The 72089-nt window shown below is 35.4% G+C and overlaps 2 protein-coding genes and 1 long non-coding RNA gene across 3 annotated transcripts; 1 reads left to right on the forward strand and 2 right to left on the reverse strand.

Annotated features, from left to right (window-relative positions):
- The first annotated feature begins 15567 nt into the window (after positions 1 to 15567).
- LOC18424555 (mediator of RNA polymerase II transcription subunit 15a) lies at positions 15568 to 32640 on the forward strand. Its single transcript, XM_088848558.1, has 13 exons — positions 15568 to 15672; positions 15762 to 15886; positions 16198 to 16380; positions 17253 to 17364; positions 18765 to 18879; positions 20643 to 21962; positions 24832 to 24902; positions 25948 to 26022; positions 26174 to 27541; positions 29430 to 29774; positions 31050 to 31244; positions 31361 to 31449; positions 31964 to 32640. Exons 3-13 carry the CDS (start codon positions 16265 to 16267, stop codon positions 32166 to 32168), a joined length of 4011 nt encoding a protein of 1336 aa, XP_088704684.1. The 5' UTR covers positions 15568 to 15672; positions 15762 to 15886; positions 16198 to 16264; the 3' UTR covers positions 32169 to 32640.
- Positions 32641 to 43929: 11289 nt separating this feature from the next.
- LOC18424557 (brassinosteroid-responsive RING protein 1) lies at positions 43930 to 44853 on the reverse strand. The gene has a single exon (XM_006829143.4). It carries the CDS (start codon positions 44574 to 44576, stop codon positions 44064 to 44066), a length of 513 nt encoding a protein of 170 aa, XP_006829206.2. The 5' UTR covers positions 44577 to 44853; the 3' UTR covers positions 43930 to 44063.
- A 20703-nt stretch (positions 44854 to 65556) lies between these two features.
- LOC148780426 (uncharacterized) lies at positions 65557 to 66344 on the reverse strand. Its single transcript, XR_016041798.1, has 2 exons — positions 66222 to 66344; positions 65557 to 66113 (listed from the first exon to the last, which is right to left on the reverse strand). It is a non-coding gene; the product is annotated as an uncharacterized LOC148780426 (long non-coding RNA).
- Between the last annotated feature and the right edge of the window lie 5745 nt (positions 66345 to 72089).

A 72089-nucleotide genomic window follows, 5' to 3' on the forward strand; every position in this document is an offset into this window, starting at 1 on the left:
TTTGGTCGATGTGAGAAATGGATGGATGGGTTTGATCACGTAAGTGTGTTATTACTATGTAGAGTTGGGGAGTTTTGGTTTTTCTTTGAATGACTGGGGGCCAGGATACATAAACAAAACTTTGGTTCAAAACTTAGTGCATTAGATAAAAAAACTTCCAAAATCCTAAAGATTTCATTGAAAAGAGAAAGCTTGAACGGCAGGTGGGTAGGTGGGCAGGTGGGGGGGAGGGGGGGTGGGAGACAGGTTTATAGGCAGAAGACGCAGAGGTTCTCTGGTTAAATAGGAATGAGTGGGTTTTATCAATGTAATTTGGACTGATAAATAAGAAAGGACGAGATTTGTTGTCCTATTTTACAAACTCTGCGGTGGTCCATAGGCATTCCGTGGACTTGATGGTTTTATTGTTTAAATACAATACAATGAGGGGTGGTAAATATTCTTCCCCCACCCCTTTTTTTTTTTAGATTGATAAGCATGTCTTGGGATTCAATTGTAAGAGCTTAAGGGTATGGTGTTCACCACTTCATGTTTTTAGAAAGATTACCACATTTACTGTTGAAAAGGAATTGTTGTTTCTTAGATTGTAGATTTGACTTATAGAAGTTGCATCTTTATTTTGTTTGTGTTAGTGAGAATTGGTGGCTACAAGGTATGTTGTGTTTGGACCCTAGTATATGAAGCGATAGTTATTCTCCTTTAATATTAGTCAATTATTCTATACCTTTGGGATTCTCATTGAGTATTTTGTTTTCTGATTGAGGCATGTATATGGCTTTCAAATTGTCCTCATTGTCTCTATTTGTTGGTTGAGTTTGAGTGTGTGCATGTGAATGTGTGAAAAAAACATTAGTGTATGCATGCTTATATGTATTGATGTACATGTGCAAGTACCTCTATGAATGTGCACTCTATATATACCCTCCCAAATGCATGCATACATGATACATGTGTACTTCCTGCATATGAGCTCATGCCTATATGTGAAAGTGATGTTTGTGTGTACAGTTCCATGTTATGAAAGCATCTATGTGTTGAGCATGATGAACTTTTGTTTGATGCAAAATAAAGGGAATGTTCTTTGCTGATGCAAGATCAATTGTGTTTATATGATCTTGTTAGTGTTCAAATTTAATGCTTTGTTTAATTTGATACCTGAATTATCTTTACTTATTGAAATGTTATGTCATGTACTTCTTTACTCTTTTCTATGAGTCCCATGCATTAGTTAGCTTTTGTCTAAGACTTTACCATCTTCTTCAGCATCCATGGATTCCACAACACAGACTGGTCAATCAACTGCAATTGATGGGCAAGAGGAGGTCTATCAGTAGGTAAAATGTTACAACTTATACAAGAATTATTTGTCCTGATCTTATCCTTTATTTTTTCCTTAAGTTTTAAGGACATATCACATCTGTGTTTGTGTAAGTCTAACACATCATTTTTTTGAAGAGTTATTAGGTTTGAAGGGTTTATAGAAATTTTTCTTCTCAGCTAAAATAATTAAAAATTTGTTCAACCATGCAATTACTTTGCATGGGATGGATGGTATTGGTTTAGTCTAAATTCATTCTATGAGACTTGTTTTGCAATATTTATTTGCATGTTATACATATGGCCTTTAGGGAAGTTCTGCTGATTCATCAAAAATCACTCTTACACTATAAAGAGGACCTCTGTAGACTTCTCATATGTTATAGCCCACACCAAAAACTAATTGCCATTTGTGGGACCAAAATATTACTTTGTCACCTAAAACTTTGTATGTCGATGAAAATGGCTATGATATGCTGCTCCATTGTCTTTTTTACATCATCTGAAAAGATGAGAGAACACCTACGTTGATTTCCTTGCTCCATTCAATATTTGTTTAGTTGTCTTTGGTTTTCTTATTTTATTTTCTTTGGAATGTGCAGAGGTGCCTGACTGTTTTGCGAGTCACCAATGATTTCCTGTTTCTCTGTTTGAGCTTTTCATCTTAGGCATGTTTAATAGTTGTTGGTCCATTTCATATTAAAAGCTTAGAGGAGATGTACTATGCAGAACTTAATGAACTGTATCAAAAGCTAGTCACAAAATGCCAGCAGGTGCCTTTTCTTCCTCCTTAATTATTGTCATCCAATATAAACGGTTGCTTGATATTTGTAGGAGCTTTCATGACATTCATAATATCTAACATTTTTCTTAATGGTTGTGCACCTACTGAGGCTCCTCTTTCTGTGCCCTTGTATTTGGCAACAAGATAATCTTGTGCAGCCTCCATTGCATTCGGATCACATGGAGAAGCTCTGCCATTACAAAAACCTCCTTGAATGCCTAATAGGATATTTTGAAGTCTCTAAAAGCTGTCTCTCACCAGGTTACAGGGAGAAGCTCCCAGCTTTTGAGAAGCAAATCATCAATGTACTTGGTTTATTTAAGCAGAAGAACCCACCCCTCAACAAATGCAGGTTCAGCAGCAACAGTTTCAACATAAAAGTAGCTGCCAGACACAACTCATGCAACTGCAACAACCACAACCTTAGTTTCCTCAAATTCAACAACTACAACAGCACGAAAACCATGTGAACCAATTGCAATGTGTAGCTCCATTGCGTCAATGCAACAGTGAGCATGAGCATGCAACAACATGGGTCTCTCCCCATGATGTCCACACAAACCAATATGAGAAATGCAATTTAGCCTGGTGTTACGAGTTTGGACTCGACACAAGGGAACAGTTTTAACCATGCGAACTAATTGCAACAGGTGAACATGTATAGCTCAATTGCCTCAATGCAACAGTCTAGTATGAGCATGAGCATGCAACAACATGGGTCTCTCCCCATGATGTCCATACAAACCAACATGAGAAATACAATTCAGCCTGGTGTTTCGACTTTGGATTCGACACAAGGGAGTAGTTTTAACCATGTGAACCAATTGCAACAGGTGAACATGTATAGCTCCATTACTTCAATGCAACAGTCTAGTATGAGTATGAGCATGCAACAACATGGGTCTCCCCCATGATGTCCACACCAACCAACATGAGAAATGCAATTCAACCTGGTGCTTTGACTTTGGACTTGAAAGCAGGGAGCAGTTTAAATCAATTGCAGCAAGGTGCAATGAGTTCTCTTTAGCCAAGTGGAGTTGGGGTTTGTCATCTCTCTCAAAATTCTTCAGTAAATCCCCCTCAACAACCAAACTTGATCAAACTGAAGCAGCAGTTGCAACAAAGACACATTCATTAGCAACTTATGCAGCATAAACGAACAGTTAATGCAACAACTGCAGCAGCAGCGGCTTCAACTGCATCATCAACAAGAACAACAGTTTCAGCATCAGCAGATGCAGTAGCAGCAACAAGCAGCTTCTCATTTGCAGGGTCATCAAATCCCTCAAATTCACCCCGATGCCAACAATAAGATGAAAGTGAAGTACCCTACATTGGGCATCAAGCCAATGTTTCAGCAACACCACCAATTGGTCGGGCAACGTTAAGCTTACCATCATCAACAACTGAAGCTTGGTTCGCCTTTTCTGCCTTCTTTCCCTCAACTCCCTCAAGCCTTGTCAGCACTCAACACCCCAAATAGACCAGTAAAATTTGTTGGCTCCCTCTCTTCCAAAGGTGGGGACTGCTCTTCAAACTGCTAGCTCACATTTTGTTGTTCCTTCACCTTCAACTCCCCTGCCCCCCTCCCCTTTCCCGGCTGACTCTGAGAAGCAACAATCTTCTGGTGTCACAATTGTTTCAAACTCTAAGAATATGGGGAATCGACTACAGACGGTGATTCCATTGAATCAAGTGGCAATTGTTACGCTAGGGATCTCGGTGTCTCTCTTATTGGCTGAGTTTGCTAGTCAGGATGGGAATCTGGGTAATGTGCCTACTTTGCTTCAAGGTGACAAGTCTACTGCGTGACCCCTGGAATGCTGGATGAAAGTGGTTATTTCTTTATTGATATTGTTATTATTCTTTTTGTTGTTTACACCATGCATGTGTTAGCATATTCTGCTCCATTATATAAAAACACCCAATTAGAAGGATCTTTTGTGTTGTATATTTTCTCTCTCCAACTTAAGAGGATTTTCTTCCCAATTTAAGATCACTTGTTGAATAATTAGAAAAAAAAAAAAAAAAAATTTGTTTTTCTTATACATCTTGATCTATCTAATATTTGGATGGTTTGTATTCAACCCAAATGTGTGATTATTTAAAGGCATTTTCTTGGTGCATATGCAATTCTTTATTCTTTTCTTTCTTTTTAGTTGGTTACCATGTTAAGTTGGTCAATTTCCAAACAAATTGGGTCCTGAAAATACTCCATAGTATTTTTATATTTCACCTCAGCATGATTTGGGAGCTTAAAATCTTTTAGTACTCTATATAGTCTCACCTCTATTAGTTTTTTCTTCTTTATTATTATTGTTACTAGGAAGAGATTATTATGTCTACATGTGTTCCCCTAATTTGTCATGAACTTAGCATTTGACACATTATCCTAAGTCATTCCAAATTCATTTCCACTTTCTATCTATGATTCTGTAGCTAAAAAGTAAAGTAAATTTGATGATCCACAAAAACTAAAATGAAGAATCCAAAGAAAAGTTTAAAATAGACTAATTTAAATTTTAAAATTTATTTTTTCACAATCATGATATTAGTGGTCGAGACCATGGGCATGTGAAATTTTGGATCCAAAAGTTTTCTCTATGATATATTTTGGAAGGGATACTACATTTGTTGATGTATTAAACGTTGCCCTTATTTTTTATCTTTTTTGTTTTTTGAGCATTAACATACGACTTTTATTAACTATAAACCAGTGAAGTTACAAGGGGAATGAAATACATAATGTTACATTAGATGAAATTAGTAATCACCAATGAGGATTGAAAGGCACCTTCCTTGGCTAAAGAATCTACTTCAACATTTGCTTCATGGCAACAATAGAGTATTTCAGACTCAAGTAACTGAAGAATGTCACCAATTTCATGAAAAATGGAAGAGAGTCCCCAAGGAGCTCGCGCTTCTCTTTTACACCATGCTATAATATTCGTTGAATCCCCTTCAATAACCTTTCCTCCATCAAATTTTAAAAGCAATTTAATTCCGTCTAATAGACCTCTAGCTTCTGCTTCATTGACTGTTGTGTTACCACAAGGACCAGAGTAAGACAATAGGATCTTCCCAAGATGATCTCTGATAAGCCCCCTAAAACCCGTCGTTCCTGAATTTCCAAAGGAACTGCCATCAAAGTTGAGTTTATAGGTGTTTGAAGGAGGCGGGATCCATACTGCACGTGGGATTACTTTATAGCTATGAAGATTAGCTACTTCAAAAGGTGCATTATTATAAAACTTTTGGGAATACCTGCACAATCCTTATTAGTAGAAAACAAATCTGCAGCCAATGCTAAGTTAATTTGATTTAAGGATAGATTATTCAAAACACAACTCCCTGGAAGACTCTTCTATTTCGCTCTTTCCAAATTCCCCAAAGCATGCTCACCCAAACTGACCTATATAGAGTAGTACCTAACTTAGAGATCTCTGGTGTTATCCACTATTCAAGAAGAGATCTAGTATTTCTTGGTATGCACTTGAAGGTTGAACAACTGACGAGCCCAGCTCCACAAGTTCAAAGCAAAAGGGCACTCCAAGAAAAGATGAGGAACACTTTCGTTGTCAACTTTGCATAAAATATAGGCATTGACGATATCGAAACCCCTTCTCCTTAGACTGTCAATTGTTGCTAGACGTTTCTGACAAAGGATCCATAAGAATATCTAAACTTTTGTGGGGACATTGATCTTTCTAGTCATTCGCAGCTAGGGATCCTATGCATGATTTTGAAACAACAAATAGATGAGGGCACTCCAAGAAAAGATGAGGAACACTTTCGTTGTTAGCTTTGCATAAGATATATGCCTTGAAGATATTGAAGCCCCTTCTCCTTAGACTATCAACTGTTGCTAGACGTTTCTGACAAAGGATCCATAAGAACATCTGCTTTTGTGGGGACATTGATCTTTCTAGTCATTCGCATCCAAGGATCCGATGCATGATTTTGAAACAACAAACAATAGGTTGATTTCACTGTGAAATCTCCAGACTTCGTGCATTCTCAAACAGTAAAGTCTACTTCATTGGGTGAAATGTATACATCCTTCAGCCTTTTCAGCAAGTTTTGATAGGTCTCAATAAAAGAATCAGAGACCCTCCTGTACCTGCGAGGTAAAGACTAAACAATGTTAGTAAAAACACCCCTACTTGCCACTTTTATAGCAGCCAAGGGGTTCAAAACTTTGGTAAAGACCTCTAGATATTGGAGTCTCAAAGGCTCATCCCCAAACCATTTATCAAATCAAAAGAGGGTTTGATCTCCATCACCAACCACTTTCTTGATGTGGTTCAAATAAGTTTCTCTACAGTGATCAATGCATCTTTATAAGAAGGAAAAATTAGATTTATTTCTTAAACTCTTAATAAGTCCTGTGAGGGTATCTTCTCCATATTTATCTCTTAAAACCTCCACCTAAAAGGTGTTTTGCTGAGAATGTATCCTCCACCTCGACGTTGTCAATAAACTGGAGTTCATGAAATTCAATCTTCTAATACCGAAACCTCCTTTCCTAATCGGATTGCAAATTGTTTCGCATTTCACTAGATGAAGTTTCTAATCTTTGTCTACATCCCCCCGTAAAAAGTTTCTCATTAATCTCTCAAAACATTTGACAATTTGCATAGGCATACGGAATATGGATATAAAGTATACTTGAAGATTGGATAAGATAGACTTGATTAAAGTGTATCTTCCTCTTCTTGGCCTTCCATAGGTCCAAATTTTTCTGACATCTTTCAATAATTGGGTCCCAAATGCCTGCAAGGAAACTGTACCACAACTCAAAAACTTCGCCAGCCTACCCATCAGACTGTCTTGACATCCTATCCCAATAAGCTTAGTCTTGCTTAGATTTACTTTCAAGCCTATTGCCATTTCTGCACATTTAAGAAAAATCCAAAGATTAGTAACTTCTCTATCACACGGATCACAAAATATAATCGTATCATCTGCATATTGCAAATGGGATACCATAAGGCATTTATTTTTAATTTTCACATCAGATATATATCCCTTGGAAGTAACTCCCTTGAACATGATACTGAAACATTCAACCATCAAAGCATATATGAATGGTGATAGAGGGTCCCTTTGTCTGAGGCCTCAAGAAGCTTTAAAGAAACCAGTAGCCATTCCATTTATCAACAACGAAAAATGAGTGGAACTCAAGAAACCTTATATCCACAACCTCCAACGAGACCTAAAGCCCATAAAACTCATTATGCTCTGTAACACCTCCCAATCCACTTTATCATATGCTCTTTCAAACTCCAACTTACAAATTAACCCCGGCTTTCTATCCTTGATCCTTGAGTGAATACATTTTTGAGCCATCAAAATACTATCTATAAGATGTCTCTCTTTCAGAAGCGTTGATTGTGGCCCTTGAATAACCAAGTGTAAGACCTGACGAAAACTATTAGTCAAAACCTTGATAATAATTTTATACAAACTGCCCAGCAAGCTAATTGGCCGTATATCTTTTACCTCTTGAATAACTAACTTTTTAGGAATTAATGCAATGAAAATAGAGTTCATGACTATATTAATCCTTTCTCTCCAACATAACTCCTCCATCAAACTAAACAAAATCTCTTTTAAGAGGTCCCTGAAGGTTTGGAAAAGGGCTAAAGGTAACTCATATGGACCAGAGGATTTTTCTCTACCTAACACAAAAGGGCTAAACAACCAAATTTATCTCCTCCAATTCAAATTTTCTTTCCAACCAAACAACATTTTCTAAAAGCAGTCTAACAAAAGGTAAGGTACATTAACAAAAAACAAACTCAAAGCCTTTTCAAAGGTAAAAGACTACTTCAAGTGATGAGTGAGCGCTGCTTCCACTTCTAAAGAGTTTTCACAATCAACCTATTGGATTTTAAGACTTTGAATAGATTTATCTTTGATTGCTCTTATCTTTTGTTGCAAAGTCATGCAATATTTCTTTTCTATTATGATATATTTTCCCATCCTTTTGTTACTTATTTGGCTCTTCCAAAATTTCAGTTTTATATTTGATTCATATCCTTGATATGAATCTTCCAGGACATACAAATCCTTAATACTAAGTAAATGTTAGCTGGACAGTATTTGGACAAACTTTAGGTTTTGCAAATTGACTCTTTGACTCACATATTTTTAAATCCTAGATTTGTAAATTTCATTATATTTTCAAACTATAAAAGGTGTATTATTTTTATTTTCCATTGAACTGTACTCTTTCTCTAACTTCTCTCTCCATTTATGTCATTTCTCTCATTAACTCCTCTTTACAACAATGCCCTTTGTCTTTTTTATCTAATTGTGCCCTTTTCCTAACTCCTCTATCAAATTATGCTCTTTTTTCATTCTCTCTTTCCTTTATCTAAATATGCATTTTCTTTATCTAATTGTGCCAACTATCACTCTAACGTATCATTTATCTCTTTATCTATGTCATTCTATCTCTAACTCTGCCCATTTTTCTCTCTCTTATTTCTCTCATTTATCTCTTTATCTATGTCATTCTATCTCTAACTCTGCCCATTTTTCTCTCTCTTATTTCTCTCTCTAATTATGTCATTTCTCTCTCTAACCCCTCTCTCTAACTCCTCTATAATTATTGTTCCTTTTTTCTTTCTAATTTTTTTTTTTTTTCTAATTGTGTTATTCCTCTCTCTTACTTTACACTCTCTAACCCCTCTTTCTCTAATTGTACCATTTCTATCTCTAACTCATTTCTCTGTAACAACGCACTTTCTCTCTCTAACTTTCCCTTGCTAATTCTTTATGCCATGTCTCTCTCTAAATCATTTATATCTCTGATCATGCCCTCTTTATATGGAGGAGAAAGAGATTATAAATCCCTTTTCACTCTTCCGAAATGAACACACACTATCACCAATCTACTATTTTTTTCATTTCTTTTTTTCTCAAATAGAATTGATATACAATGAGGGATGTACAATTAGAGGAAAACAAAATCTTGCAAAAAAAGAGGGTTGGTCTCAAAAGTGATCAAGGGGGATACTCATTGAAACCAAGCATATAGATAAAGGAAAACCAGCAAAAGGCTCTCTATGCAAGGGAACCATCCTTAGCTAACACATTAGCGGCGTCATTTCTCTTGTCGTTGATGTGCTAGCAAATGTAATATTTGTGAGACAAAAGGCATAGGATCTTATACTCTGTATGTCCCCGATGGGGCATGGACTCCCATCTCCATGGGGATGTTGAAGTGTCAGTGCACCACAAAAATAACATTGGATGAGTCACCTTCAATCTCCACTTTGGTGTAGGCCTGTTGCAGCTTGGAAACCCCGATCCTAAGTGCCCAAACTTCAGCCTCGTTAGCAAAGCATATAACCAAAATCAGGATGGCCACCATATTGCTAGCACCTACTCAATCCACGTTTCTTTTCAAGTGGGGATACTTCCATTCTTATATTGAACACAACTACATTTTCATTAATCACAAGTTCTACATGTAATATTGTTATTTGTTGAAAGAGCTCAACAAGGATAATTTGTCCATTTTTAGGCCGAGTGGTAAGTATGATTTTTGAGTTATATCCTGTATATGCAAATCTGGGATATAGATGTCCAAATATGCAAACAAGACTCCTTCACGTTATAAAAAAAAATACAATTGTCTAGGAAAAGATGTGGATATGTATATATTTTCTGGGTGAAAATTGCCGATATGTTGTTTTAGGTGTCGGTGTACAGCTTTAACCCAAGGATACTCTCGTCGAGGTGTTCCTCTTGTAATTTTGTACTATCTACTCTCCCAAATCTATTTGACCGAAAAGGAAAAATCCATTTTCACTCTTCCAAAATGAACACACACTATCACTAATCTACCTTTTTTTTTTGTCAAAAAGAAATGATGCACAATGAGGGACGTACAATTAGAGGAAAACAAAAATCTTGCAAAAAAAAGAAAAAAGAGAGAGGTTTGGTTTCAAGGGATGTCGATTGAAATCAATCCCAGATGTAGGGGTCGTTGGGAACCCCTAGCTTGCAAAATCGGAAATCTCAAATGCCGGGATCTCACCCAAGATCGTGTATACAATTGGCTAAATGCGAAGTAAATGTATACAACTATAAATCAAGTACGAAAAATAAAGAAAACATAAAAATGCACACCATCACAACTCATGATTTATGTGGTTCACCCCGTAGGGCTACATCCATAGCCTTGGCAAGTATAAATCCACTAACACAATAAAGATTACAATTTTGAATCACAAGAGATGGTACCTATCTTTAAATATCGATAAAAAACCATCATCAATTTTTCCATCTAAACCCGCTCTCCCGACTGAGCAATACCGTCGATCAACATATTTCCCACTGCTATACTACTATTAGACAGAACACATTGAGAGCAATCAAGAGACTTTCTCTATCTAGAAATGAAAACCTTATCAATCCAAAATCCCATGGGAATACCACCTCCCTTGTAGTTCATGTCTCTCTCTCTTGGAGACCCATCTCCATCTTGGAGATCCCTTCCCATAACTCTCAAGGGGATGACCCTCAAAAAGATAGGTATTATGTCTTCATGGACTCTCTTTTATATTCGCTTTCTTATTTCTCAAGAAAATCTATTTTCTTTTTATAATAATACCCTTAATCTTTTAAAAGAAAATATGGGTATGGTGATTTAGCTAGCACCAAACTAAACAGTTTCCACCTTAATAAAAAAAATCAATATAATTACCTTGTCAACTTTCATTGAATAGATCTCTTCTCACTTGCATCTATTGTGAAATTTTCACAAACATTTTACCTTCATATTTCTTGACTTCAAACCATGTATCTATCTAACTTCACCATTCATCTTATTTTTAATACAAGTCTTAACCCCGTACACACCTTGTGTTCTGATACCAATTGTACGGTGCTCGTGTACCCCTCGTTTGCGGAATCAGGAATCTTAAATATCGAGATCCCACCGAAGATCATATACATGATTGGCTAAATGCGAAGTAGATGTATACAACTATTACTTGAGTGCAAGAAATAAAGCAAACATAAAAAATGTACACCACCACAACAACACACGATTTACGCGATTTACCCCCATAGGGCTACATCAACCGCTTCGACAAGTAGAAATCCATTATCACATTAAATAGTACAATTTAGGGCTACATCAACAGTATCAGCAAATAGAAATTCACTATCACAATGAATAGTATAATTTTGGGTTACAAGAGATAATACATCTTTCTAAACAGCGATAAAAATCATCATCAATCTTCCCCTCTAAACCTGTTCTCCCGATTGAGTAACACCGTCGATCAATAACCTCAAGAGCAACCGATAGATTTTTTCTCTCTAGAAGTAGAAGCCTTACCAACCCAAAATTAATGGGAATATTGCCCTCTCTTGAATGCCATGTCTCTCTCTCTTGGAAACCAATCTCCATTTTGGAGATCCCTTCCCATAACCCCCAAAAAGGCGACACATAAAAGGATAAGTATTATGCCTTTCTTGATTCACTTATATAGATATCAATTTCTTGCTTCTTAAGAAATTTCATTTTTTTTTCCCACAATACCCTCAATTTTTAATATGAAATATAGGTGTGGTGATTTTGACTATCACTAAACCCAATAACCTCCACCTTAATAGTAAAATCAAGGTGTACCACCATGACAACACACGATTTATGTGATTCACCCCATAGGGCTACATCCACAGCATCAACAAGTAGAAATCCATTATCACAATGAAGAATACAATTTTAAGTTATAAGAGATAATATTTCTTTTTAAACATCGATAAAAACTGTCATCAATCTTCTCCTCTAAACTCGCTTTTTCTACTGAGAAACACCGACGATCAATAACCTCAAGAGCGATCAAGAGATTTTTTCTCACTGGAAATGAAAGACTTACCAACCTAAAATAAATGGGAATATCGTCTCTCTCTTGAATGCTATGTCTCTCTCTCTCTCTTGGAGACCAATCTCCATCTTGGAGATCCCTTTCCATAACCCCCAAATGGGTGACCCTCTAAAGGATGGGTATTATGTCTTACTTGATTCACATATATATACATCACTTTCTTGCTTCATTTTTTTTTTCCACAATACCCTCAATTTTTACTATAAAATATAGTTGTGGTGAACCAAACCTAACAATCTTCACCTTGATAGCAAAATCACCAAATTCGTCTTACCGACCTTCATTGAATAGATTTATTGATTTCGACTTACTTGCCTCCGTTGTGGAATTTTCACAAAAGCTTTGCAGCCATATTTCTCCACCTCAAACCATGTATCCATCAAACATCGTCATTCATCTTTTTTTTTATGCAAGCCAAGCCCTGGACACACCTTGTGCTTTGATATCAATTGTAGGGTTTTCAAAACCCCTAGCTTGTGGAACTGCGAATATCAAACATGGGGATCCCACCAAGATTGTGTACACATGACTAAATGCGAAGTGGATGAATACAACTATAAATTGAGTGGAAGAAATAAAATAAACATAAAAAACATACCACCACAGCACACAATTTAAGTAGTTTACCCCGTAGGCCTACATCTACGGCCTCAGTAACTAGAAATCTACTATCACAATGAAGATTACAATTTTGGGTTACAAGAGATATACATTACCGATCTTCCCTTCTAAACCCGCTCTCCCGATCGGGCAACCTCATCAATCAATATCTTCTTTTCCACCGCAATATCGCTACCGGAAAAATAACTTCGAAAGCAATTGAAAAACTTTCTCTTTCTAAAAGTGGAAACTAAATCAACCCAAAACTTCATGAGAATACCACCTCTATTTAAGAGGCCAAGTCTTTTTCTCTTGGAGACTCATCTTCTATTTGGAGATCTATTTTCATAACCTCCAAATGAGTGATCATCAAAATGATGAGTATTATACTATCATTGATCCCCTCCTATAGAGATTATTTGAGCTTCTTTCCTGCTCCCCAAAAAATCCCTTCTCTTTCAACCATAATAACTTAAATCTTTTTAATGAGAACATATGTATGGTGATATTGACTATCATCAAACCTAACATCAGAGAAAGGAAAACCAACAAAAGGCCCTCTATACAAGGGAAAGCAACACCATTTATCTTGATGTTGATGTGCTAGAAAATGCAATATTTGTGAAACAAACGGCATAACATCTTATACACTGTATGTCCCCATCTCCATGGGGACATTGAGGGGTCAGTGAACCATAAAAATAACATTGGATGAGTCTCCTTCAATCGCCAATTTGGTGTGGACCGGTTGTCGCTTGGAACCCTGATCCTAAATGCCCAAACTTCAGCCTCGTTAGCAACGCATATCACCACAATCTACTCTTGCCACCCTCCACAGGATGGCCACCATATTGTTAGAAACTTGGAAGTGTCCCCACTTAGAAAGTAACTTGGATTGATTAGGTACTCAACCCTAGTTTCTTTCTAAGTGGGTACAATTCCATTCTTATATTGAACACAACTACATTTTCATTAATCACAAGTTCTACATGTAATATTGTTATTTGTTGAAAGAGCTCAATGTCCATGTTTAGGCCAAGAGGAAAGTATGGTTTTGCTTTCTTTTGTTTTGTTTTGTTTTTTTTTTTTTTCGAAAATATGGTTTTTGTTCTTTTTTTTTTTTTTTTTGTCTCGATTGTCTAGCTTAAGGATGGCAACGGGCCTGGCCCGGGCCAACCCTGCCCCTAACCCTATCCTTGTATTCATAGGGCCGGGCCTAGGCCTTTTAGGGTTGGCTTGGGCCAAGAACAAATGAAAAAATAATTAAAAACATAAAAAAGAGGGCTAAGCCGCGCTGAATTGGGCTGACGCTAGCCCTAGTCTATCCCCCAGGACAAAGTTTGTGGCCTAAGCCCTACTTTTGAGGGCCGGGCCAACTCACCATTTACAGCCCCAAAACTAGCTAGCACCCTCTATACCCAATCTCATGATAAAAAAAGAGGGATCTTTTATTAGATGCCCAAACAAAATTTAGAAATATTTTAATAATTTTTAAATATTCTAAAAAATTATAATAATAAATAGGGTGGGGTCTACTTAACACGATGCCTATTTGTCATTTTGCGGCGTTGGCCAGCTCTCGCTCAAAAGCGGGTCGCATCTGTTCTGCCACTAACCAATCACAACCCAAGGTATCTTCTTTTTATTCCTTAGTTTTCTTACTTGAATGTATGCTCCCGCGGGATCGTATCCGCAATTCACTCCCGCTTAATAAAACGAGGTTTTCGTCGAGTCTTCTTAGGACCCCGGAAATTTTAGGATGTAACCTTACCTCTTCAAACTCGCTCTTTTTTGTCTGGAATAAATTATAAGGTCTTAGGATTGAATGAGAACGTCCAGGTCATGTGAGAATTTAACAACTTGTATAAACTTTTTTTGAAAGGAAATTTGAGGAAAAACTTATTCTAAAATTTTTTAAAGGAATTTGGAGAAAAAAAACTTTTTTCTCTATTTAAAAATATTTATATAATATTATATTGAAATATATATATATATATATATATATATATATATATATGTATATATATATATATATAATATTATTTTATTCTTGAGCCTTGCTTTTTTTTTATTCCTAAATTACCACCAATTTTGATATCTAATATTTGAATTAGGGGTTGTTTTTCTTAGGAGTTAAAGACTGAGTCTGATGTTAGATGTTAGGAAACCCTTTTTTTTTATATATAACTAGAGACTTGTTTAAATATCTAATTTTTAAACACAACCCACATTAATAGAAATAACGTCGGGAGTTTAAACATTCAAAATCCTCGCTTGCTTGTATAAGGAGGTCACAATTAATTTTGACCATTAGATGTGAAATTGGGTGGTTGCATTTATTTCATTGACAAAACTCAAAGTTTAAAAGAAATTTTTTTGAATTTATTGATACATCCACATATTGTATGGTTATAAGTAATTGTTTCTTTCTTGTATCAAAGATAAATTGTCACATTGTATGCAACCCCATTAGATAATTGGATGTCGAAAACTAATTTTACACTAAAAAAAGTTGGCAAATGGGTTATTTTACGTGCCAAAAATTACCAATTGATCTTCTTTTCGGTCCTAGGTTCTTTGAGCTGGCCAATTACAACCATCATGTGAAAAACCCCAATATAAGGCATTGGTCATCTAAACTAGGGATGAATTGGATAAAAAATGTAAAAATTATTTACTTTTAATTCAAAAAGGTCATAATTACTCGTGTCTTTTAAATTTCAAATTGGATTGATGTAAGTAAATAATTGACTACCCCTGAAGTTCAAAAAAAAAGAAAACAAAATCTCTGACTTTGGGTCACATTCCAAGCGATACCATTTGGCATCTAACGGCTACCAACAATTGTCCTGTAATAATGACAAATGTTTCACGAGTGGATCCTGAAAGAAAAAGTATACAATATGGTCCGACGGGAGCATTGATAGGGATACTTCTTTCTTACTCTTCTTTTACGTTCGCCTCTCTCGATCTAACACCTGAGTCAAACACGCTCTCTCTTAAATATGGCTTGTCAAAGAGCGGAGGACACAATTTCCCCCTGCTTCTCTCTCTTTTTTGGTATGCCAAAGTGGAAAACCTGGTTTTCCTTGCTTTTAAGACTGGAAGCTTCTCTGAAACCTGACGGGTCTTATTATTGTGTATTGCAGTTGATCAATGGAGGAATTTGATTGAAACTCATCTGCGTGCTCTTTGGGTTTTTGTACGGGATCGACTCTGATCAATAGATTTGGTCAGAATCATCGTTGCTTGGTGTTTGAGGAAAAACGGAACGGTCTCTTGGTCTTCTAAACACCCTCTGATTGCAAAATTAGGGTTTTCATTTTTGGGGCATTGAGTAGAAAGGATCATGGGCTGTCGAATTTTCTAGTTTTTAGATTCCTTGGATATGAAATTGGGCTTTTTTAGGCAATAGAGAAGGCAACTTTTGTATGTTGTTAAGGCTTTCCAGTATTTAGAGCCCTTGGGGTTCAGGGATTGGGTTTTCCTTTTTGGGCAAGAAAACATTATTGGGTTCTTGAAATTTTTTAGCTCTGAGAGTTCTGGGCTGGAATACTGATTCTCTTTCTTTTGTTTGGGTCACAGGGGAATAAAAGATTAGTTATCGAGAAGTTATACAAGATTTTCGTTTATTTTTGGGTTTGTGAATAACATGGATAGCGGTGGTTGGATGCCTGGTCAAGGCCAGGGTGATCCAGTTCTAACAGATGCTAACGATTGGAGAACAGAACTTACAGCCGAAAATAGGCAGAAGATTGTGAATAAGATGTGAGCTCTCTCTCTCTCTCTCTCTGTCTATATATATATATATATATATATATATATATATATATATATATATATATATATATATATATATATATATATATATATATATATATATATATACTTTCATTGCCATCGGAGCCTCCTTTTTGATTCATTAGATATGGTTCCTTCTTTCATATGTTTTGTTGCATGCGATTGTACAATTTGACAGTATGAGTTGGACAAAATTAGTGAGATTTATTTCTTGGGGCAGTTGTTGATTCATTAGATATGGTTCCTTCTTTCATATGTTTTGTTGGATGCAACTGTACAATTTGACTTTTTATTTCTTGGGGTGATTGTTTTCATTATTTATTTCTGCAGTCTTCTGCATTCCTAATTTGATATTACCTGTCTTTGTGTGCTGTTTTAATTTAAATATATATCTTCATTTGGTATAGGTTCAGTAAAACCGTGAATCCTTTGAATTCCAAGGATATTAGAGAAACATAAGGATATTAAAGAAAAAATACAACTTATCCTTGTTGAGATGGAAGTTGTTATTATCTTAATTTTTCAGTAAAAACGAGTATTTATAAATGATCATGGGCATCTCTTTATTTTTTTTGTCTTCCCCTAAAATTTTGCCTACATGTTAATTGGCTATATTCAATTATCTACATTTGAAATTTCTTTCTGCATTGGTTACGTACACTTGGCCTTGGAATTGAGAGTAGGATTGAGCAATAGCAGAGGGAGTTTTGGCTAGTTAGTACTAATGTGAGGTCTTCATCAGATATTGGAGGATTTTCCTTAAATATTAAATGGTTTGATCCATAAAACCACAAGCGCTACTGCTCTGGTTGACGGCCTTTACTGTTTTTCATTTGCAGAATGGAGACTCTTAAGAGGCACTTGCCTGCAGGTGGCCCCGATGGACTGTCTGAACTCAGGAAAATTGCTGCAAGATTTGAAGAGAAGATCTTTACTAGTGCTGAGCACCAGGTTCTCCTTTCTCTCCTTGTCAATCTATTATTATGTTTTCAGTTGTGGATTCTAGGTACAAGAAATTATTTTTTATCAGCACTTTTAAGCATTTGAAATTAAATACCTTCTTTTTTATTTTCCAATTTTGAGTTCTTAATAATATTAATAGTTATAAATAATTATAAGTATGATGGTAGCATAATAATTTGTTATTTACATGCCATATTATGATTTAATTATACTTTTTTTAGGTTTTTTTGTATGGATTTTAGAAATTTTAAATTGTTTGTGATCCATTCTCATAACTCTAATACTTTGACATAATCTTATGGGATGCAAAATAATTTTATTTTTAAATCAGCTACCATTGTAAAAGTATACTAATGATTTCTTTTATCTTATGAATATGGTTGTTATTTTTCTCTCTCCTTATATTTATACGTGCAATGCACCTGAATCTACTAGTATGTTTTAATGTTAGAGCTGTTTCAGTGTGTTGATGTTTTGCAATTCAAATAAATACTAGTTTTTGTTCATTTGGTAGTTCAGAAAACTGGAATGGGCTTTCTGTGGTTCCTCCTGATTTTGCAAGTTGTTAACTGGGGAGAAATTCTATACGTCATAGACTTGCCAGCCTTAAAACCTTTCCCCAGCAACTTGACATGGAAAACTGTGTAACTAAGCAAAGAAAAGAAAAGAAAAATTACTCTTGTATAGGTTTGGGTGGCATATGCTGTGAGTGAATCAAAGAATTGGAGTGTAGTTCTACTAATATGATGTTGGAGATGAACTTGGTGAGCAGGTTGAGAAAACAAATATCACTGAATGAGCTTGGTGAGCTGGTTGAGAGAACAAATATCGTCAGTGAATGGACTAAGTTACTTGAACTACTTGTGAACTTTGACAGACCCATCATTTTCTTTTATACAATTGATATCCAACTTTATTGTTTGGCATGAACTAATGAATAATTTTACTAACCCATCCAACCTTTTTAGTTGTTTAGGAAGAATCTGGCTTACACGCTCTGCTTAACTATTGATTGGGTTCAAAACCCTTTCCATCCATATAAACTTTTAGCTCTTATTAGGGAGAATTAGTAGACTGAAAGATCATTGAAACAAGTGATTATCTTAAGCGGGCCGTGGAAATAGATTGAGTAGAGATAAGAGTAGAAGGTATTATGGTTATTGGTTGTTAAGTCGATGTTTGGTTGAGACTCGAGTGTTAATTTTGAAACTAGAAATCTGTGTATTATGGTAAAGCTATTCCTGACATAATTATTAAATATTTATGCTTGTGATACTCTACCTAATCATGTATATTGTGATTAATTGGATGCTTTATACTCATAAATGTTAGTCCCTTATGAGAATCTCAATATTCACATTTCTCACCTCTGAATTATTACTTTCCAGGCGGATTATTTGAGGAAAATTTCTCTAAAGATGCTCACTATGGAGACAAAATCTACCATGGGGAATTCTGTGGCATCAAACTCTACTGGTGGAAACCAAAATATGCAAGATCAAGGTGAATTTTTGTCAAATATAGAAAATTGCGTACTTATGTGCAAAAAATACTGTTGCTATATATATATATATACACACATACATACATGTGTATATGTATATGTATGTATGCACGTATATAGATATGTATGTGTATTTGTGTATGTATATATGTATACGTATGTATGTATATACACATGTATATGTGTATATATGTATGCATATGTAAATATATGGGAAAAGATCCTGTCAGCCCATGGACTGATTGAATAGTGTAAGCCTAACATCCAGATTGAATATGGGCCGTTCTAACGGTTGCAAATGTATCTTGTATTTGAATTTTAATATTTTTTTATACAAAATCAAATCTTATGAAATTTGGGGTGTCCACTCTTTTCTTCAAGGCGCACCTAATAAAAATATTTAAAAAATAATTTGAAAAATTAAATTGACCAAAATACCCCTGAAATTTATAAGGGTATTTTGCTCAATTCAAGTTTTGTGAATTAATGCTTTGATATTTTTATTAGATTCACCTATATTTTAAGAGTAGATGCTACAAATTTCAAGTGATTTGGATTTATAATAAAAATATCAAAATAATGCAATTGTGACTATTAGATATGCCCAGATTCAATTTGAGCCATTGGGCATTTACTATAACTCTCAGCTAGCGGGCTGACCTTAGACTCACCCTATATATATATATATATATATATATATATATATGCTTGTGTGTGTGTGTGCACACGTGCATGTGGGCCTGTCTATCTATCTATATATATGTGTGTGTGTGTGCGTGTGCGTGTGCGTGTGTATGTGTATTTCTATGTATGTATGTATATATATATATATGTACATATGCATGTATGTATTTATGTCTGTGTGTGTGTGCGTGCATATATATATATATATATATATATATATATATATAGAGAGAGAGAGAGAGAGAGAGAGAGAGTAAAGCTTACAATAGCGAAGCAGTTATAATGAATAGTAATATAGGTAGAATTCTAGCCGTCAGATATTCATCATGTGGTTTAGAATGCATATCATCATATGAATTTTAGTTTTTTTTTCTATAAATCTGATTAAGATGAAATTTTGGGTGTATATACCTAACACTATTGCGCACCATATAAAAAAGTTATATTCAACAATTTAAAATGACCAAATTACCCTCATCATTTTTCAGGGGTATTTCGGTCATTTAATATTTTGGAAAATAGTTTTTATATATTTTTTAATTGTGCACCCTATTTTTTAGCACACACGTCTAAGATTTCATTATGATCCTATTTCTGGAAAAAATATTAAAATTCATATAGTGATATGCATTATGAACCACATGATGAAGATCGATGGTTGGGATTCCACCTATATTACTATTCATTAGAGCTGCCCAGCTATTGTTAGCTTTTTTCATACATATATATATATATATATATATATATATATGGGAATGGATTCTGTCAGCCTACGATCTGACTGCTACAGTGATAGTCAACGGCCCAGATTGAATCTGGACCAATCTGACAGTGACGACTTCATTTCGTATTTGAATTGTCATTCTTTTCTACAAATCGAAATCACTTGAAATTTTAGGCTTTCATGTACCAAAAGTGAATGGTCTCATTGTATGCAATCCCTATATATATATATATATATATATATATGATATTGTATATGTTTAGAAACATTTCAGTCTGCAGGAAAAAGATATAATAATCTTTCCATGTTTTCTTTTCCCTTGACATTCTCAATATTATCATTTCTTCCTCGCAGCTTCGATTGCCCTACAATCGCAAGTGCGCAACCAAGGCCAACCCATGTCAATGCCCTTGGCTAATCAAGTGCAATCACGACAACAACTTCTACAACAAAATCTTTCAACTACCATCCCATCGGGTGCTATGCAAGGCTCGACTAATTTACCGCCTGCCCTCTCTACGATGTCGACCCTAGCTCAGCCTGCCATCTCAAATGTCATCAGCCAGAGCTCTTCGCTCCAGAACTCAATGACCGGACTTTCTCAAAACTCGATGACCGGCACAGTTGGGCATGGAGTAGTACCAAACCAGAACATGTTCTCAAACTCTCAAAGGCCTCTCCAAGTTAGACAGCACCAGCTTCCACAGGTTTCTCAGCAACAACCGCAAAACCAGCAGTCCCATGTAGTTTATCAGCAACAGATTCATCAACAACTAATGAAGCAAAAGCTTCAGCAACAGCAGGCGCACCTTCAACCTTCTCTCCTGCAACAAACCCATATGCAACAGCAGCAGCAACAACAACAACAACAACAACAACAACAACAACAACAAAGTCTCATGCAATCGAGCCAACAATCCAGTGGCCTCCAGTCTAGTCAGCCGTCTCTCCAGCAAGCCCAGTCCTCTCAACCATCCTTAGTTCAGCAATCGATCTTAAGGCAATCACAAACCCAGCAATCTGTTCCATCAAGCATGCTACACCAGCAGCAAAACTCCATAGTTCAGCAACCAAATCTTCCATCTCAACAGCAAATGGGGCAACAACAACCACAACAACAACAGCAGCAGCAGCAGCAGCAACAAGCACCTCCATCAAATATGAATCAGATGTTGGGTCCGCAGGCGAGTAATCCCCCTGACCTGCAACAACAGCAACAGAGGATGTTGGGTCAGCAAAATATGTTGTCGAACATGCAACAAATGGCTCAACAAAACAATGTCCCCAATATGCATCAACAACAACAATTGGGCCAACAAAACAGTATTCCTGGTCTACAACAACAGCAACCATCCAGTGTGTCTCAGCATCAGCATAATATTCATCAGCTTCTCCATCAGCCAAGAGTTGCTCAATCTCAACAAGCTTCATCAACCCTTTTGAATCAGCAAGGTGCACAGTCTCAGTCCCAAACATCACAGCAACAGCTCATGTCTCAGCTTCAAGCTCACCAGCAGCAGCAGCAGCAACAAGTGATGCAACAACAACCAGGCTCGATGCAACAGGATATGCATCAAAGACTACAGGCATCAGGGGGTTTAATGCAACATCAGAGTGGTGTTGATCAGAAACCACTGTTTCAGCAGCAAAGAGGGGTGGCTGAGGCCCCTTCATGTGAGTGTTTGTTCTTCCTGTCTTACCTGTATGTGGTGACCCCATGCTAAGGATCATGTTCATGACATCTCTTCAATTTAGTCTTGGTGCATGTCGTAGAGGTTTGAAGTAGGACTTCATTTCAAAATTGTGTATACTACTTTTGTCCTCTTTCTACATATTCATTCAGCATGTGTTGAACTATTAAGGTCATTGTCCTATGTCATTGTGTATACTACTTTTGTCCTCTTTCTACATATTCATTCAGCATGTGTTGAACTATTAAGGTCATTGTCCTATGTCATCGACTGAATTTTAGAAGTTCTATACTGGTGATTAAATTTTGGAACTTACCCTGCATTCCAAAGGAGTCCATGGAGGGAAGAAAGCATTAAGTCCTTAGGTTATCTTACTGGTTAAAAAGAATCACCGTCCTTTCCCGGACATGATTATTCTATTTTTATCCTACCTTAGGCCCCTATGCGCTTGATGGCATCTGGTGTCTGTGATGTCAGATTGTTGAAATTGTGTTAGTGTGTACTCCATCTTCATATACATCTGCATTTGTTTGGGGAGCAAGACATGTTCACCGCACCCTCCCCCCCCTTACGTTAAAAAGATGAGAACGGAAACCCTCTCCCCTCTTTTTAATCGTAATTTACGTTTCTACCCCTATTTATTTTAAATAATGCTCTGTTTCCATCCGTAGCCCAAAAAAACCCCTTCCCTCCCTCTCTCTCTCTCTCTCTCTTTTTCCCTCTCTTTTTCTCTCTCTCTTTTTCCCTCTCTTTTTCTCTCTCTCTTTTTCCCTCTCTTTTTCTCTCTCTTTTTCTCTCTCTCTCTTTTCCCCTCTTTTTCGCTCTCTCCCCTTTCTTTTTAATCATAATTTGCATTTCTACCCCTGTTTATTTTAAATAACCCCCAATTTCCATCCATAGCCCAAAAAGACCCCCTCCCTCCCTCTATCTCTTTCTCCAAGCATGAAGTTCTTGTGAAAAACCTTGCTTTCCCTCGCTTCCACCCCATGAACCTCTCTCTCTCTCTCTCTCTCTCTCTCTCTCTCGCTCTCTCCCTCCCTCGCTCCCTTCTTCGACAACCTCCAGTGAGCCCTGCTTCTCTCTCATTCTCTTCCTTCACACCACTCTGTCTCCTAACCTGTCTGTCATGCCTCAATATTTTTCCTGGATTCTTCTTCTTTTCTCGAGTTCTTCTCTTCTACAATTAAAGCATCTCTTCTATCTCTACGAGATTGTCTTTGTGATTCCTGGGCAAGAACGCCAATCTATGCCTTTGACATATGGAGCGCATGAAAGGGAGGAGCAAGAGGAGAGCTGCAATACCGGGGACAATTTTGAACGGGATTAGGAGCTTCACCTCAATCTTTGCGACTTAATCTTTTTGAGGCTTAATGGATGGATTTGTGGTTCAAACTGTGACTTTGTTCTTGTTTATGGATCTATGAATTACTAAATTCCATGTCCAAGAATGGTTGGCAATCACAGTTGAGTGGTCAGAGGATTTAAATGTATTGAAATAGACTTTAGGACCAAGATTTAGGGATTTCTAATACATGGAAATGGATTTGTCTCAGTTGCAGGGTTTGGTCGTAGTGATAAATGGATGGATGGGTTTGATCACGTAAGTGTGTTGTCATTATGTAGAGTTGGGAAGTTATGAGTTTTCTTTGAATCACTAAGGGCCAAGATAAATCTTTAGGATTTCGTTGGAGAAAGAAGGCTTGAATGGTGGGGAGAGAGAGAGAGAGAGAGAGAGAGAGAGAGAGAGAGAGAGAGGTTTCATCGCCGAAACTTGGGGAGACAGAGGTTTATAGGCAGAAGAGAGAGTTTCTCTGGTTAAATAGGAAAGGGGGCATTTTCTAAAATAGTAGGGTTGGCAATGTAATTTGGACAGGTAAAAAAAGAAAGGAGGTTTGCTGTCCTAGTTTGCAAACTCTGTGGGGGTCCACAGGCAATCATGGACTTGAGGGTTTTATTGGTTAGAAAAATACAATGAGGGGGTGGTAAGTATTTTTCCCCCTTCTTTTCGGATTGATATGCATGGCTTGGGATTCAATTGTAAGAGCTTTAAGGGTATGGTGTTCAGCGCTTCATTTTTTTAGAAGGATTATCACACTTACTGTTGAAAAGGCGTTGCTGTCTCTTATATTGTAGATTGACTTATAGAAATTGCATCTTTGTTTTGTTGGTGTCAGTGAGAATGGGTGGCTACATGTTATGTTGTGTTTCGACCCTAGTCTATGAAGTGAGGATTATTCTCCCTTAAATATTAGTTGAATATTCTATGCCTTTTTGGATTCTCATTGATTCATATTCAAGGTTCTATGATGTAATCAATGAGAATGTTATACATCCTTGGGTATTTTCTTTTCTGGTTGAGAGATGTATATGGCTTTCAAATTGTCCTCATTGTCCTTGTTTGTTGGTTGAGTTTGAGTGTGTTCTTGTGAATGTGTGAAACAGACATTAATGCATGCATGCATACATTTATGGATGTACATGTGTATGTATCTCTATTAATTTGCACTCTATATATACTCTCCAAAAATGCATGCATACATGATACATGTGTACTTCCAGCATATGAGCTCATGCCTATATGTGAAAGTGATGTTTGTGTGTACAGTTCCATGTTTTGAAATCATCTATTTGTTGACCATGCTGAAGCTTTGTTTGATGTAAAATAAAGAGAATGTTCTTTGCTGATGCAAGTTCTGTTATGTTTATATGATCTTGTTAATTCTCAAATTTAATGCTTTGTTTAATTTGATACCTGAATTATCTTACTTATTGAAATGCTATGTCATGTACCCATTCTCTATGAGCCCCCTGCATTGGTTAGCTTTTGTCTGAGACTTTACCATCTTCTTCAGCATCCATGGATTCCACAGCGCAGACTGGTCAATCAACTGCAATAGATTGGCAAGAGGAGGTCTATCAGAAGGTAACATGTTACGACCTATAGAGTAATTTGTCTTGATCTTGTCCTTTATTTTTTTCTTTAAACTATAAGGACATATCACATCTGTGTTTGTGTACGTATAACACATCATGTACCTTAAATCAAAGCTCTCTGAATTGCGGTCGCAACGGACCTGCATTTGAGGTGATCTGATGTTGGGGCCTGAAGATATGACCATTTGAATGAATGGATGTTCCTCTTTAAAAATTTTGTAATACATGAGTTTTCAAGTTCAACTTCTCTCTAAAAATTCTCTCGTTTCGGGCATTGGCAAGGGCCGTGTCATGTACCAAAACGTGCGGCTTGATGAGCTCTACAACATACTGAAATTTGAGTTTGATTGGCCCCAAGATGAGAGAGTTATGACTTCACAAGGAAATCCCAAGAAAATAATTTCTAAAAAATATTTTTACATGAAAAATTCGCTCATGTGGTTAAGTGTGATAATATTTTCATAGCGATTAGTCTTAGTGCATCTTCTCACACCAATTGGCAACTAATTGATGTAACAATATTCCCACACTTAATCACATGAGAGAAATGTTTTATGTGTTGACTGGGAGATCATGTATCTCCTAAACATCTGAGGGGCTCCACTCCCTCTGAGGGTGGGCGTACATAAATGCATTGAGGTTATTAGGTTTGAAGGGTTTATAGAAATTTTTCTTTTCAACTAAAGTAATTAAAAGTTTTGTTCAAGCATGCAATTACTTTGCATGGGATGGATTGTATTGGTTTAGTCAAAATTCATTCTGTGAGACGTGTTTTGCAATTTGTATTTTCAATGTTATACATATGGCCTTTGGGGAAGTTCTACTGCTGATTCATCAGAAATCACTCTTACACTATAAAGAGTGCCTCTATACTAGTCATATGCTATAACCCAAACAGAAACCTTGTTTTCTTAGAATATTTTCTTTGGAATGTGCACAAGTGCCCGACTGTTTTGCAAGTCACCAATGATTTCCTGTTTATCTGTTCGAGCTTTTCATTGCAGGCATGTTTAATAGTTGTTGGTACTTTTCAGATTAAAAGCTTGAAGGAGATGTACTATGCAGAACTTAATGAACTTTTTCAAAAGCTGGTCACAAAATGCCAGCAGGTGCCTTTTCTTCCTCTTTAATTATTATCATCCAACTTAAAAGGTTGATTGATATTTGTAGGTGCTTTTATAACTTTCATAATATCTAACATTTTTCGTAATGGTTATACACCTAATGAGGCTCCTCTTTCTGTGCCATTGTATTTGGCAGCAAGATACTCTTGTGCAGCCTCCATTGCATTCTGATCAAATGGAGAAGCTCCGCCATTACAAAAACCTCCTTGAACGCATAATAGCTTATTTTCAGGCCCCTAAAAGCAGTCTCTCATCGAGTTTCAGGGAGAAGCTCCCAGCCTTTGAGAAACAAATCCTCAATATACTTGCTTTATTCAAGCAGAAGAAACCCACCGCTCAACAAATGCAGGTTCAGCAGCAACAGCTTCAACAGCAAAGTGGCGGCCAGACACAACCCATGCAACAGCTACAACCACAACCTCAGATTCCTCAAATTCATCAACAACAACAACACGAAAACCATGTGAACCCAATACAACAGGTAAACATGCAGGGTTCCATGCCCTCAATGCAACAGTCTAGTATGAGCACCCAACAACATGGGTCTCTCCCCATGATGTCCACACAACCCAACATGAGGAATGCAATTCAGCCTGGTGTTTCGACTTTGGACTCGGCACAAGGGAACAGTTTAAATCAATTGCAGCAAGGTGCAATGAGTTCTCTTCAGCCAAGTGGAGTTGGGGTTGGCCCTCTTTCTCAAAATTCTTCAGGAAATCCCCCTCAAAACTTGAGCACACTGAAGCTGCAGTTGCAGCAAAGACACATTCATCAGCAACTTATCCAGCATAAACAACAGTTAATGCAACAACAGCAGCAGCAGCAGCCTCAACTGCATCATCAACAACAACAACAACAGTTTCAGCATCAGCAGATGCAGAAGCAACAACAAGCAACTTCTCATTTGCAGGGTCATCAAATCCCTCAAATTCACCAAATGAACGATGCCAACAATGAGATGAAGGTGAACCCTACTTTGGGCGTCAAGCCAATGTTTCAGCAACACCACCAATTGGGGGGGCAACGTCAAACTTACCATCATCAACAGCTGAAGCCTGGTTCGCCCTTTCCGGCCTCTTCCCCTCAACTTCTCCAAGCCTTGTCACCGCAAATATCTCAGCACTCATCGCCCCAAATAGACCAGCAAAATTTGTTGGCTCCCTCTCTTCCAAAGGCGGGGACTCCTCTTCAAACTGCTAGCTCACCTTTTGTTGTTCCTTCACCGTCAACTCCTCTGGCCCCCTCGCCTTTACCGGCTGACTCTGAGAAGCAGCAGTCTTCTGGTGTCACGACTGTTTCAAACTCTACAAATATAGGGAATCAACTACAGACAGTTATTCCATTGAATCAGGTGGCCCAATCAATGGCAATTGGTACACCAGGGATCTCAGCATCTCCCTTATTGGCTGAGTTTGCTAGTCTGGATGGGAATCAGGGTAATGTGCCTGCTTTACTCCAAGGTGACAAGTGTACTGAGCGACCCTTGGAGCGCTTGATGAAAGTGGTGAGTAGTTTTTTTGTGTCCTTAGACTGTTCCTTTCACCTTTTTCAAATAATTTACTTGATGGTTTACTCTCTGATTGTTATATGTTATAGCCTACATGTGGATTTTGTTTCTCTTGAGTGTATCTGTTATGTCATTTTTCTTTTTCTTTTTCTTTCTTTCCTCACAAATAACCAGAAAAAGAAACATTTAGTCCCTACCTTATAAACTTCTTCATTTGAAACCACTTAGCCAAATGTCAAGCCAATGTTCCTGGGTAGAGAGAGATTGGGTATTTTGAATGGACTTGGATAATGGCTCTTATGCAATGCTGTTTATTGATGGAAGAATTTTGATCTCATTTCCAGTTTCAAGCTCATCACTCTTTCTTCCTTAAATAGTTTGCGGTTTACTGAGTACGAGAAATTAGACATCTTCTTGTGCTAAGGTGCAGACAAACAAGAGATATTTAAGAAAAGTCAAGGGAGCAGACTAACTATTAGAAGAGAGGCAATGGATATATGATCACTCGCGCTGTTCTTAATTAATGTAGAAAAAAGGTTTAGCTGGATTGCATGGAGAGTTTTAACGAGGCACAAATTTTTTTAATGGTTTCTTTAGTCTGCTTTCTTCTGTTAATTTCTGATGGATAAATAATTCCATCTATGTATTTATTTAAACTGTATCTGCATGAGGTTGTGACAGTGGTTTGATGGTTTTTATTTTGATGTTAAGCATATTTTTGAATGCATTGATCCTGTCCTCATTGAATTGAAGTAGGTCCCTTGAAAATTGGATATGGTGGAAGTGAAAGCCTTACTAAAAGTGCTGAAAATGCAAATATGGTGTAAGCGTAGCATACTTCCTCTGGATGTGTCTCCTTACCAGTGTTGAGGAATCAGGCTTGAGTTGGGATAACTTACTGGAGTTCCAATCCCAAGCCAACTCCGACTTGGAACAGGACTTGGCCGAGTCTGTTAAAAAGATTAAAAAAGCAACTAGAAAAAGGTGACACTCAGGGAGCCTATGTTGCCTCCAGAATCACCAGGGTCCCAATCTGAGCTGACCTGAGGAAGCCCACATCAGCTTGGTCCGGCAATTTTTCATCACTGCTGATCATATTGGGAAAAACTATAGTTGCAAGCTTGTAGCTTTTTTTGGTCACTATAGCGGTTGGTCTTCTTATGCATCTATGCATCTTTATAGAAGGGGAAAATACGTAGCTATGGCTAAATCTCATGAAAGAAAATAAATATAAATCACATGATTAGTGTTGGCGCTAAGGCTATCAATCAGAAATGGAAGAAAAAGTTCTAGTTGCTAAAACTGATACTTTGGTTTCTAGTCGCTATAATTTCTGTGGTGTGGTGGTTAAGGTATCTGGGTTATTTGAGGGAAATGTCAAGGGTTTGCAACCTTGAATTTTATCCCAAAAACGGACCATGTTAACCTTCCCTTCTATTTTTTCATAAAAATGACACTGCTGCTCTAAAAATCCTGCTCCTTTTTTTCAATCAATGTCTGCTTATGAGAACCATCCACTGCAGAAGGAACACTAAGATACCAAATGCTTGCATTGTATTCTGCTGTTCATTTTCTTTTGCTCGATCTCTATTCCTTATTTTTGTGTCTTAGTCTCTTAGACATTGGTTGGGTGCCTAGGCTTGTGGCTTGAGTAAGCTGCGTTGACTTATTGATGGTTTCTTATTTCATCATTTGTATAATGGTTTCTATGTATATCTCAGAGAACAAGGGTGATCGCATTTGTTGGTTAAGAAAATATACACTAATGGTTAACTTTCATCACAAATATGTTGCCCCGCCTTCTTTAAAGTTCATGGGATTGTGCAATTTTAATAGGTATAAGTGATCAATAGTCGATCCTCACAAAATTGCACCACCTTTTCAGGTATCATCAATGTCAGCAAAAGCTTTTAGCTCATCTATAAGTGATATTGGCTCGGTTGTGGGATTGATTGATCGAATGGCGGGATCGGCCCCAGGCAATGGCTCTAGGGCAGCTATTGGTGAGGACTTGGTGGCTGTGACAAAATGCCGTCTTCAAGCAAGGAGCTTGATGTCTCAAGATGGAAGTGCAGCAGCTAAGCGAATGAGGAGGAGCATGAGTTCTATGCCCTTGAACACAGTATCATCAGCTGGAAGTGTGAACAATAGTTTTCGAGAACTGAATTGTGTGGAATCCTCTGAAATAGAGTCGACTGCAACTTCTAGAATTAAGAAGCCCAAAGTAGAGGTATGGAACTAATTTTAGTTTTCATTTGTGGGAGTTAATGATCCAGGTGTGCATTGCATAACATAAATATCACCTACGGAAACAAGCAAGGAGATTATACTATAACCCAGTGGAGTGTGGAAACCTGAAGTACATTGGATCACCATTGTCTGATCCAGTGGTGCATGGTAATGGAAAGGGGGATCCTGGGTATGGTAATGTCCTGTTGGGTTGGGTGCTACTCCCTTTCATCACTGTCCATTATTACTTCAGATATTAATGACCCCAACAGACTGTGATTTTTGGTATTAGGTTGAATTATAATATGCATTCCCAATGAATATTGAATATTAAGAGTTTTCTTGGAATCCAAACGTAATCATATGGATATTAAATTGCGATGCAAACCCCTCTAGCTCTAATGAGTTTCATATAGTCAGCTCTAATGTTAAGTTATGACATATGTATGCAAGACTAGTTTGGGAGATAATCATTTGATATCTTGATTAAAGGGCCTAGCCATCTTTAAGCACTTGGGCTGCTCTTTTATGCATAGTCAAGTAAAACAACCTAGGAAAGGACTCGAAATGTCCCTAATCCAGTACTTAAATGCCAAAGAATGTAAAAGTGGACAATACTGTCCCACAGTACAGCTATTGTCAGCAGTATCTGGAATTGGAGAAATGCCCTATTTTATCATTACAAATATATAAATCATGAGGGACAGTAGCCAACCCTGTTTATTAATTGTCAACAAACTTAAAAAGTAATACAAATAACCCAATCTAAAAGTAACTGACAGTTTAATTGTGAGACAGTTTTCTACACAATACATTCCCTCAAGGAAGAATGGCTTATTTCTTTTTCTTTTCTGCTAGTAATCATTGGCATTGTTCAAAGCTTTTTATTAGTTCCCGAGGTCCCTTTGTTTCATTTTTTGAAACTCAGCCTATTTGAACTTGGGCTCGCTTAGTCTGAACTACTGACTCATACTCAGGCCTTGCCAAGTTCCAAGATCAAGTGGTGAGTTTACTAACACTGTTTGTTATTATGCACTTAGCTATGTGTATTTAATGATTAAATTTTAAATGACTTGCTCCTATGTTTCAGTGAATTATGTGCACTAGTAAATAGTAGCAAGCCTAGCAATTAATCCTGCATCAGAGAGGTTAAGATTTTGATTTTGCAATTTCTTCCAGTTATTGTGACCCTAAAATAGAAAGAAAAAGATTTTATTCTTAAAGAAAATGAGAAAGTTTAAGGTTTTAATACATATAATCCTGTGTTCTTTTGCAGGTAAACCAGTCTCTGTTGGAAGAGATCAAAGAGATAAATCAGAGGTTGATTGACACTGTTTTAGATATAAGCGACGAGGACACAGATTCAGCAGCAGCTGCAGCTGAGGGCAGAGAAGGGACAGTGGTTAGATGCTCCTTCAATGCTGTAGCTCTGAGCCCTAGCATGAAATCCCAATATGCGGCCGCACAAGTGGTAGTCTTCAAAAAACAAACCACACCTTCTGTAATTCACATCATAAAGCATGTGCTTCTTAACAGAACACGAATTTATGTTACTATTAATTCCTTCACTATTTGTTGGTTTTGCAGTCACCAATCCTACCATTGCGGTTGCTTGTTCCAGCAAATTATCCCAAGTGTTCTCCCATTCTTCTTGACAAGTTACCAGTTGAAACATGGTACATATAATACTCGTCACTTGATGTTTCATTGTTTTTGGTTTGATGGATGGTTTCAAGATGCAAACAAATAAAATGCATTTACATGAATGATTCTAGAGACATTTTTTTTCCTCACTGGGACATCGTTTCTCTTTCTCATATATTATCATTTTTTTGTTAAATAACTTTTGCAAATTATCTATGTTATTATGCCAACTCTCTGGGATGAGAATGAAAAGTCACATAAACAACTAAAATTATAGTCTTAAATTAAATTTGATATGAACTTATTCTTTGTATATGCATCATGCTACCTATTTAACTCACATATATATATTAAAAGGAGTGTTGAGAAAAATCTCAAAATATGGAGAACATCTTTGTTTTCTAAGACATAAGTATCTTGTGATACATTTAGCAATTTTATATTAAAAAAACGGAAAAAGAAGAGAAGAGAAAAGAAAAGAACAGAAAATGGTGATATTTGTCCCTCTATAGTTGGCTACCTATGTGGGGTGTTATTTGTTTACAGTAAGGAGTTTGAAGATCTATCAAGCAAGGCCAAGTCGAGGTTCAGTGTATCAGTTCGGGACCTTTCTCAGCCCATGTCATTAGGTGACATGGCAAGGACATGGGATGCATGTGCACGTAAGGTGGTGGCGGAGTATGCACACCAGAGTGGAGGTGGCAGTTTTAGCTCACGATATGGCTCTTGGGAGAGTTGCGTTAGCGCTTGATCGATCAATCTATCTATCATAAGCTTTCCTTATGTGCCAAAGAATCGGTGGTGGAGATGTACATTTGTGCATGGCAATCGAAGGCTTGCAGACATATTAATTTGTTCATGTCTTTTTCCTTGTACCATTGTGTGTGTGTGTGTGTGATAGTCTTTTATTTGTGCTTTTTATGGTTTTTTTTTTTTGGGGGTTGGTGGGGGTGTGAGGTTGCGGTTGTGGGCTGAGGTGAGAAGGGGTGAAAGATAAGGGAGAAAGTAAGAGGAAGGGGGGATGTGAGAAATAAGAGTGTGGAATACGTGGAAAAGAGAGAAGGTGATAGAATTGAATGATTTCACCCCCATTTCCCCAAGGAAAAATAGAAGCATGCCAGGTACATACATATAAGGTTGGAGTGCTTAGCCTGTGTTTTTTATTTTTTTTGTTTTGATAAAGATTTTTTAAATGAAAAGAACATGGAAAAATCTTCTGTTTAGAGGCAGTGTCTTTCACAGTGAAAAAAAATATAAGAAAGGGTATCCTGTATACAGAGAGGCAATTTAGTGAGAGTACATAAGAAGTTTCACTTTATCAAATATGGAAGGGGATTGACCATATGGATTTCGAGTACATCTTGAAACTCATCACCTAACAAGAAAATAGGAGAGAGCGAGACAGAAAGAAAGGGACAGAGAGAAGAGAGAGGATTGGGAAGATGCAAGGTTGATGAAAATCTTTGAGTGGGATGTCAGCGATGAACCCCCGGTAGAGTACAATTATATTTTTTTTTTCTAGAAAAGAGTAAAATAGTTCTAATACACCATTTAATGCTATATCTAAAACCCAAAGACCGGGGGACATGTAAACTCAAATTAACCTCGGCTGCGGTTCATACACGGTGCTCAACTCACACAACCTCGATGAAATTGAAGTTCTGGTAGATATTATTATAGTAGCTTGAAAATTTATTTCTGCCTCTATTTATGAAATTTAAGGCTTAAAAATAATGTATATCGAACATATCTATAACTAATTACAAATCTTAAAAATAGGGCCGGCAATGGGTTGGGTGGCCTGCTTAGCCTTAGTCAACCTTGTCCTAAAAATAGTAGGGCTTGGGCCACAAAAAGTGGCCCAAAGGCCGAGCCCAGCTAAGGCTAGGGCAGACTTGGCCCTCTTTTTTTTTTTCTTGGTTTTATCTTTTGGCCTATTACGTGTCTTGACAGGGCTTGGGCTGGGCCTGGGCAGGGCCTCTTTGGCCGGATAAGGGCCAAACCTAGTTTGGTTCACTTCTATGGGGACAAGAACCGAGCCAGGTCCGGCCCGTGCGTAGACCTACTCAAAAATTGATTGTCTGGATAGATACATATCAAATGCCTTATTTTAATATGGAAACGCTTTTTTTTCTCTGCAGGTCGAGATAATCAATTAAGGAGTTTTTTTAAAGTGAAAATAACCTTTTCTAAATGTTTAAAGTGCGTCTCACGTTTGTAAAATAACATTGACACTATTTTTCAAGTTTAAACCTTTTCTATCGACCTTTGATAAATTGTGGGCAGCTCCTGTAGGTGTTATTTACCAGTAGACGTACGGACACAACCATTGATCCATGCATCCTCATAATTCAAAAAAAAAAATGGAAAAATTGGAAATACTCGTCCCCCTCCCCTCAACTTGGACTTTTTAGACAACCTCTTTTTACTTTTTACCCCAAAACATATTTTTCTGATAAATACCTCTCAAATAAAAAAATCATAGTTATTTAGAACAAAATGCTTTTGTCCGTACAAGCTCACGGCACATCCATGTAGGATGTGCAATGATTAAGGTTAACTGCCAGATTGCGGTAAAAAACTGCCGCACCCCAATACGCAGCTGCCGAACGGCGTGAAAAATATGCCAGACCGCAGTAAACAGTTGTCAGACCCGTACCCATTTCAAAAGACCAATCCCTCACACAATCCATTCCAGCAGGTTAAGTGACGAACGGAGGTAAAAAAGTGTCGGATCGATGTCACCTTGTGCTGGATTTAGGTAAAACTACTATTGGTCCCCATTGCATAGTTGTCGGACTGAGTGCTCCTTGTGCTTGGCCTTATGCACATAGCAGAGAGTACAATGCCGGACCGGCAGTTGGAAGTGCCAGACTGAATGCACATCATGCTGGACGGTCTTTCCTATTGCTAGACCGACAACCTAAACAGAAAGACTATGGCCAAACCGACATGTGGAAGTGCACATATAATGGTATTTTGGATCAAATAACTATGACTTTTTAAGTTGGGGTATTTGCTTGGAAAGTATGTTTTAAGGTACAAGTTACTATAAAATATTAGTTGGTGGAAGTTGTAAAGAAAGTTTAGTCAAGGGAGGTTTTTGTAATTTTTCATCCCGGACCATCTTCTCATCAGCTTTATACTAAAATTGTGCTCTTACTTGGCTCTCTTTCTCTCTCTCTTAAGAGACTCAATTTGTGCTCATACTTGGCTCTCTCTCTAGATTGCTTTTCACCCTCTTTGCCATCTCGATTGCTTATCACTCTCTTTGCCATCAATTCATACAACTTCTCTCTTTCTATCTCCAAAAAAAAACAGCATCGACCATGAGCTCCATGAGCAAACTGGGCCTGAGCCTCACTATAGTGTCCATTCTCATCTTCCTTGCTCTAATCGTCGAGTTCTTCTACCTTCTTTACCAATATAGAAACACCAACAAAAACACCACACTCTCTCTCAACGAAGCCTGCACCCCTAACAACAACAACGATCCCGAACCCATCGTTGCAGGCCGGTTAAGAGAACAGTTGTCAGATTCCGGCCAAAAACATTTTCTGGCCACCGAAGTAGACTTCTCATTGCCTGCTCCACCAAGGTTTCTGTTCACAATTAAAGAGGAGAGTGAATCAGAGGAGGGTGGTCGTGGTGGAAAGAGTAGAAAGAGTTCATTGAGTTTTGGTTGCTTGAATTACATTTCAGGGGAAGATGAATCTCCTTCTTCCTCCACTTTTACTGCGACGCCTTATATGACACCGTGTTCTTCGCCTCAATTCCCTACGCCTGCCTTTCCGCTGTGTTCTTCGCCTCAATTCTCTACGCCACCTGCAACGCCGGAAAATCTCCCCCAAGACCTGAGAATCACCCGAGTTGGGTGGCCGGAAATGTTTGGCAGAAGATGAGGGATGGCTGATGGTTCTTCAATGGGGTTTTGTATAGGGAAAGAGAATTGTAGGCTGTTCTTTTTTTTTTTTTGAAAAAAAAAAAAAAACCAAAACAAAAATACATTATCACTTCCACTAAGAAGGATAAAGACTGTGTTTGATGTTGGTAAATTTTTGGGGTTCAAAGACTTATTTATTTTTGTTGAAGTTATGCATTTCCATCATCTCTCTCTGTCTCTTGGTAAAGTTTTTGGGTTTCTAGTTTCATTTGTGTGTGGTATTTTTCTGTGAAGACATGCATCTCTCTCTCTCTAAAGGTTTTCTTCTTTTTTATTTTAGTTTTCCTTGCTCTATATTCTTAGTTTGAGGTTTGTACGAGGTGTCAATCTTATACTATTGAAGTCAGGTGCATTTCAAAATTGTGCCGAAAATGCAGTTTCAGTGCCACAAAGCATTGCGATGATATGAGAATCTATTGTTGTCCCAAGTTTAAAGTTTAAAAAACGGTGACGATCAAATAGATTAATAAATACTTGAAAATCTTGAAATTAGACGGTGCAGATAATGCAGATAATGTGTTAAAAGGTAAACTATTTTTAGGATTATAAACCTTTTTTTTAAATGTCTATGAATCTCGAGGTCGAGATGATCGATATGAGCGTTTTCTAGCATATGAGTAACTTTATCTATAAAATTTTTTAGGTGCACCTTACTTGCAGAGTATATGGTTATATAAACTTTTTCCAGATTTTTATATCTGTGTTGGGGCTGTGCAAACCGAAAAGAACGTTAGTCACGAGTGAACAATGAAAGACGGCAACATCCAACTGCTGAATGCATGAATTTTCAGTTTCACATGTCATCAAATTTTGAAATTAATATTAAAATGTGAAAGGATAAGTTTGATTCACGTGTCAACTTTTGATGTTTGTCACGTCTTGTAATGGCCACTAACTTTTTGTTGTGGTTTTCATTCTTATTCATAATCACCCCACCAATATTTTAAAAAAAAACTTTAACTTTTAAACTATCTATTGACGTCAATTGATTAATATTTTAAAAAACTAATTCCTAAGCTATTTGAAACAGTTAGCATGCGAATCAAGCCCGCACATGTAAAAATGCGGGCCCTTTAATAAATCTATTTTTGAGATGAATTTTTGAAATTAGTTTTAAGGTTATGTTAGGGTGCTCACACTAAGAAGTAATTTATCATTGTATTCAACAATTTTGAACACTTCTTTTGTTTTGTACATGAAGAATTTTTTTTATAGTAGTATTTTTGGTCTTTTGAAGAGATGTGATATCATTCACATGACTATGACATCACTATATGGAACATTAAATACCACTAGTATGTCTATGTGGATAATGTCACACCCCTCTAAATGACTAAAAATACCATTATTAAAAAACACTCCATATATAAAACAAAAGTATATTAGTGTCCAAAATTGTTGAGTACATTGATAAATTATTCCATAGTGTGAACACCTTAACATAACCCTTATTGTTAAGAATACGAATTTCTAACATGGAGATGATGAACATGAAAAAATAAATAAAATTTTAAAACTAAAAATAATAATTATATTAAGAAAAAATTTGGACCATTAGTTTCAATTGGTTTTAAATGGACCACATATTTGCATCCATCTTTAAGATGGTTGCTTTATACTTCTGAACCACAAATGTAGAAATGCGGTCCAACCCGCATACAACACTCATGTCTTCCCCATTGAATTCCTCTTTTAGTAAATTATTAACGTGAGTCTTGATTATGTTATAACGAAAAATATTCGGAGAAATTATGATCTGTATTTGGGCTGCTTGCTACGCACTATATTTAGAAACATTGAAATATTGCTCCGAGAGCAATCCCAGTCTCACGTTTCTATTTTTTTTTCTTCTTGAATTGCCCATATCCAATATTTCCAACACGAAAAAGTAGGAAATCTCACTATTTTTCTATTTTTTTTTTAAGAGAGATTTGAACAATCAAATTAAGGTGCACCTCAAAAATTCATTAAAAAAGGTTGTTTCGATGTGCAAAAATCCTCAAATCAATCATCTAGACTTCAAGACATAAACATACAATACGCTTTCTTAATCAATTTTCTAGATTTTCAAGTGTTTATAAACCTACTCAATCTACACTAATTTTGAAGTTTTAAATTTTATAATTAGAGATAAGTTTTTTTTTTGAAGGCATCGCCAATATTTTCAGTATTGAAACATCTTTCAATACTATTTGAAAGTGCACCTTGCTTTAATTGTTTAGGGCCTCAGCATTCTACAAACCACACATTTTTTCTTTTATTTAAGGCATGTCAACAACTGTCCATCTGATCTGCATGGCTATGGGTAGTTCTTTTTCTTTGTTTTTTTTTGTTTTGTTTTTTGTTTTGTTTTTTAGTTTTTCGACGGAGATTTTAATCATTTTGATGGGTTGTTGGATTATTTTTTTTCTTATTTTTGGATGGATTTTTCTCCAATGCACCTAGCCTCCACCAAAATCAAAATTAGGATTTACGGCTATTTTCTCTTTAAGATTCCGGCTCACTTTCTACCTATGGTCAGTTTTTTTAATTTATTAGTACTTAAATTTTAGTTTAGCTTTAAAAAATTCAAAACTAAATGAGAAAGTCATGCTTTTGCCTTATTGGGTTTACGAAATTAGGCCTTCACAATTTTGGATTTGTGTTCTGAAGTTTGGGCATTGTTTGTTAGGTTATTTTGAAGTGTTTTCACAATTTCTAAACACCCTTCAAAATATTATTGGAAAATATAAAAAACAATTTATCGGATTCTGCAAAGATTTGTACTTTGTGCTGGAATGGGGTCATCTGTTCTAGATATTCTATGTTTTATGAACTTCTCTTCTCTCTCAATTTGTGTATTTTTCATTTTCCTTTTCCATTTATTTTATCCGGAAGGCTACGGAAATTCCAATCAGTTTTGCCTTTTAATTGCTATGGTGGTTGTTTTGCTCTCTTTTAACTGGGTCATATGGGATTGAATGCAACGAGGGGAAAAGTTTATATAGAGTCGACGCTTTATTTGAGCCTACCTCAAAAGTTTCATTAGAAGATGTCGTTTTGATGCGCCTACGTCAAAAGTTTCATTAGAAGATGTCGTTTTGATGCTTAAATATCTTCAAATTGATCATCTCGACATCAAGATGAATGAACATGAAAAAAATTGGATTTCAAGTTTTAGAAATAGTACATTTTGGAACGCATTTTTAGACAATCAATTTTCAAGATTTTCAAGTTTTCATAGATCTGTCGATCTACACTATTTTTAAATCTTTAAACTTTATAAATAAATATGAAGATATGTTTTGAGGCTATCACAAAGATTTCCAGTAGTGAAACTACATTTCTCAACACTATTTTGAAGGTAGGCTCTAATTTGATTGTTCAGAGCATAGGCTCTATACAAATTGCACCCTATAATGAGACCATTTACCTTTGATACTGTTGAAAGAAGTTGAGGGAAGAGATGGACCCACTCCTAGGATTAGGGGCAGTGTCTTGATACCATCGATTGTAAAGATCAGGCTTTTATCAGAACTGTGAGAACTCTGTAATTTCTGTGTACCTCTTCATGGCAATGAAACCCTTTTTAAAGAGAGATGGAGGGGGTCGTTCTCCAACGTTCGGCTTCTTCTTGAAATATTTGAGAAAACGTGGCTTTGTAATCATGGGAAGTGAGTGGTTACTTTCTAGTTGTTAGATAACGATACTTTCTCTCTCTAAGAAGCCTCCATTTTTTAGTGATAAGTATTAAATTATAAGAGAGATAAATATTACATGTTTAAAGGCCCCATGGCCACACACACGTACCAACAGATACAAGGTAGTCACAATTCCTTACAACCATTTGATGTGAAATTTGATAGCTTGAATGTATCACAAAGTTTGAAAAAAATTATTTTGACGTTTGAGCTTGGTCAATGGAATAATTGCAGCTACCCAATTTCACATCCAATGTTTAAGATTAATGTGACCACCTTGTATCAAAGGTAAATGGTCCCATTCTATACTATCTCGGCTCATATATTCCACTGGTTGTTGTGCACACATATATTTGTAGCAATGTATGAATATCAGATGTATTTTTTATTTTTTTCCTTATCTTTTGGTGGAAATTTTGAAGTGACGCTTGTTAGTTAAGTGCACTATTACTTAGAAATTCTTCATATCTTCATGCCTAACTAAATGACACGGTTTCTATGAGTCCATGTAGAGATGAGTCATATCTTGAAAATCTATTTTTGACATAGATTTTGGACGCAATTTTAAATGGAGATCATGAATATGAAAAAATAAATAAATTTTAAACATTAAAAATAATAGTTTTATAAAGAAAACATTTGGACCGTTAATTTCAAGTTTTTTTGGATAAACCACCCATTTGCATCCATCTTTAAAATACCTCAGGGGATGCATATGTAGAGATGCATCCCGAGACTCATCAAACACTTTACCTTAGCTAAATAAGCTAGCACAAGTTTGATTTTTGTTGGGAAGTAGTTTATCAGTTTGGAGTTACAAGGAATAAAGGGAGACTGTTAGTATTTTTTGTTTGAAAAATGCTTAAGAGTATTTCAAAACAGCTACTTTGGTTTTATTGTACTTTCCTAAAATGTCTTTGTAGAGAGAAAGAGAGAGAAAGATATGGGTTTGAGTCCCGCATTGAAGAGGAGAGAGTTTGTTGAGCTGTATTTAAGAGCAAGCATTCACATGCAACATACTCTTAAGTACATAGTAGAGAGAAGGCGCATGTGCGGAGCACGTGAAGTGTGCGTGTGCACGTGGGTGTGTAAGGGCGCTTGATGGTGCACTAGCCGTTGATGCGGGCGCACGAGGTGCCCCTCTTGAGCACGTGTGCGGGTTGGGCTCTTGGCTCATTATCAACTTGTGAGCACAACTCACAGGGGGATACAACATTCAGCTAGCCTCAGCTAGCTGTTGATGTGCCCGTTATTAACTTGTGAGCATGGCTCATAGGGGGATCCAACATTCAGCTAATCGTTGATGTGTGTGGGACATCCAACGGTCATCTAGCCATTGATTAGATGGAGGCGTGTAACAGCAGCCATCAAGTGCATTTGCCCCTTCAAGTGCATGTAACTTGAGGCTATCCACTTAGCGTCAGCGTGTGTGGGCTGTTGGGTGCTGCATGTAACCACCATAATACTAAATGCCTCTTGGTGTTGGGTGGTGCATGTAACCACCATAATACTAAATGCCTCTTGGTGCTCTATGACAAGGGCCTTCATACCCATACGAGTTTGGACACTTAGAACAATGTTTTAGTCTCTCTCAATAGACAATTCTCTGCAATTCCAGTAAGTAGGCTAATTCTTTCTCTCTCTACTTGAATGCCTTAGGACTATTTTACCCGGAAATAACAAAAAGTTCTGCTTAAGGTTAATCACTAAAGCAGGGTAAGGTGTTTGAGGATTTCTTGAGGCACATTACGCGCACCGAGCTCCGAAAATCGCCCAATAACCTGCCTTTTCCTAAAATTTCCAAAATATTTTCTAAAACCTTCCTTTTGAAAACTCTTTTAAAAATTTTCTTTAATTTTGTATTTGTCCATCTCCGCATGACATTAAACTCATTGAGTGAATAATAAGTCCACCTTTGCATGATGTTAAACTAAGCTAATAAATCCATCCACTGATGTTAAACTACTTGGTTGACTACATCCATTTCCTCATGATGTTAAATTGCTCAGTGAATACATCCATCGCTGCATCTAATTAAACTGCTTAGTTTGAAAGCTCCATGGTATACGGGCTAAAACTGCTAACCGCTTTAAGTCCAAGTTTTCGAAATTCAATTTCAAGTTTAAGTTTATTCTTCAAGCTTTTCAATTTCAAGTTTCAAACCTCCATCTCGTGTATGTCCTGACTTCGATTTTCAAGTGCTGTCAAGTTCTTTTATAAATTTTAATTGTCTTTTTAAAATCTGGCACCAGTTCCTATTCCAAAGTCTTCCCATTTTTGAAATGTTCTAAATTTTAGGAGTTGGACAGCTGCCTGAAATGATGAAGTGTCTCATCTTGAATAAAGAGTCCAAATCTAAGGTCCGAGAGGATTACTTGAACTGAAGAGTTAATCAAGAGTAAGTTGGGTGCAGAGCGACCCAGGATCACTTGAACTGAAGAGTTAATCAATTGTAAATTGGTAGCAGAGCAACTCGAAATGGAACCCCTTTCGAATAAAAAATCTACTTTTTATCCCATAGCCCTAGCAAACCTTAGGAGAACGGCATCATCCGATTTCAATTAGATCCCCTTTTTTAGCCCCATAGCCGTAGAACCCCTTTCAAATTTCAATTAGCTAGAAATTTGATCCAAACACTTTTTCTATATCTGTTAAAAGGTCAAGTCAAACTGGCAAGACTAGTGTGGGACCTCAAAAAGAGTTAAAAGGACCTCTAAATATGAGTTAAAAGTCTTACATGTCCTAATAGCAGCACCCTTTGACCACACCTTCTTAGTTCAATTGAAACCTAACCGCCAAGGCCAAGGTGAACCATCATGACTGATGGGGAACTTGTCCCGAATGATGGGCCGAGTTGAAGTCTTACTGGTCTTGATAACAGCCCCCTTTGTAATATCTGACGTTAGGCATTGAAGCGAATTTTTCATGTTTCTGGGTGTCTATTTCTATTCCATTCATCACGAGTACCAAAGAAGAACGAGCCCCCTCTTATTTTGGCTAAGGGAATTCCCACATACTTATAACCTAAAAACATAACAAAACAATGATCCCTAGTACACTATACTAATAGTCCATACACCATAGGAAAATCTTCAAAATATTAAAAAAATCCCTAAAACAACAGAATTTAGCAAGTTATCACTTTAAAATGTAAGGGTTTAAACCCACGAGGAGAGAAAATTCTAAAGTTGGCTTACCCAGACCCCATATATGGCAAGAGTCGTTCAGAAAACCACAAAAAAAAAAGGAAACTTGGAGCTTGCCACAAAATTTAGGGCGTAATACAACAATGTGGACCGTGGCGCTAATGATGTGAAGCCTTTATGTCTTTAAATAAGTCATTATGGGATTGAAAATAGGGAGCAAAGGCTGAAACCCTAGAATCTTTAGACCTCTCAGTCTTTGATCCCTAGCCTCTGAGCCCTAGAAAACTTGGGCTTCTACCCCTTGTTCCTTGTATCTTCATTAACTATTAAACCCTAAAACCAACAAACTAAATTCATTTTCAAGAAAATTATCATTCGAGTTGAAGTCCAAATTTCATTTTCAAGAAAATTATCATTCGAGTTCAAGTCCAAAACCTAGGCAAACAAAGGTTTAATCCCTTGCAAGTTCAAGCATAAATTCTCTTGCTCAAGTAAGCTTTAGGGTTGACGAGAAGTACGACTCACCGTCTGAGCCTGGCCCCAATTCCGGGTGTTTGGGCTTGTGGGCCCGGCAAACACCACTTAAGCTATTTTCCCTTTATTTTTCTATTCGATGTTCATGATTTATCTTTTGAAAATTAAAACCTTTGTCTTTTGGGTGAATTGTTCCATTCTTTTCAATCTATTTAAGTTTAATTTTGCTTTTATGCAAATTTTAAGCCACCAAAGCTGTCAAAAATTGGGGAAAAAAAAAATTTTCAGGACTTATTTTCGACATATGGTAATTTGATGAAGCCACAATCTCTATTGATTCAAATTTGACTTCGGTTAAATGAGAATCACAGTAATTACGTATAGATCTCACTCTTTTGTAAGGGCTTTAACCCTTAAATGGTATTTTCTAAAGAAAAACCACATTCTTTCAAAAATATTCTATTTCACCAAAAAAACTAAAGGCAGATGAAGAGTCATCCTATAATAATCTTCTTTTTCTCCAAACTAAGAGTACTATTGTATAGAGAAAGAGGGAATGATTCACTCCAAGTAGAACATTTAGGTGAATATTTTGGTTTGCTTCCAATGAATGTTTGCCACAACTGTTGTTATTATTTCTGTATGCTCCTAATGATAACAAGGGCCTTCCCACAACAGTCGAAAAGAGTGTTCCCAAGTTAAAAAACCTTCCAATTGATTATCTCGACATTGAGATGTAAGGAGATAAAAAAAAAAAAAAATTGAAATCCTAAAATTTAGGCATCTTATAACAAGTTATTCAGACATTCTATTTTCAATATTTTTAAGTATTTATAATCTTGCTTATGACTGTTTTTAAAATTTCATAATTAGAATTCCACCTAAATTTTCAAGCCATTGTAATGTTTCCAACACCAGATCCGCACCGTTTAGTAAAATTTAGAAACGTGCCTTATTTGTTTTGTATAAAGTTATCGCTGGTGTTTTTAAAACAAGGGCTTGGCCTGCGTGGGCTTGGGCTCAACCCGGTTACTTCAAAACAAGGGGCGGTTTTTCATCTGGAAAATTAAGTTCACCCAGTGGGCAGCATGTCTTTAATCATTCTTCGGCTCTTCAATATAAACCCCACATCCAAACTTCTAACGGCCACCGGTAAAGATCTTCTATGCGGCAGGAGAAATATAGTAATTTATTCAGAATACATAAATTTAAAAAAAAAAAAAAAAATCGCATAGGAGGCTGTATGTGATTCATGGCACAAAGCGGATATGAATAGTAAACGTGGAAATTTGTATTTTGAAATGAAATGAGCAATAAACCCACAATCTGAAAATCCTGTAAAAGAAATATGAATCCCCCATCTCTCACTTATCTATGTACACACTTCTCACAAACCCTTATTCTCAAGCTTCCAAATATCCCTCTATTCCTAAATCCTCACCAAAAAGATAAGAAATTCTATCCACTAACCATGAGTCCTTTCTCTCCCCTGTAATGGCAGGCAAGAGAGAGGATCTACACAGTGGGCAAGTAGTTTGCCCTAGATCTACCCATTTATCCAGACAGACTCTATGAAACACATGCTTGCAATTGCAAAGCTCTCTCACTTTTTGCCCTCTCTCCAAAGAATTCAAACAAACTACACAGTCTGATTCTTCATCTTTTTCTTCATATTCAACCACCGCAAGCTTAGATTTTATCAAATCAGAAGGGGGGCAAAATCGACGATGAGAAGTGGGGGTTGGAGGAATGTTAGGGTAGATGTCGTTAAGAGAGAGATCCTCTTCCCAATCATCTGCGAGACCAATTCGGAAGAGGACCCATGAGATTTTTAACCTGATATACGCCATTAGATACAGCAGGTGTAAGAGAGGCTTCGAGATTGTTATGTCATAGCTCACTGAAGGAAAACCCATGTGTGTAAAGGAGTTAGTGTTAGAGAGAGAAAGAGCAGAATTCCAAGGGTTGGTGTTTTACAGAGAGAAAGAGAGAAGAATGAGAATGGAAACAAGGGGAATGGAAGATGGATTTATAGGGAAAGTGGTGCAGGACAAAACGAAAAGTATGATTATTTTAGAGAGAGAAAGAGAATTAGAGTGAGCGAATGAGCGAGAAGATTAGGGTTAAGACCCACTTTGCCAAACAATGGCCGGTCGCCTGCTTAGGCTTAGGATTATGAATGAAGTCGGTCGCCACGAAGCCACACCGTATTAATAAATACTGGGGTCACTATTTGTTTTTTTCTAATTCTAAGGCAACGGTGGAAATGTGCATGTATGTGAGAACTTTCCACGTGTATCGTGTATGAGTGTTTGACTGCTTCGGTCAAGCAGCCTTCACGAAATTTGAGCTTTTGGAATGCTGGCGATTATAGTTAATAGGAGCTCCATAGCAGCAAAAATCGAATTTGAACCGGTAATCCGACATGGGGCCAGAAGACGTTAACGCTCGCTCGCCTAATCGGTAGGTTCAATTGGGGCAATTAGATAAGTCTCTATATAACTAAAAAACTATAAAAAAATAAATAAATTAAATATAAAATAAAATTTAATAATATATAAAAAATATATTTAAAGTATGATTAAACAAATTATATCCAAATAAAATTGAAAATTAATGAAAAATGGATTTTAAAGAATCAATTAGTGTCTTAAAGTATTTTTAAAAATTTTCAAAAAAAGAAAGGAAAATATAAAGATAAATATTACTGGCCAACAACAGTTTCCAATCTTTACCGAGTGATGAAAACCACTAAAAATGCATTAAAAACAAAATCTCTTATTTTTTAAGATTTTATATAAATTTTTTTAAATTTTTAAAAATACCCGACCGGTTCACTAAAACCGATTGGAACAAAAACGGCCACTTGCTAATTCCAATCTAACAAGACAGTTAAAATTTGAACCTCTTGATTTTTCGTACACTAAGGACCTCGTCTAAAACAATTTTAGCATTTTAGTAATTGGACAGTGGAGATTGTACCTGAGAGCAAACTCAAGGTTACGATCCCATTTACGCAACAAAAGAGTACAATATGATACCTGTTTCGTTTCGGGACATACTTTGATGGTGTTCCTCAACTGTTGATTGTTGAGATTGGATGGAGATCGTACTTAGAATCATGTTTGAAACAAAACAAGCAGCACTGTGTTCGGACTTCCGAATTTGAAAATTTGACAGATCAGGCACAATGTCATTTCCCTATGGTGGCACTTGTACAATATACACCTCTAAACTATTGGTGGACTTCATATTCCTCCAGGAGGGTGACGTTTGATACGAGTCCATAGGGAGATTTATAGTCCATTAATCATTCTTTACAATTTCAAGGGCACATTTTGAAGTCTTGAACGCTGAACCATGTGCTACCGTCCCTAAACTCCCTCCCTAACTAACACCTACCCAAGCGCCAAATGTTTTATGCTCCATAACAGCGACCGGCGTGTATTTGGGTACTCGTACTCAACATTGTCCTTAAAGTGAGCGGTGCTGTCGGGAAAAATAAGTGGATACGAGAGATTCAAAAATAGACCGTAGATGGTAGGTTTCATACTCTTACAAATGATCGAATAAGATACATAGGATTTCCCAAAGAATGGCTCTCCTTAGAATTGGTAAGGGTGCCAAGTGTCAGAACTCTAAATTTTCATTCGAAGTCCTAATTTAATATAGAAAGAAAGGAAAAATTTTTGTAATCCGTAAAATTTCCTCGTTTTCTTAATATTTTCTTAAATCCAAAGTTTGAGTGCAAATTTTAGCGAAACCAATTCGATAGATTTCTTTAAAACCAGTGTTTCAAAACTTGGATCAACTGGGCGGATCATGCACCCACAAATCCTTGTCGGATTGCTGGATCAACAACCAATACCAGGTATGAATCAGTTCGAGTTGGTATATTAAAAATAAATAAAAGAAAATAAAAATTAAAGTAAAGGTCTATAGGGTGGAGATTTAAAAAAGACCTAAAAATATTGTAGATAAAATTAAAAAAAGAACAAGACAAAAATATATAAGAGGGTATTTCAGAGGAGTTGGGTTGAGAATCTTACCTTTTGGAATCAGTTCGATCTGAACCATTCCCATATGGATCAACATTGGATTGAAAATTTGTTGGTTTAAAAGACTGATTAAAAATAAAAGTATAGTCAAAATGTATGTGATTTTACCATCTTTTATCTCTAATGTTTTAAAACTCGAAATTAGCTATCAAATTGGCCAATCCCCTAGGTTTAAAAGTATTAAAATAATTTAAAATAAAAAATAATATTTGAAACTTAATCTTATGGGAATTACCTGGTCGCTTGAACTAAGTTGATAAAGCAAGATTTGAGTACTTGATTATGCGGCAATACAGTTGATTCTATCATTCTCCATCAATCCATCCTATGAGAGTATTGGTTTGGCTACCTACCAAGATACTTGAGAACCGGTCTAGTCCCTATTGGGTCAACCCTAGCCCTAGCCCAGCATCACCCTAATTGGGCCAAATAGGCCATAGCCTAGGGTAAGCCTTGGCGATGTTCGAGTTGGGCTGGTCCTAATACACTTCAAGAAAATATAGAAAAAAAACTAAAGAAAAACTTATGCTCAACGAGGCCGGGCTACACCAAACCTATTGTGCCCCTTGGGTGGCCCTTGGGCCACGCTGTAGCCCCTAGCTTTTTAGGGTCAAGCTAACCGGGGCAGACCAGGTTGCCTGAGCCTTTGCTAGTCCCAACACACTTAGGGACTATGCACTCCTATGTGCTAGTTGAGATGACGTTTCTTTATAAAACACGGTGAAGTTATTAGTAATTTAAGAACATGATCATGGATTTTATTAATGAATGGCTAGGGAGTAACCTCTGGCCTTGAACCCATCATTTTTTGAAATATTGAAGCTGCTTTTCTAGAAGTCAAAAAAGGGTATGAAATCGGTTATAGTAAATAAAATTTATAGATAAAAAATAGGGCCTAACTTATTAAACAAATTTATTAGTTAGTGAATATTTTCGATTTGACTCAAAAAAATATAGTAAAAGAATGAGATACATATGTAATTGTGTGAGTATTTCATGAGATTGTATATGAGACTTTTGGTAAAAGGAGGCCATAATTACTTTTAGCCTCTAGATGTGATATTCAATAAATGAAAATATATAACAAAATTTATAAAATTTTATTTTGGAGTTCGTTCTCAAATAATGACACATATTCAAGTACCCAATTTCAAATCTAAATGTCAATAATGATCGTGACATTCTTGTATAAAAAATAAATTGTCATATATTTTTTTATTTTATTTCAAGGATACAATAAAGTCATTGAAAAATAATTTTGCAATATAATTTACAAATATTTAGACAGTAAAAAATAATAATTTGGAATCATCTAATCGCCTTGTCAAAAGTTTGCTTAGATTTTTTTTAAACACGATGACGTGGTATGTTTCCTCCAATATCCAAAGTAAACTCCAAAGCAACGGCACAAAATCTATAACAATTTTATTGGGAAAGGGGTTTGAGTGTCGTAATTTTCATTCCCACCACTACCACCACCCCCATTAATACTTTACAAAAACTAATTTCTAATCTACTTGAAAAAACAAGTAGGGGTAGGGGCTTATCTTCCCATTGAATTACCATGAAATACAACAATTACATTAACAAATAATAAGAATAACAATTGGGGATATACAACAATTACATTAACAAATATTTAGAATAACAATTGGATATACAAGCTAATTGTTGGCGGATTGTGTATATAAAGAGATTGTTTACTTTTTGTATAAGGAAGTTACAAATATTCTTGTCCTTTAGATTTTTAAATGCGCGGTTGGAAGAGTGTCATTAATTAGACACAAAGTTCTAATTTTTTTTTTTTCTCCGGAGTTTGTGACTTACCTCAAGTTATCTAATTTGACATCTAATGAAAATGAATAATTGTAACCTCCTTGTATAAAAAGTAAATGGTCTCTAGATACGAAAAAAAACAAGATGTTTTTATATAATGTGATTTCTTTTGCTTTAAAAAAGATTTCTTTTATGTCTTCCAAAAAGGAGACCTTTTTATAAAAATGAACCTCAGTATAGTAACCAAAACTCAAATCTAAACTTATAAAAAGCTAAAATATATTCTACTCCCTTTGGGGTATACTATCTATTTATTTCCTTGCGTAACACTCTACCTAGGATTAGTTTTAGAAACCCAAGTTTTGGGGACATAACCTCTTAAATACATAGATTAACATCAATAAATATTTTTTTTCATTGTATCGTCAAAGCACTCGAAAAAAATAATATCTCAAGATTGAATAGGAACCGTCCAATTTTTAGAGGCTGAGATCTAAGTGTTATAAAACTCAAATTTCAATTTTTTTTTTATTATTTTAGAGTAATCATCCAAGTGGATACCAAAATTTTAGATTGAGAGCATCCTCCCAAGTTTGTTATCGGACAAAGAGAGTAAAAGTAAACTATGTTCCCTTAGAAGCATAGTATACATGATTATTATAAAATAGTGGCCTGTTTTTTTTTTTTTGGTGTAATCCAGTGGGGAAGACTGACCCTATCCATTTTTTTAAATAGATTAGGAATTAACTTTTTGAAAGTATTAGTGTGGTGGTGTTAGTGATGGGAATGAAAACAACAATCTAATCAAACTTATGTGCATAAAGAGAGTAAGAGAAGCCTTAAACCAAACAATCTGTGAAAGCCAATCCAAGTATTTGAACCTCACCCCCAATTCATTGTCTTCGGCTCCAATTGAAATTGGCACTCTCTTCCTGTCTGCATTGGTAATATTGGCTTAGAGAATGAAAAGATTTTTCAGTGGGTGATTCTTCCTCTGCCTCTGTTATTTTCTTTTCTCTATGAGTATGATTTTCACATGATCCATTGGTGATTATTCTTTGAACAATTGTTTCATGCGGGCTGGACTGCATTTGTACAATATGCAGTTCGGAGGTATAAAGGATCAATCTTAAAGATGGATGCAAACGGTGCAAATGCTTTCTTAATATAATTATTATTTTTAATTTTCAAAATTTATGTATTTTTTCATTTTCATGATCTCCATGTTAAAGATTATATATTCTCTAAAAATTAGGATCAAATTATATTTAAAACATATATTTATTGCCAAACCCGCATTTGTAGGCATGGCTATAGGCTAACCATGTCCAAAAGGCGGTATGACTTTTTGGGGAGTAATTCTTTTTGGGTACATTACTGAAACTATTGGCAACATTTTTTGTTAAATCAAAATTTTTTATTTAGTGATAGGAAAAGAGCCTAGACTTAATTGGTTAACGTCTGACAATTTGCAACATTAATTTCTAGGCTCAATTCCTATCAAGGGTAGGGGCCCTCTCCCCACTAACTCACCCAAATAAAAAACTAATATTAAAAAATTTCAAATTGAAATCTGACAAAAAAATTTGAATTTTTGTATGAAAAAAAAATTGCTTCTTCTTCTTCTTTTTTTTTTTTGAAGGAAATAAAAATTGATAGGTGTTTATACCTAATAAATAAAAAAACGCTCATGTTTCTTAAAATCTTCGAAAAAAAAAGTTTTTACTCCATCTCAAATATTTAAATGCTTTTATATAAATTCAGATTTTAAAATTTGACCGGCCACTTGCGAACTAAGGTCCATCGTAGCAAATCCCACCCAATGGCCGTATCACCTCTTCACTTCCACTGCTCATATGGTTAGGGCTCGTAACTGGGCGGGCCAGCCCTGCTCCCCATAGGCCTAACCGAGGTAGGCCTAGCTCAGATCTGGCTAGGTCCAGATTGAACCAAAGAGACCCTGCCTAGGCCTGACTCTAGCTGTATCCGGACGAGCTGGACTAGACTAAGCCAGGCATATTCTTTAAAAATACAAGAAACTTTTTTTTTAAAAAAAAGGCCAAACTGAGCCAGCCGGTACCTTGTAGCGGCCCAAGCCCAGCCGGGTCATGGTGGCTTTGCCCTAGACCGGACCTCGGACCACCAAGTCCTGGCCCCGCCCTTGGGCCACATGCTTGGAGTTCGCCTAGGTTAAGGCAGTGTAGGTCAAGAAAGCTAACTCGAGTTAAGCCTCAGTCTAGAGGCTGAGCTGAGCCAAATGACGCATATTGCATTGTAGCTCGGCTCATCGGATTAGTGTAGGTTCAAAGTGGGCGGCTACACATTTCTCCCTCTCTTGCTACCGAACAAAACAGGGTTTAGCCGCCAAATTTGTAGTATGCCCACCCCATTTTATTCATTCTCTCACCTAAAACATGGTGGCATATCCTTTAGGACGGCAAATGGTTTTCAGTTATCGCCTAGGTCTGGTAATGGACAGGACGCCTAGACTGGACTTAGAAAACTAAGGACTATCGCCTACGGGCCCCGCCCCGGCCCATTTTTATTGATTGGGATGGATTACGACAAAAAGCATGGTGTGGGAAAGTAGGTTACCTTTTTTTAGTGATTGGATGGTACATTTTATAAAGCATTTTTGGATGGTTAATTTTTAAGATTTTCATATATCTACATTATTTTTTAAGCTTTAAACTTCATAAATAAATATAAAAGTATTTTAAGACCCTACCCCTTTAATTAAACGTTAAGGAGTAGATAACGAGGGAAATTCCACGTTGTGGATGACAGAGAAACTTCCATTGCCTCCATGCTTACGTGTCATGACAACACGTATTGTGGTTAGTGACGTGGAAGCAACTATTTACGACGTTTCTAATTCAATGCCGACGAAAGTGAGAGGATGGCGGGGAAACTTTGTGCTTGGCCAAAAGTTTGTTATTTTATTTTATCGAATGTTAGAGGTTGCAATGGACCCGGATCCAACCTGGGACCCATCAAGTATACTCGATGTGGGTTTGAATATGGTGGACCCGATGAGTCGGGTTCGGGTCCAAAATTTGGACCCAAATACTATTCGAGTCTAAATCTGCATCCAGTTGAACCCAAAATGTACCTGTTGGAGGTAAACTACTTCAAGCCTTATTTGTTTAGGTGTATTAGGGATCGTATATAATAAAAACTCGTAGTCATCTTTAGCTATTAAACAACAAATCAAACGGCTTAAAATCTAGTGGTGGATGATTGTGACATTCTTGCCTATAATATGGGTATATGATAGTAAAAAAAAAACCAAACAAATAAAAAACTCATATTGAGGGTGGCCATGCACCTGACAGCTACAAGTATGGGTTCAACTTTTGAACCCAATAGGTTGGGTCCGAGTCCAAATAGTATTCTGTTCAGGATCCAAGACCAGCTGCCCGTTGCCATCCCTTAACTTCGTTGGGAAGATGAGAGATTACAAGAAAGCAGTGAGTACAATAAGATGAAATGAAAATGTGAGAGGGAGAGAGAGAGAGAAAATGAAAGAAAAAACCGTGGAAAAGACTGAACAGACGGTGGAGGAAATAGGTTCCTTACCGTGTCATTAAATGGTAAAAAACTCCGAATGAACATTGGGGTATTTTTTTTTTCATTTCACTAGATCAAATCCTTGATAAACTATATGAAAAAATGATATTCATCTTTGTGAGGGCTGAATATAATTCACCTTGAATAAGCAGGTTAGTCATGTTATTTAATTAGAGCCTCTTGGGTAAGTTAAATTATCAAAATGCCCCTACTTATTATGTGTTCTCAACTTTAAAATGGGGGCAATATCAATATCTTTGAATATATTTTTGAAGAAGGTACTTAAGGTAAATAAAAATTTAAAAGTGAACTTTTAATTGAGACGATTTAACCTTTAAGGTAAATAGAAATTTAACCATTTAACCCTTTAAGGTAAATATAGATTTACCTTTAACCCTTTAAGGTAAATAAAAATTTAAAAGGTACTCAATATCAACTTCTCATGTTAATTGAGATGCTTTAACCCTTTAAGGGTCGTTTGGATACCTGGAAATATATTTTCTGTGAAATATATTACTGGCGTAATACATTATATGCAAATGGATTGTTATTGTTTGGATAGTATTTAGATGCAACCTGGGAAATACATTGCTCTTAATTGAGATGGTTTAATATAAAATTGTCTACATTATATCTTAAATTTGCTCTTACATTGTTCTTACTAGACATAGTGATTTAATATAGAATTGTCTATTAAAAAAAAAGGTACAGTTTGTATAGAGCATAGGCTCTAAACAATCAAATTTGAGCCTACCTTTAAATAATGTCGAGAAATGTGGTTTTAATATTGAAAATCTTTGTGATAGTCTTAAAATATATTTTGATATTTATTTATAAAGTTTAAAGCTTAATAAATAGTGTAGATGGACATATCTATGAAAACTTAAAAATCTTGAAAATTGATGATCCAAAAATGCATAAAAAAATACACTATTTCCGAAACTTGCTATCTATTTTTTTCTCATGTTCATGCATCTAGATGTCGAGATGATCAATTTGAAGATATATGGGCATCAAAACAACCTATTCTAGTACAATTTTTGAGGTAGGCTCAAATTTGATTGTTTAGAGTCTCGGCTCTATATAAATTTTTCCCATAAAAAAACCATTTATCTTTTATAGGTACAAACATTCATGTCCTTTAAATTTCAAAATGGGTGGTTGTACTAGTACCATTGAATAAATACAAAATTTCAAAAAAAAAAAACTCACTTCATGTCTCACTTCGAGCATCAAATTTGAAATCTAATATTTGAGAATGATTGTGACCTCTATTCACAAAAGATAAATGGTCTCTTTGTAGACATTTCTATTTAATATTGAAATGCATATGTATAGATTGCATGACTATACCATACTTGTGATGCTTCAAAGAATAATAACTTAATAGTGTCAATTAATATTGGTCGAGTGAACTATTTTAGTCACAACCTTTAAATATCGTTAATTTGTAGTTTAAATAGTAAATGGCGATGTATTTAAAAAAAAAAAATATTATGAAATGATAAAGTATTTTAAAAATTAGATTGAGATATTGGAGGAGGCCAATGTGAAAAATAAAGTACAGCTAATTTATCTATATCTAAACCTTAATTCCAAAAAAATCATTTTTTTCAAAAAAGTAATCATTATAATTTAAATAAAATATAATTTATCACTTGTCTCGATCTAAACCTTAACCCCCAAAACATCTTTCTTTTTTTATTTGAATAAAAATTGAATTTCAAGTATTAATAGGGGTGAAAATATTTAATAGTACACATTGTAAAGAATTATCTAGATCGCACCAAATCCTATGACGTAATCACGTTCTAGTAACAATTATTATTATATTGCGGTGAATGTTTATACATGTGCTAACTTTAATGGGATATAGTTTGTTTGTGAACTGATTTCTGTATATAACCCCATTTAATAAAGAAAAAAGTTTATATAAGTATGCACCTCAAAATTTCAAGTTTAGTTGCTCAAATATCCTCAAATTGATCATCTCAACCTCAAGATGTATGAACATGAGAAAAAAAAATGGATTTCAAAGTTTAAAAATAGTGGATCTTGTAATTCGTTTTTGGACCTTTAATTTTCAAGAATTCATAGATCTACTTGATCTACATTATTTTTGAAGCTTTAAATTTTATAATTAGAGATGAAAATATATTTATCACAACGATTTCCAGTATTTAAACTATATTTCTTGATACTATTTGAAGGTATGCTTACTTTGAGTTTTTAGAGTCTCGGCTTTATACAACCCTCGCACATGTTAGGGCACATATACATATGAGTATTTATTACATGTCTTCATCATTTTTAGACATCAATGACCCTTGCTTTGAGGTATTTAGAAGGGGTAGGATATATATTTCTATAAGTTTAATGGCATTTAATACTTTATGTCTATGTAGATGATGTCATTCTCCATTAGAATTAATAAATATACTTCTTTCTATCATGAATTTTTACTTTGCCCTTGAATAATTATCTAAAATACTCCTAGACAAATAGCTACTACATTATGGGATAATGATATTAAATGTACAAAAATGTTGAGCACTTTAAATAAAGGGTTATGTTACGGTGCTCACACTATAGAGTAATTTAACATTGTGCTCAACAAAATTTGGGCACTTATATACCCTTGTTTTGTACATAAGGTTGTTTTTTAGTAAATGTATTTTTTGGTCATTAGGAGGAATGTGATGTGACATCACCTACATGGAGCATTAAATGTTACTAGTATGCTCCATGTCAGTGATGTCACACCCATGTAGATGACATCACGCCTCTCCTAATGATAAAAAATATCCTTATTTAAAAAATGCTTTACATACAATACAATGGTATAGAAATGTTCAAATTTTGTTGAGTACAATGATAAATTACTTCATAGTGTGAGCGCTCTAATATAACCCTAAAATAAATTTGGCCACTCAATCTTATATCTAATAGTCAAGATTAATCGTGACCACCTTGTACCAAAAGTAAATGGTATATATATATATATATATATATATATATATATATATATATATATATATATATATATATATATAGAAAAATCTTCCTGTTAGCCATTGGGCCAACATGAAGATATGAGCCCAACGGCTCAAATTGAATTTCGGTCGATCTAATAGTAATGACTATATTTCATATTTGAATTTGAATTTTAATTTTTATAAATTTTAATCACTTGAATTTTAAGCGTGTGTTCTTCTCATCAAGCAACACCTAATAAAAATATAAAAAAACTAATCCACAAAATGTTTGATCAAGTTTTTTCATGTAAAATGTTTGTTTGATATTTTTTAAAGATTCACCTATTTTTTATGAACACACACTTAAAATTTCAAATAATTTAGATTTATAAAAAAAAACTAAAATTCAAATATTATCGGGCATCCATGATGGTCAGATCGGCCCAGATTGTTGGGCTCATATCTTCCTGCTAACCCTTGGGCTAATAGTAGCATTATATATATATATATATATATATATATATATATATAAACAACCTAGAAAGTATTTTTTTTAGCCCAATTAACATAGGTCGTCCGTTTGGATACGATTTAGGCCATAGAAGGACTTTTTCTTTCCAAATTTTTTTAATAGATTTATTATTATTAGATAAACAATGTTAAAAAAGAAAAAAATGATTTTGAGTTTTTAAAGGCTAATATCTTGAAATTCACCAAATGAATGATCTAGATTCATTGTTGAAGGGGACTAAATTTGGCCATATCTAGGGTTCAAATTGATTTTTTTTTTTAGGGGGGTTGATTATTGTGATGAAGAGAGAGTGTGTGTAAAATTTTGAGTCATACAAATACCAAAAACATAGTTTTCTAGAAGTGTGTTTGTATGATAATATGATACAATTACTGCATTAAATCACTTACCAAAACGAGTTTAACATTCGTTTTAACCTCTTTATGATCAAAATCGATTTTTAACTCAGACCAGACTGACCAAGATACTGATATGTGGTTTGATTGCTGGATTACTAGATCAATCCAACATTGATAACTATAGTCCATAGTCCTCGACGTTGAAATGGTCAATCGGAGGATCTTACAATATTGCAGCACTCTCTTTTAGAGGATTTTTTAGGTGCACCTTACTTTAGTCTTATAAATTTGATGACTTATACAAATGTTTGCTTTTATTTATATAAGTATTGATCCTATAGGACACTGCCTCACCCATGTATGTAGGACTCCAAAAGATCACCATTAAAATTGATACGGATCTCTAGAAAGGTTATTACTTGACTTTTTTATAGATCCATGTCGAATTTAATGATAATCTTTTAAGATTACACATACATGAGTGAAGAAGGGTCATATAGGATCATTTCTCTATTTATATATGTTGACATTTTATATTTCCTCGCATTGTTGACTTTGTCATGGTGGGCCCCAAGAACTATTATTCCTCAACCAACCTTTGGACCATTGGCCAAGACGCCTGCTTTGAGAGGTGAACCTCCCTTGTGAAACCCAATTGACCGACAAAAGATGGAAAGAGGAGGCATTATGATAAGGGACTCTATTATATTGTTTGTACTAAATGAATATGAAACCCAATTGTTTGACCGACAATTGGCATTATGAAACCCAATTGTTCTGCGAGCCTCTTCTAATAAGTATTAAATGAATACTGAAATAAGGACTTGCAAAATTCCCTTCCAAAGGGAAGTCTTTTACATCTAAGGGAGATTTGGATACCAGGAAATATATTGTCTGTTATTAGTGTAATATATTACCTGTAAATGGATTGTTATTGCAACTTGGGAAATACATTGCTACTGTTTGGCTATGTCGAGAAAAAATATGGGAAGTGCATTACCAACATTTTACTAGCACTTGCTTATAAACTATCATTTGTTTCTTTTTTGTCACAAAATTCCACTGAAAATGCGGAATTAAAGTCATCATCACACCATTCCAAAAAGATTTTCTAACAATAACATTATCATCATTCCAAAAAGATTTTTTAATAATAATTTGTACCATTCTAAAGTCATCATCACACCATTTTCTATTTATTTTGCATGCCTTTGGCACTTACATAGAATCACATGCCTTCTAACATGATTAGACTTTGGTTTCAACATGATAAGTCATTAGAATAATATAATTGGAATAACATATTTTTATTGTGATAAGCCTTGTTTTTATTTATTTTTTTATAGAAGTCTTTCAAGTGTCTCTATATAATTTCAAATAAGCAATAAATTTATGATATCAAATTCAAAATCTTTATCGTACAAGTTAAAAAATGAGAAGAAGTTTGAATAGTAAACTAAAAAGTTTGGTAATTGCACTAGAAAATTTTGAGGCATTGGAGGAGACGGGCTTATCCACACCAAAATAACTGGTTAAAAAGAGAGGGAGCAACCTATACAAACTATTTATTAGAGGGGTGGGCTTAGAGAGGAAGGGTGCAAACCAGTTATTAGGGCTCAAGAAAAAGGGGCGGGTTTAGAGAGGGAGGTTGGAACTTATGCAAATAAGTTATTATGGCTCAAGAGAGGTAGCGAGTTTAGAGAGAGAGGGAACACCTATGCAAACTAGTTACTATGGTTCAAGAAGAGAGAGAGTAGGGGTTACTAGTGAATAGAGAAGCATCACTTTGATAAGTTACTCAGACGAGTTTGAGAGAGAGAAAAAGACGGGTTAGCATTTTACTCATCAAGGTTTCACCCCGTAATCGGTTTCATGATTTTCTGGTGAATCTCAAGTAATTTCTTTCTATTGCGTTGCTATTAAAGTGTAGCTAAACAGTAAAAATGTCATATTTTCTTGTAATCTATTGTCATGTAATAGATTTTCAGGTACTCAAGCAGCCGCGTAAAAAAAAAGTTTATATAAGGTTGCAACCTTAAAATGTACAAATACATATGCGCCTCAAAAATCCATTGGAAAATGTTGTTTTAATGTTGAAAATCCCTCAACTTGATTATCGTGACATCGATATGTATGAATATGAAAAAAAAAAAGAAAAAGAAGATTTTGAAAAAACAAAAAAGAAGAAGATTTTGAGTCTCAACAATAGTGCATCTTGCAACACATTATCTAGACTGTCAATTTTCAATATTTTCATATGTTTATAGATCTACTTGATTTTAATCATTTTTGAAGTTTAAAATTTTATAATCAAATATGAAATATATTTTAAGATAATCCTAATGATTTTTTACACCAACTTTATATATTATGATAAAATTTGGAGTTGCGTCTTAATTGGATTGTTTAAGGTTGCAACCGTATAGAAACCATACCCTTACATAAAACAACCTAAAAAAAAAAGTTTATATAAAGTGTCAACTTTATACTATAGAAGTAAGATGCATCTCAAAAACCCATTAAAAATGATGTTTCATCACTAGAAAATTATCCAATTGATCGTCTTGGCCTCGATATATATATTATAAAAGAAAAAATGAATTTTAAGTCCTAAAAATAATGTATCTTGTAACAATTATCTAGACAGTCTATTTTCAAGATTTTTTAGTGCTCATAAATCTGCTGGATTTGCACCATTTTTGGAGCTTTCAATTTCATTATAGGGGTGAAAAATAGACTTTTAAGCCATGATAAAAAGTTTTGACATAAAACATACATCTTTTAATAAACTTGTGAGAGGCACCTTACCGTGCCAATTTAATGTTGACACCTTATACATACAACACCCAACAAACAATGCCTCATTTGCGCATCCTGAATCATATCAAAGAAATAACCGTTGGTTAGCAAGTATGTCTTTTAATAAAGGGTGCAGTTTGTATAGAGTTGAGGCTCTAAACAATCAAAGTAAAACACACCTTCAAATAGTATCAATAAATGTGATTTAATACTGGAAATCTTTGTGATAGCCTTAAAATATATTTTCTTCTCTAATTATAAAATTTTAAGCTTAAAAAATAGTATAGATAGAGCAGATATATGAAAATCTTAAAAATTGACGATCTAAAAATGCATTACAAGATGCACTAATTCCAAAACTTGAAATTCATTTTTTTTTCATGTTCATGCATCTTGATGTCAAGATGATCAATTTGAGGATATTTGGACATCAAAACAATTTCTTCTAATTAAAATTTTGGGATACACTCTAATTTGATTGTTTAGAGTAGTGGTTTAAAAAACAGATCAGTGACCTAGATCGGGCACTCAAAAAACCCATCCGGATCGGGAATCGACCGACTCAGTCGGATTAAGCTTTAAATCAATTTATTAAAATTCATTATAAATGTTGTCTTTTAGGAATCCAATAAGAAATGAGGGTACTACATTGTTAACTTTCATTTTTTTCATCAATTTGTGAATATTGAAATGCTCTTTCCCTGTATAAACTTATGTTAACCATTAAATTTATATCACACAAAAGAAAAATCATAGAATTATCATCGACAAAGTATATAATCATACATGGACTATAATAAAGAGTAGACTAAATCGATAAAAAGCCACTAACATCTTGAATTGGCAGAAAACCCTAATCCGCTAAAAAAACCCAAATTATTACAACCTAACTAACTTTAATATTATATGCTGAAATTAAAATTGTTGGTTTACATTTTATAATACAAATAATAACAAATCCAAAATATTTTATAAGATCATCAAATTTAAAATGTATTATTGATAACAGTAAGAAAAATAGTGCATTACATGATTTATAATGCAAAAATTAATAATAAAATAAAAGATTTGGTTATCAATATAGAAATTATTAGAATGTGTACCAATTTTCGAAATAACACTTTAATTTTTCAAAATTTTTACTTTTTAGATTTCTAGAGTAAATTTAGTAAAAGAGATTGTTGGTAGAAAGAGAGAGATTTCAAATGGAATAAATTAGTAGTTTAAAAAACGGATCAGTGCCCTAGGGTATATTATTACAACCTAACTAACTATAATATTATATCATTTATTCCTAGGGTGTATTAATAAATACTTGTTGTATTTATAAATATCTTTTATTTTTTTTGACAATAAATATTTGTTGTATTATATATTTTTTTTTGCTAAAAAAAATATGATACTTGTTGTATTACTTTTTATTTTATTTTTTGACTAAAAAATTAAGAAGATGTTGTACTACATTTTTTTTTTGTATTATTTTTTATTTTTTTTGACAATAAATATGTTATATTACTTCTTTTTTTTTTTTGACAAGAAAAATAAAAAGATGTATTATTATTTTTTTACCAAAAATATTTATTGTATTACCTTCTATTTTTTATTTTTTTATTTTTTGTTTTTTTTCAATAGATTTTTTTCTTCTATTTTTTATTTTTTTCCTTTAATTTTTTATAGCATTCTTTTTTTTCTTTTACGTTTTTAAAAAATAAAAATAAAGCCCCAAAGGGATATTTTTTTTCTTTTATTTTTTTTAAAAATAAATCCGCAGGCCAAAATCCGTAGAGCTAACGACTTTCACCAATTCGAAAGCGAAAATCCACAGAGCTAACCACTTTCACCGATTCGCAGGACAAAATCAACAGAGCTAACCACTTTCACCAATTCGTTAGATTGTGCTTACAAGGCTATAATAAATATATACATGCTATTAGTTATGCAACTCTAATTTTGTCCCACATCGAAGGACAAAAGCACTAAAATGCTCTATAAATAACAACACAATAGATGTTTGTCGTGCCTGTGGAGGCATGGAAGCGATGTGTCACACGTTAAGTTGTTTGCACGCGCGAGGTGGGGCTGCCTTGTGTTTGTCTGCTAGCTAGTCTACTATTGAGAATCGGTAATATTTTGCTGATATTAAATCGGTGATTTCTCTCTAGACCGACGTGCTGAGTAACCACTGGTTTTTAGAGCATCGACTTCATATAAACTTTTTCTTTTAATAAATCGTAGAAAAATATTTTTTCTATTAAATAGTAAAATGACTTCTTTTTTCTTTTCTTTTTTTTTTTTTCTGTTAAATGATAAAATGAATTCATTTTTATGCAAAATAAATAAGGAAAATTAACTTAAATATCCTTTTATTGAGATAAAATATCCCCAAAAATTTAAATTTTATGTATTTTTTCGAAAATTTTATCAGAGTAACCATGTGAGATAACTATTTGAAAATTGACCCATATTGTATGATTTAGTTTAAAAAATACCTCTCAAAAGACACATAATCATGAATTGGAATAGTTGTGACTTTCTAAAATGCTGAATAATACATCTCTCATAGGTAATTTGATAAATTTTTCATTCCCTCCCAAAAAGTGGTTTTTGCAAAAATATTGTTAGGTACTGAGAGTACGAACGTATTCATGCCTTAAACAAAATTCGGTACTACGAGTACCGAATAAATATTAAAAATAAGCAAACAGAAGCTCGCTATTCTTGGTACCAAACATAAAAGAAAAACAATATTTCGGTACTGTTAGTGCCAAATATAACATGCAAAAGAGTAGTTTTGTTCGATATCTTAGTACTTTTCCTTAAAGAAATGAATGTCTTTGGCACTCTCACTACCGAATAATATTTTTTGAAAAATAAACTAAAATACAATTCGGAATTGAGAGTATAGAACTGAGGGGTATTGTGGGAAAAAAAGTAAAAGGAAGAAGGGGGCATATATATGAAATTTAAAAGTGTGGGGATATTTTTTTTTAAAAAATAGTTTGATAAGGATGCCCTATCAAAATAAGTAAAGCCTCACTTTAGAACTCATTGAAATTGCAATTCAAGTAATGGAAAACCTTTACATCGTGTGAAAAAAATTCGGATTCTAAGCTCCAAAAATATTGTATATTGTAACACATTATCTAGACCGTCCATTCGCCTTAAAAAAAGTGTTCATGGATCTGCAACATCGGTGCCATTTTATTTCAAATTTTATTATTGGTGATGGAAATTAATTTTAGAGCAATCATGGATATTTCTATTGCCAAAAGTGCTTTCTGGATGAGGATTTGATGGGAGGCTTTATTTTGTTTTTATAAAGCCTAGGCCTTATAGAAACTTCGTGCTTTTCTAAATATCCCTAAAAAAAGATATTTACGTTAATTTTCTAATGAACATAGGGTTATACTAGGATAGGATATGCCACTCTAATAATCAACTTTGAATTTCTTACTTCAATTTTTTTCTTTTGCCAGAAAATGCCTTTATATGTCCAAAAATAATTTTGACCATAACCAGCTCATGAATTTTGGGATGGTTTATTTTTATCATTTTAAAATCCGTCCGCAAGTCTATTTCAATCTTAAAAAGATTTTTTCACTTTCAATTATAATTGAATTTAAGAAATAATTTAATGTTACAAGTATCCCCTTTGTCAAATTCCAAATGATCTTATTGTTAATATCATTTCTGAATGGGTGTGATTTCTATAAGGATGCAACTTTAAACAATCCAATTAAGGCGCACCTCCAAATTTGATCATAACATGTAGTTTTGGTGTTAAATTTTTTTAGGATTATTTGAAAATCTATTTTCATATCTAATTATAAAATTTTAAACTCTAAAAATAGTTAAAATTACGTAGATCTATAAACATATGAAAATCTCGAAAATGGACGTTCTAGATAATGTGTTGCAAGATGCACTATTTTTGGGACTCAAAATATTTTTTTTTTCACATCCATACATCTCGATGTTGAAATGATCAATTAGAGGATTTCTTAACATTAAAATAACATTTTATTGTACATTTTAAGTTGCAACCTTATATAAACTTTTTCCTTTTTTTAATTTGTAAGAGCATTTGATAGTAAAGCATTTCAGAGTAAGAAATTCTATGTACACTTTTAAAATGGTATAGCCTAGAACAACTCATAAATAAATAATAATAATTATTATTATTTTGCCATTTTTCAGATGGATCTAATTGGAATCTTGTTTGAGAAGTGAAATTTCAGTGCTTAAAAAAAGAGTTTCCAGCATCCAAAAAAATCTAGGTTACCATCAAACCAGTTCACTTCTTACTAGGGCTGGTAACGGCTGGGGCCTACCTTGGCCCTAGCCTAGCCTTGTTCTATTAAGGCCTGGCCCGGCCAAGACTTGGCCAAAGAGGCCATCGTCCAAACAGGTTCTAACACCATTAGCGTGGGGAGGGGCTAAAACCGGCCCTGTTGTGGCCCTAACCTTGGCATGATCCAGCCTAATCCTCGAGCCACATTTTGTGGCCCAAGCCCTAGTTTATTAGGGTTGGGCCACCCGGTCCATTGCCAATCTTAACTTATCATTATTGATGACTCCTTGAGTGCTAATCTCAATGCACGCCCGATCCACTTAGATACCCTTGCGCCCAATGTTCGCAAAACGAACTGGAATGGTTAACCGGACATGGGCCCAAAAGCGTTTAACCTGTCTAATTGGTCAACCGGCCGATTCAATCACTCTAACCGGGCAAGTCCCAGACGGTCAAAAAAGTGTTGAAAAAAAAAAAGATAAAAAAAAAATCTACTAAAATATGAAAAGCATATAATGAATGATTACTAAAACAAAACACACTCAAATGAAGTTGAAAATTAATTAAAAAAATGAATTTTAATGAATTGATTTGTGCCTAGAGGTATTTTTAATTTTTTTGAAAAAGATCGGGAAAATATAAACGTGAATATTAATGACCACTTTTTTTTTTTAATCTTTACTATAATGTAAAGAATATTAAAACAGTGTTAAAAAATAGACTTGACTAACTCTGTTTTTTTTTAAGAAAATAAAGAAAAAAATAAGTTACATAATATAGGTCCTTCTTTTTGTCAGCTAGGTAGTAAATGGTGTATTGGTTAGTGCCACCTAATATTACATGACCTCTTCGTAAGAGGTTTTTAGTTTGATTCCAGTGGGCCTGGTAATTTTTTTAAACTCTTTTGAAGTCCAACGAAATGAAGTTTTAAAAATTTGAACTCTTTTGAAGTCCAATGAAAAGAAGTTTTAAATCTTGAACTCTTTTGAAGTCCAACGAAATGAAGTCTTAAATCTTGAACTTTTTTTGAAGTCCAACGAAATAAAGTTTAAAAAATTTGAACTCTTTTGAAGTCCAACGAAATGAAGTCTTAAAACTTGAGCTCTTTTGAAGTCCAACGAAATGATGTCTTAAAAAAAAATGCGGGATTCGAAACTTAATCATCAAAACTAACCAATAAACCATTCTAATATATTTAATATATATTTGAGGCAATATTCTATTTAAAGTCTAAAATATTGGTTGATCACCAAAACCGCTTAAAACCAGAACTAATCCAGTGGCTAGTTCTGATCTAACCAGGCAGTTAGCAGTTAGATCGGCCGATTTTACGAACATTGCTTGCGCCCCTTTGATGTCTCACTCGTGCCCCACCTTGCAATCCCCTGCCTCTGCACCCCTACCCCCCATTCCTCTCTCTCCCACGTTTACTATAACTTCACAGAGCTTGCCAAACATGCGATATCGTGATTTGCTCCACTTTGTTTCTAAGTTTCAACTGATCTTCCATTTTCTTGTGATTAGTGGCACCATATTCTCGCTAATGTCGGCAATGGCTAGAAATATTCAATCTTTTGTTTTCTTAGGAGATGTAAGATAATGCTGAGAGACGCAAATACATGAGGACACGAGTACTGTTATGTGAGAATGTCAATGAGAGAGACATAGAAGTAATGAAAGTTCACATGCAACTAATACAGATGCTCTCTCGCACACACACATATTCCTTGCTGCAAATTCATATTAAATATTATGAATTGGTTTTTTTATGAACCGGACGTGTAACTTGGTGGTTCTCAGAAACAGGGGAAGCAAGTGAAATTAAATGCACAAAAGCACAAGGTAAGAAGTTATTATGTACCATTGAAAAAGCATTGCGTACGAGAGTAAGCATGGTGCAGGCCCTTTGTTAAAAAGATGGAATACTTAAAGCCCTTCCCTTCAATAACATCTTTTTGAATAGTGCAACTATGTAACATTAGAACAAGCAATCTTAGTATACTGTGTAGCATTTGTGCAAACAGTGTCACGTAACTATTTACTTTTCTTTAGAGTTGTGTTTTGCTTTTTCTATCCATAAGCAGACCCACTTAACAAAAAATTGTGGTATTTGTAGGTAGATTTGATTGCACAAGCTAAGTCGACAATAGAGCATGAACTAGAGAGGACTCATTCAAGAGATGCTAGTCCAAGATCTGAAACTTGTCCTATACTTAACAAAAAAAAAGCTTGTCCTATTCAAGACTGTTCATCAAGGAATTATTTTGATCTAAGTTTTGATATATTGGCCTCTAAGTCATGCATATCTCTCTTAATTTAGGTCCTTTCTGTCGAGGGAAATTTTATTTTTGGTTGTTTTTTCGTAAAGCCTGTCCTTGAGATAGCATAGGAACACATATATAGCTCTTATCTCACTATATTATTCATTGGTTGGTTCAAAACAAATTCACTTGTTTTTTTTTGGCAAGAGTTGATGCTTTTACAAAACAATCACAATGTGATGCTATCATATCTCCTCTCTATTTCTCACTTTCGTGCCGAGAAATGTATGAAAATATTTTAAATGTAATTAAAATGCATATTGCTGCCCATAAGTCTTCTCACTGAATAAGACCAATCAAAAGCTTGTTCCAGATATTTATAGTCAAATAAACAATCGATATGGATAAAAAAACTTACAAGGGAAACCAACATTGCCACACAATTACAAACCATGTTCTTACTAATATGTAGGAAGAATCTAGCAATGGAATTCAACAGTAGGACACCATTCCCAAATAAGTCTCCACAGATGAGAAAATAAACTAAGTCTCCACAAATAAGAAAATGATGGACAAGTCTTCTTAAAGACGACCTGACTGATACCAAAAATATTGATTGTTCCATAAATGATTATCCATAGGCTTCCACATTAGAAGTCTCCAACAGAAAAGGCCTTGCATGAGATGCAAAGAATTAACTCGTTGCTGGTCAACCAGACTTCAAAGTCCAAATAACAATTTGCAATATTTCAGTAAGTCCTCTTTCTAATATCGGCTTTTGCACTTCTTTGGTGCAGCAGCTAAAGATCCTGAAGGTGTTAGTCTTGCTGCCCACTGGTAAAGATCCTTCAATCTGCAAGTGGTGGTAGAGTATGACGGCCATTAAACAACTAATGTCTAATCCAAACATCGATTATAAAAGGACAAGACGAGAATAAGATATAATAGCAGCTGGGCATACTAATAAAGAGAGCAATTACAGCCATCCAGATCATGAGAGGGAATGCAGGAGCTGGTGTTACTTCCTGAACAAAGAAAGAAGAAACTGATAACAGTAAACCATTCACAGATAAATCATTGCCACAATAATCCAAAAATTGACAAAAAAAAGAAAATGAAATTAAATTGATTGGAATCACTTATTAATCGCCATACTTTCTACAATGTGGAATTCCCAGCCGCCCCTCTCTCCTTTACAAAAGAGAATATGTGAAGTTTCTCTCTCTCTCTCTCTCTCTCTCTCTCTCTCTCTCTCTCTTTCTCTCTCTCGCTCTCTCTCTCTCTCTCTCTCTCTCTCTCTCCCCCCCCCCCCCCCCTCCTACCCCTACCCCTAACCCCGATTTTCAATACATATGATTAATTTCCGCTTTTGTATTGGTTTGGAACATTCATTACACGAAATGATTAATTGCTGCATTTGCATTGGTTTGGAACATGGTAAACAACAAAGAACAATAGGCTAAACAGCTGGAATATTAGAAGAACAATAGGCTAAACAAATGGAATATTAGGCATGAATAATATAATACAGAATATAAGCAAAGGATAAAATAGTTCCAGACATGCAACTGATGATCTACAGACAAAAACTTTAAGTTACACTGAAATTTATAGAACATACATAATAGTGCTCAGAAATTATTAGTCCAGCTTGTTTTTGGAAAGGAATCAGCAGTTTGGGCAATTGAAAGAAAGAGACAAGGCAGGTCATATTTCCACAAAATGGTAATAGAAGACTCTTGAAAAGCATGTTCAAATAGAAATTAAAAACAGATAACATGATTGTGGATACTTCTATACGGATAGAAATAAAAGTTACCCCAAGTTAAGGGGAAAAAACCATAAGATTGGGAAAGAAAACAAAGATAATCAATGTAGTTTAAACATAAAATCAGGGTAAAAGAAGAGCCACCGATCTAAACTCTCCAGTTGCCTGCTCAGGAAGGGAATCCACCTCAGAAAGATTCTCAACATACATAAGAAAAGGATTAGATTCCCCTCTCAAAATGATAGGTACCCTTGTGGCTGACTTTAGAGAATTAGAGTATGGATTGCTAGCATTGGAGAAGAATGTCCCAGCTAGTGTAGTAAACATATGAGAGTATGAGTAATATGTATGCCCATTTGCATGTACAGTGTTGGCATTTCTGTAGATAATCTTTTGCAAGGTCGCTTATAGAAATTCGGCAGCTGAGTTAGTTAACAACTTCAGTTTATCCAAAGAAGTAAAAAACTTGAAGACCAACAAGCAAATAGATCACAGAAACGCAATGTACTCAAAACTCAAGAAAACAGAAAGTATGAGAACACAAATCGAAATTACAAAAGTTCAGATAAACTGCTAACAAATGAAAAATGAAAGACATTTGAAGCAATCACCACCTTTTAGCTAATCAAGTCTAGACAAAATCACATAAAAAGGATGTGTAAGAAAACCCAGCAGCTTTAAGAAAAAAGACAGGCTCACCTCGATAGCAACACCATCTGGAGATGCACATGCACGCTCGATTCTAATGCCCCCGGGATCTTCTTTTGCCACTACCTTAATCATATAGGTGGTGTTGGGGAGAAGTACTCTAAGACGATAAAACCCCAAGGAGTCCGATGATGTTACTTCATAATAGCCTTTTGACTGAGATTTGGCTTCAACAAAAACACCTTCCTTCGGCTGGCCAGAGAGGAATCAAATGGTACCCGTTGCACTAGATGTAGTAAAACTTGTTTGAAAGCCAGATACTGTAACTGTACCTGTAAAAGCTCAATCCTTCCCAAGTCTGATGCTAAAGAGACATTCAGTATGACTATAAAGAATAACAGTCTAAGTCCCAGCGGACACCTATATTAGGCTCAATTCAATTTGAGAAAAACCCTGGCAACAAAAAAAAAAGCATGGAACCAACAACCAGAAAAATCGTTGGGCTCCCTGACAACATAAAGAAGAATGATCAAAAGAAAGACAATATGGAAAAGGAGCTCACATAAGGAAATGGAAATGGAAGATTATGAAAACAAATGAAAGACTGTGCAATAGCAGCAAAAAATAAATAAAGATTTAAAACTCTGTGTTGAATGGTGATAGAAAAGTTCTTTTGTCTTTTACCATTTGTTTGGGGGCTTTTTTGTCACTACAATTAGCTGGCTTGTATAAAAGCCAAAAGGGGATTTTGGGTTATACAATTCTTCTTGTTTTGAACTCCTCTCTCTCTCTAGAAGAGGGGCTAGGGCTTCCTTGGGTTATGTTGAGAAATGGAAAGAGGTAAAAAAGGATTTTCTTGTCTTATTTTTGGAAAAAATAGTATGAGCATGTATGGCTCATGTTCTTGGGTCATTTGAAGTGAAGCGGGGTAAATCATGATTTTTGAATAATCACAAGAAGGTATTCTTGGTGATGTTTTTTTCACCAATTTTTTCCTTTTGAGATAACATTGTATCCCCTTGTAAATTCCTTCTTTTGATAGTGGAATACTTGCCGGCTTGCCCGTAGACGTAGCCCTAAGGGGTGAACCACATTAAATTCGTGTTATGGTTTGTCTCTCTAATTTTCTCTCATGACCATGTTTTCCATCTCTAATTTATTGTCTTAAATTGTTGCACACGATCCTTGAGCTTATTATTGGATTATCGATTTTACATATTTGGTATTGAGTGTGTGATATTCAATGATCGGTTAAATTGTGGGTTTCGGGTATTCGGATCTCCAACAAGTGGTATCAAAGCCGTAGGTTTTATGCAATATATTTTATAGAATGGCGAGTAATCGGTTTGAGGTGGAGAAATTTGATGGACAAAATGATTTTGAGATATGAAAAATTCAAGTTCATGATCTTTTGGTCCAACAAGGATTATACAAAACATTACTCGAAAAGGAAAAGAAACCAGAGTCTATGAGAAATGAGGATTGAGAGGAACTGGACCTTAAGGCTATGGCTACAATTCGATTGTGCTTAGCAAATAAAGTTTTATTCAATATAGTGGGAGAGAAGATGGCAAAGGGCTTGTGGGAGAAACTGGAAAGTGTTTATCAAAACAAATCTCTTACGAACCGTATTCTATTAAAGAGAAAATTATTTAGTTTAAGGATGAAAGAGGGGACAAAAGTTTCCGATCATTTGAACACTTTCAATAACATTATTTGTGAACTTGATAGTGTTAGTGAAAAAATAAAAGCTGAGGACAAGGCGATAATATTGTTATGTACTTTACCGGAATCATATGATAATTTAGTGACAACATTAAGTTGCATTAAATAAGATTCACTTGACTTAAGTATGGTGACTAGTACTTTGCTTGCCTATGAACTCCGAAAAAAGGCATCTATTGGAGAACTGGAATCGGAAGTGTTCAAATGAGAGAGGTAATTCCTCTTGAAATTCTTCTAGATCTAAGTCGAAAGGTTGATCTAAGTCTAAAGGCCGAGAAAACAAGTTTGTTTCTTGGGGATGTGGTGAAGAGGGACACATGCAGAAAAATTGTACAAAAAGAAAATGACAAAAGTTCGAAAAAGCAAGGGAAACTAACGAGTCCAAAATTGAGGTGAATCAAGTGGAGGAATCTACATCCGGTTTTTTGAAGAAGAGGTTTATGTCGTGGGTTGTAATCCCGAATTCCATCAAAATTGGATTTTGGATAGTGGTGCTACACATCATATGTGTCCACACAAGTCATGGTTTAGTTCATATGAACCATGTGATGGTGGCTCCGGGTTGATGGGAAACAATTCAAGTAATAGAATGGTTGGGATTGGCATGCTGAAATTAAGTATGTATGATGGAAGTATCCGCACACTTGAGCATGTTCGACATGTGCCGGACTTGAAGAAAAGTTTAATTTTTCTTTCTTTATTGGATTCTCATGGCTATAAATTCACCAAACAAGGGGGAGTTCTCAAAGTATCTAAGGGTGCTCTTGTTGTGATCAAGGGTGTTAGAGTTGGGAACTTGTATAAGGTATTGGGAAGCTCCATTGTTGATTATACGGCAAATTCGATAGTGAAGAGTAATGATCTTCCACTAAGCTTATGGTATAGGAGGTTGGGCCACTTGAGTGCAAAGGGTATGGAGATTTTGATGAAAAAAACGCTAATTCCTATCACAAAATTTGGAAAATCTGAATTTTGTTAACATTGTGTCTATACAAATTTTCAAAGCCGGAAGCCATACAAGTAAGGGAATACTTGATTATATTCACTCGGATTTATGGGGGCCCTCACCTATATTGCCATATGGTGGTGCATAGTATTTTATTTCTTTTATAGATGACTTCTCAAGGAAGGTACGGGTGTTAACTCTTAAATTAAAGAGTGATGCATTTTTGGCCTTAAAGCATTTTAAAACCGAAGTTGAGAAGAGTACGGGGCGCCAATTTTGTAAAGCATTTTAAAACCGAAGTTGAGAAGAGTACGGGGCGCCAATTTTGTAAAATACTTCGCATTGACAATTTGAAGGAGTACAATTCCGATAAGTTTACAAAATTTGTAAAGATGAAGTAATCAAGAAGCATTTTACCACGGTTTACACTCTCCAACAAAATGGTGCTGCGGAAAAGATAAATTGCACTTTGATGGAGCGAGCAAGAAGCATGTTGAGCAATGCCGGATTGGAGCAAGAGCTATGGGCCGAAGCCGTGATGACGGCTTGTTATCTCATCAATCGATTACCTTAAGCGGCTTTGGGGGAGAAAACACCCCAAGAGGTATTGTCCGAACTCCTTGTGATCATTCCGATTTAAAGATTTTTTGTTATGATACTTATATTTTAATCCCTAGTTGCCAAAGAAATAAGCTTGAACCAAAATCAAAATAAATGCATTTTTGTTGGGTATAGCAAAGGTGTGAAATGATACCGGTTATGGGATTCAAGTGCTCGAAAGATAATTACAAGCCGAGATGTGCATTTTGATGAGTCATCCGTGTTGACAAGAGGTGTAGGAAATGAGACCAAAGAAAGAGAAGAATCTCATAATGAAACCCAAGAAATTTTTTCAACCTTATCTCCCATCATTTAGTGAACCCCATATGCCGGAAGAAGCACCCACAAGTATCAATGAAAAAGTCAATGATGAAGAAGAGCAAGTTGGTGAACAAAGTGATTCTCATGAAGAAGTTGCACCATCCATGATAAGAAGATCTACAAGGGTAGTTCGTCCACCCGAGCGGCTTAAGGACTATGTGGATCCCGAAGTACTATATGCTTTAATTCTTATGAACGAAAAACCGAGCACTTACCAAGAAGCTATGTAAGGAGATGATTCCATATCTTGGAAGAAGGCCATGGAAGATGAAATGATGGCTATTCATAAGAACAAGACTTGGGATTTGGTAGAGTTGTCAAAGGACAGAAAAGCGGTTGGTTGCAAGTGGGTGATTGATGGAAGTTTGGCAAGGTATAGGGCAAGGCTAGTTGTAAAGGGGTTTGCACAAAAGGAAAGTGTGGACTTTCTTGAAATATTTGCCCCGGTGGTCAAGTTAGACTCCATAAGGTTGGTGCTTGGGCTTGTTGCATTGCATGATTTGGAACTTGAACAATGGATGTAAAAACGCTATTTTTACATGGTGAACTTGAAGAAGTGTACATGCAACAACCGGAAGGATTTCTTAAAAAAAGAAAAGAAAGGTTAGTGTGCAAGTTGAAGAAATCCATATATGGACTCATGCAAGCATCAAAAAAATGGTACAAGACTTTTGACATGTTCATGATTGGTCTTGGATACCATAGGAGTGGTTATGACCATTATGCTTATTGAAGTTTTTTTATGATGGTTCTTATTTAATCTTAGTCTTGTATATTGATATGCTTTTGGGATGGAAGGAAAAGACTAGGATTGATGAGCT

This window comes from Amborella trichopoda, chromosome 9, assembly GCF_054954075.1.
Source record: "Amborella trichopoda isolate Santa Cruz 75 chromosome 9, AtrichopodaSantaCruz75HAP2 v2.0, whole genome shotgun sequence".
Lineage (NCBI taxonomy): Eukaryota > Viridiplantae > Streptophyta > Magnoliopsida > Amborellales > Amborellaceae > Amborella > Amborella trichopoda.

Excerpts from the sequence above, each read along its gene's own strand:
- LOC18424555 (XM_088848558.1), top strand. The coding sequence starts at position 16,265 with ATGGATAGCGGTGGTTGGATGCCTGGTCAAGGCCAGGGTGATCCAGTT. Across the intron at positions 29,775-31,049 it reads TTAAGAAGCCCAAAGTAGAG|GTAAACCAGTCTCTGTTGGA; the intron begins GTATGGAACTAA and ends GTTCTTTTGCAG. Across the intron at positions 31,245-31,360 it reads AATATGCGGCCGCACAAGTG|TCACCAATCCTACCATTGCG; the intron begins GTAGTCTTCAAA and ends TTGGTTTTGCAG.
- LOC18424557 (XM_006829143.4), bottom strand. The coding sequence starts at position 44,576 with ATGGGTTTTCCTTCAGTGAGCTATGACATAACAATCTCGAAGCCTCTC.